At 37.0% G+C, this 72,089-nt stretch overlaps 2 protein-coding genes across 5 annotated transcripts; both read left to right on the top strand.

The window, feature by feature from the left end:
* The first annotated feature begins 12,875 nt into the window (after positions 1-12,875).
* SAXO6 (stabilizer of axonemal microtubules 6) lies at positions 12,876-44,355 on the top strand. 4 transcript variants are annotated; one of them, XM_026699918.2, is made up of 15 exons: positions 12,876-13,049; positions 16,937-17,051; positions 20,899-21,263; positions 22,547-22,681; positions 23,164-23,334; positions 24,192-24,313; positions 28,353-28,452; positions 31,099-31,137; positions 31,477-31,652; positions 32,406-32,675; positions 34,291-34,415; positions 34,797-34,930; positions 38,290-38,536; positions 39,154-39,222; positions 41,816-44,355. In XM_026699918.2, exons 1-15 carry the CDS (start codon positions 13,032-13,034, stop codon positions 41,929-41,931), a joined length of 2,202 nt encoding a protein of 733 aa, XP_026555703.1. In that variant the 5' UTR covers positions 12,876-13,031; the 3' UTR covers positions 41,932-44,355. The 4 variants fall into 4 exon arrangements, with proteins under 4 accessions (XP_026555703.1, XP_087791709.1, XP_026555694.1 ...); XM_026699909.2 differs by lacking the exon at positions 12,876-13,049 and adding an exon at positions 13,067-13,417; XM_087935583.1 differs by lacking the exon at positions 31,099-31,137.
* Positions 44,356-52,156: 7,801 nt separating this feature from the next.
* Positions 52,157-57,606, top strand: IL22 (interleukin 22). Its single transcript, XM_026703879.2, has 5 exons — positions 52,157-53,154; positions 53,917-53,982; positions 54,431-54,568; positions 55,014-55,079; positions 56,120-57,606. The coding sequence occupies exons 1-5, from the start codon at positions 52,960-52,962 to the stop codon at positions 56,240-56,242; spliced, it is 588 nt and encodes a 195-aa protein (XP_026559664.1). The 5' UTR covers positions 52,157-52,959; the 3' UTR covers positions 56,243-57,606.
* The last annotated feature ends 14,483 nt before the right edge of the window (positions 57,607-72,089 follow it).

Genomic DNA, 72,089 nt, shown 5'->3' with positions numbered 1-72,089 from the left:
CTTTCAGTTTCCTAGACCAGTCCAACCATGTTTTCCTCCTTCCTATTTGCAACTCTGGCATTTTAGATGCCAATCATATCACATCTTATTTGTTGAAATAAGATCACATCTTATTTGTTGAATTCTTTTCCATTGATTTCAGCCTGACGTTGATCATGAAACTCATCAATTTCTTCTGGCTCCGTAGTTGGAGCATAAACATAATATTAAACTGTATAAACTGTCATATCAAAGGGTTGTTCAAAAACTGATATTATTTTTTATTGGCTTCATTGTACCCATATCAACGTTCAGCAACTGAATCACCACTTGGGCAATTCTGTTTCTTTGTTGATGCAATGATATAAAAAAGTTACCACTATTGGATAAATGTGAAATTATTTGCATTCAGTCATTTTTACTGCAAGTTTTATCACATCCTCATTTATTTATTAGAAGAGGATGGTGAAAGAGTTATTATGTTCTACATCATTTAGCTTGGGCAAACCAAAGTTATTACTATGCCGAAGTACAATTAAGAGCAAAAGGCCAACAGCAAGGATATTAAATACTAATGCAAAGCATGAATCTACTCTGCATATTTGGCCTGGGATATTCATGATTTAATGTAAATGAATATTACTTAGTAAATTAACAGGAATCCATGAATAAGGTTCTTTGCTTTCTGATCAAACATGAAAACTGATATTTAAAACTATGATGAGGTAGGGATAAAATATTTTAAATCAGCTTGAATAGCCTTTGTAGTGTTTCTCTTTACTGATTTATTTGATTATTTATTGAATATATCAATGAAGGGAACCCACTACTTCACTGAGTGATGTGGCGATTGCTGAACTAGTAGTTACATTGATGTGTCACACTGAATTGCTATAAAATCATTGCATTGAAGGCAGATTACAAACTATTTTTATGCAATATCCTTATACCACAGTATATTGAGGTGGGTCGTTCCTTTTTTGAAATATACTCATCACCCAGTCCAATTTACATGACTGCCTTGTTCATTTTAACTGTGCCCTTCCTACGTTGTTGCATATCCCTTTAGCCGCAAAAGATTGCAGATTCTTATAGTGTGTGTGTGTGTGTGTGTGTGTGTGTATTTGCTAAATATTTTCTGAATATTTGATCTGAAAATTAAGCATGAAATAATGATTCAGTATAAATTCTACTCTTGCCACTTCGCCATATCTCTTAAATTTTAAAAGAAATGTCAAATTAGGAAATGAGCCATAACCTCTAATGTACTAAATATGATACATAGCCCAAACAACTTGAAAGGAAATGACAAAGCATGTATTCTTTGTCATATGGACAGCATGATTAGCTTTAGTATTCTATTTCAAAATAAGCTTCAATGTTCTAAAGAAAAAAAATGGCTTGTTAACTTGACAGTACTGGCAATTTAAAATACAGGAAATATTGACACCCGGAAATACAGATACATGACTTAAGCATTGATATGGAAACATCTTTTTTTAGCTTTATACCATTTAAAGGTGGCACTTGGTGTTAGGAACAACTACTATATTGCACAAAACTCTCAGACTTCCAAGCCTCTGGTAGAGGATTCAGGAAGACATATCCTACCCACACGGGTAAAAGGGGATTTTAAAAAATACATATAAATAAGTCTACCTTTTCAGGTTGTAATGGGTGGTTATTTTACCCTATTTCTGTATTTCTGTATGCCTTTACTATTTTTAACCTGATTGGTAGACATTTTTGTTGCCATTGGTGATTATATGGATTACTACAGCACAGATTTGCTAGCCTTAATATAAATACTATAGATTTTAATAGAATTTTCTAATAAGCTGCTTAGAATAGGGACTCATTATTTTTCATCACTTCAATGTTGACTTTTTTTGGACTTTCTTCAGGAAGATTTGTCCCCAGTCATATCCCTTGGTATCTTTCAAGAGTGTACCCAATGCTACTGTAATTGAGTCAATTCATTTTCTTGCTGGTTGACCTCCTCTTTCTTTCACCTCTCCTAGAGACTTCTCTGGACAGTAATTTCACATAACATATGAAGCATTATAATTAAAACCTGGGTCATTTGTATGGGTTCTGCTACTCTTCTATTTGTCCTGCATAGTGGTTGTTATAGTCCTTATACTGTACGTTTAGATTAGGGATGTCAAACTTGATTTCATTGAGGGGTGCATCAGGATTGTGTTTGACCTTGGGCTGGGTGGGCGTGGCAAGGTGGGTGTGACCAGCTCGATATCACTTGTGTCGGGGGTACCAGTGGTGGCCCAGGAAGGGCTGGGGGATCCATTGTCTCCAGTAGAGGAAGGCGAGACCAGGGAGAGGTTTGCCGTCTGCTGGTGGCCAAGTCCTAAGGCAGGAATTCCCTCCCTCCCTCCCTCCCTCCCTTCTTCTTTTTACTTTCCTCTTCCTTCCATTTGTTCCTTCTTTTTCCTACCTTTCTCTCTTCCCATCTTTTTCTTTGTCTTTCCTCTTTTTCCTTTCCCTTCTTGGATGCTCAAATGCAAAAGGGGAAACATTTCTCCTTTTGTTTTGTTTTTTAGTTTGTTTTGCTAGCCTTCTATCAGCAAAAACAGAGCCTGGGGGGCGGGGAATGTGTGCAGCCCCCCAGCCCCCATTTTCAGCCTGGATGACCTCCTGAAGTCCTCTACCAGCACTGTTTTCGGCCTGGATCAGGGATGGGATTCTACCAGTTCACACCTATTTGCTAGAACCAGTTGTTAACATTCTAACCAGTTCAGAAAACCAGTTGTTAGAAGAAATTACTGGCCTAATCCTGTAAGGAAGGCAGGAAGGAAACATTCTGGTGTTGCTTAAAGAAACTGCCTCTCCGTTAACCTTTATTACATTCTTGGCAGGACTAGACTTCCTGTCTCAGGAACATCTCTGGAGTTTTTTTCCACTCCTTTGCTTGTACTTTGCTTGTATGGAGTGACCATTCAAAGTTACAATGGCACTGAAAAAAGTGACTTAGGACCATTTTTCACACTTATGACCGTTGCAGCATCCCCACAGTCATGAGAGGCCAGGGAAGGAGATGCGTGCCTCGATGTGATATTGAGTTAGCCACACCCTTCCACCAAGCCATGTCCACCCATGACCAAGCCATGTCCACCCAGTCACATGACCACCAAGCCCCCCCCCCCTCCTTAGCCACGCCAACAGAACTGATTGTTAAAAATTTGAATCCCACCCCTGGCCTGGATGGTCTCCTGAAGCTCTCTGCCAGCCCCATTTTTGGCCTGGATGGCCTCCTGAAGCCCTCTGCCAGCACTATTTTCGGCCTGGATGGCCTGCCTCCTGAAGCCCTTTGGCAGGCCCGTTTTCAGCCTGGATGGCCTCCTGAAGTCCTCTGCCAGCCTCATTTTTAGCCTGGATGGCCTCCTCAAGCCCTTTGCCAGCAAAAATGGAGCTCCGCTAGCAGAGGCACTGTTGGCACCATGGGCCATCCTTCGCTGTTTCCACGGCTGACCCATGGGCCAGAATTATGCACCCCTGTTGTAGATGATTCCTGCTTTTTCTTCTGGGGCTGCTGAGTCTTTTGGTTTACTTAAGATGTTTTAGTGGGCTTTAATTGGTTTGTGTGTTATGGTGATGCCATATGCTTTTAATAGTGTGTTGGTTTTTCACCAACAGTCTCCTAATATATTTTGAGTAATTAGTTGTAGGAATTATTAATTGAAGAAAACAGGCATGGAATTCTTGCTATGAAGAAAACTATTACTTTATTTTCAAAACTTGGACAATTGCTATTGCATATTATTTCATATTCTGATTACTTTATATAATTGTCTAATTTATGATGGAAGCAATTAATTAGCCAACAGTGATGAAAGCAGCATTATAGTATTGATGCAACGTTGCATGCACATGCTAAAGAAAAATAGCATGGACCTGTTTTTCTAATTCTGGCAAAACCAGCAAGAATCTGAAGATATCAGTGTTTATTAGGTAGCCAAATTTTTGCATTTCTCTCTTTGTCTCCTTCTTTTACATATATTATACTCTTACTAATATTTTAAAATTATTAAGACTGTTGCTTTGTTGAAAGTGGAACAGTTATAAAGAAAATATGACTTGATCTGACTGTTTGCATTAATAAATGTTGTAGGCACAGGTGAGAGCAAAACGTGGGCAGAGAAACAAGTATATGTTGCCAATCATTGTGTGAAATGATGCACACAACCTCCCCCCCTCAAGATATTAATGATTCTAAGATAAGGAAAAGCTTTATTGGAGTTGGCCTTGCTACAACGCTATCCTTATGTTCAGTTAAGAAAAACAAGAGTGAGCAGAACTGTTTCACATACTGCTGTAGGCAGGGATAAAGTCATGAGGCATTTTGAGAGAAGAAAATAGTCTCCTCAGAAAAAACCACCACCACCACCACCATCATCATCATCATCATCATCATATCAACATCAATCTCATGGTACTAAGGAAACACATTTTCCTTAGTGTTATAATCCTTTGAGTCAATCAGGATTTCTAGTGACTACATGGACCAGTCTATGAAATTTTCTGGGCAACAATTTAGAAGTGGTTTACTAGTCTCACCTTCTTAGGACTGAGAGTGATTTGCCTAAAGTCACCCCCAGTTGGCTTTTATACCTAATGAAGGATGCACATTCACAAATTCCCTGCTTGCAAGACAGCATATTTTAATAGTAATTTTATTAAAAACTACACTTACAACAATAAAAATTAATAACTAAGAATAGAAAGAAAAAAAGAATATGCAGAAAAAAAGAAAAGAAAATAAATAAAGAAAATAAATATATAAAGAAATGACTTATGCCTCCATCACATGTATAAACAATTTTGATAACTTATTGCTCTCTTAAAATGCAACCAATAATCTGTTTTTTTCCATATCCTATTTTTTATCTATAAACAAATCCATAGCATTTCAGCCTAGATTGGCAAAAGTCAATTAGAGGTAGTCTTCAATTTACAATTACTGTTGGGATCAGAATCTCATTCATTGAACAAAGCAGTTAAGCGACATGCCTATGTGACCACTTTCTCAAAAAACTGATCCAAGCACTCCCGGTACTGTTGTTGGATAAACTCATGGGGTGAAATCCTTGTTTCCCTGCCTCTTTGTCCTTGCTGCTCCATAGGCACGGAGATGCAGGGAGGCAAAGAGTTCAGTGTTTAAGTTCTGCAAAGCTTTAACAAGCCTCTGTTGTAAATTCAAGATAGGTTTGTTGTTTGTAAATCATTTTTAATTAACACATCTGCTGATTATTTTTTGCATATCTATTGTAACTTCTTTTGCCATATCATTGTTGCAGCTTGTCATTTTAAAATTCATCTTCAGTCCAGTCTTGCCTGGTAAAATTTGTTCCTCTTGAATAATAATATGTTTTAAAGATAAATCTATCTATAGAATGAGATACTTTTAAAATTAACTTCTGTGTCCATTGTTCAAAAATATCCTTTAATATGATGAATGTTAAAATATTTTGCTCCATTCTGTAGCAGTAAGTGTTCTTCTCTTTAATTTAGTTTTTTCTATTCCCTCTAGTGTCCATCCTTCAAAGTCCCGTTCTGTTTTTGGTTTTTAATAATTCTAAACGAAAATATTTCCCCACAGGAACGATTCTTATAAATTATCCCAAAATCTTATTCAAATCCACCTGGGTCCTTAGTCCACTTCCAAAATCAAATACCTTTTGATGTTTATTAAAAATGTTTTCAAATTCTTAAAGTTATATTTAAATTTTTCCCTAAGGATTGAACAAAATGATGCTATAGAATTTGTTAGTCCAAAGGTTCCTAATAGTTAAAAAAAAGTTAACAAGCAATTTCCAAATGATTAGAAAAGGAAGTATGGGAATCCAGTGTCCTTTTGAAGAAGCTAATGTAGGCAATATTTTCTTCATCTTCCAGAGCTCTAAAATCCATTGGAGACTGCTGCCTTACAGTTCTCTTTCAAGAAGCAACTGTCTGGAGCACTTGTGGAAGATCTCAAGTCCCCCCTTTACCCAGGACAGGAGTGTCAACTCAAGGCCTGGGGGGTGGGATGCTTAGATCTGGCCCGCGGGGTTGCCCTGGAAACAGCAAAGGACCAGCCCGCAGTACCTCTCCCAACAAAAATGGAGCTTGGGGGGGCTGTGTGTGGCCCTCTCGAGTTCCATTTTTGCTGGCAGAGGGTTGCAGGAGGCCATCACAGTCAAAACAGAGCTCAGGAGTCTTATTTTCGTTCATAGAGCGCTTGCTGACACCAATGATGGCAAGCTGGCCTTACCCACCCTGGGCACGCCCACCCCGGCTTCCCAAGGTCAAACACAGCCCTGATGCAGCTCTCAGCGAAATTGAGTTTGACACTCCTGGTCTAGAGAATTACAAAGCTGGTATGTTTGCCAGCTCTTAATTACACTACAGTTATTTCCACTTTGCCATTTCTTCCCCAAAAGTGTTCCTAGTCCAGTATGTTTAATTACTACACCAAGGTAATATTATCATAAAGTATTTTGACAGAGAAGTATAGTTTCATCAGATAAAAATCATCATCACTGTAATCATCTTGTGCCATTAAGGAACTAATTTTTATAAAGATTATCTACATATATTTCTAGAACTGAAGCTTACTTTATTTCTTTGGAGAAATATATCCCACTTTTCAACTGAAATAGTTTATCAAAGTGAAGCATGATTATTATGGGAACAAACTTTATGAAATACTATTTTTGCAATTTAGAATAAAAACCTAGCAATACCTAAGAACGCTGTTAATAGGAAAACTGGCAAAATATATACTACCATACTTAACATTTAAAATCCAGCTGAAAAAAACTAGAATGGATAATGCACTTAAATGGGTGAAAGTGGGGAATTCCAGATAGCAGTGAGTTCAAATATTTATGATAATCCTCCAACATACTGAACAAACCACAATTTATCTACTTGACACAATGTGCTTCAGACACTACCACACCACCAGAAGTTTCATTTCCCAATATTTCCAAAGCAATTTGAAACTAACTGGCAATTGTCTTAACTTCTACCAATATTAAAATGCACATGACATGGAATCAGCTTTCTTTTCAACTGATAAATGGGAGAACAAGGAAGGCAGGCAGGCTTCAATCTTTTGAATTTAAAAAGAACAGAAACATTCAAGTTATGTATGAGTTGTTATGGTAAAATGGTAAACTCTTAGCACTTTTGCAGTCATGGGCTGAAAGAGAATAACATTGACAGGACACTCTGTGGCAGATGAAAGCCCAGAAGTTGTGACGTGAGATGAGTTAAAAGTAAGAAAATGGATTGCAAATGATGAACCACCATACAAAAAAACAACAAGCTTTGGTCTCATTTTTTGCTGTATTTATTTAATAAAACAGAACAAAGAGAAAAATGATCAAAAAGAAAACAAGAAAACCAGGAACAATAATAAAATATATAAGGGTTTTTCAATCACGTACAGTTTATGTGTATGCATCTATTTGTATGTTTATGGAGGGAGAAACAGTGCCCACTCAACAATTTCAACAAAATTTCATTGTAATTGTCCATGCAGAATCTATGTAAGCAACTTACTTATATGTCACAAGTAGCAGACTTTCAATCCCCTGAATAATTGGAGCCATAATTTTATCTTTTAAATTGTGAAGAACTACTCTCTTAGCAATAGGAAGGGCACAGAGAATTATAACATGTTCATTATTAACTTGCATTTGTGTGATAAGCCATTTGTTTTTTTGTTCCAGATCAGGGGTTGCCAACCTTTTGGACCTCAGGGACCACCAAACTCATAATTTTAAATCCCAGGGACCACTAACTGGTTCTGTGGGTGTGGCCTAATTTGTGGGTGTGGCTTGGTGGCGATGTGACTGGCTGGGCATGGCTTGCATGTAAATATTATAAATATTGAATTTTTTATAAAAAAGAGCAACTTTTACCCCAAATCAGGCAAAGCAGGCAGGCAGATTGAGTTGCTCACAGAATCATTCAGTGATCTATCTGCCATCGGCTAGCTCAGTCTCTCAAATTTGCTTTCTGCGAGTCTGCACTGAATAATAGAACCTTCAATTCTAAGGGAGGTTCAGCTGTGCTTAAAGACAGAACCGAAGATCTAAAGACTAGAAAGCAAGAAATCCAACCATTTCCTGCTTCCTAGCTAATCTAAAACTCCTGGCACAGAACACCTGATGGTCGGAAAAAGGAAAAATAGACATCTTAATGTATTGTAACTTGGTGCAGTATGTTTTTCACTGGTTTTAAATCAGTTTTAGAAATTGACACAGAACAAGCAGTTTATTATTTTTAAGTAATACACACGAAACTCAATCTATTTTACTCTGCCACCTACTGGCAACACTTAATAGTTTGCTCTTGATGCTGATTTAAATTGGAAAAGTATGAAATATTTAATTTAAAAGGGGGAATGGACGTTTATTGAACAAAAGTTTTCCTTTGTAAGGAAACAAAGCATAAGTTGCTACAATAGGAGTCCTTAACATGGCATCATGCTAGAATAAGCTAACTACTACCTCTTTAGTTATACTTATATAAAATTATTTTTATAGTTATATAAAATTATATGAGGGAACTACACAGCTGATGACCCTTTGGATCATCCTTTCAGAACTGTTTCTTAGCTACCATATTTTTCAGACTATAAGATGCACCGGACCATAAGACGCATCTAGGTTTAGAGGAGAAAGACAAGAAAAAAATAGTTCTTTGCTTCCGCATGTTCTCTTTTGCTCTCCCCAGGGTCCAGAAGCACTCTGCAGACCGAAAATGGGCCCATTTTTGGCCAGCAGAGGCTTCCATGGGTCCTGTTTTTGCCCTCCCAAGGAGGCTGAAAACTGAACTCCCAGAGGCCAAAAACGGGCATGTTTTTGGCCTTAGAGTGCTTCTGGATGCATGGAGGCCAGAAACAGGCCCATATTTGCTCTATAAGACACACAGACATTTCCACCCACTTTTTTGGGAGGAAAAACTGTGTCTTATAGTCCAAAAAATACGGTAATTTCCTTCAATAATGACAGTGTTTCTGTCTTCACTGGAAAAGTTGGGATACTTTCAGATATGTATTTGCCTTGAAAATAGCCCATATTGAACTAGTCAAACATCAGCATGGGAAATTTTTATGATATTTTGTATTATAAATGTGTTATAATTTTTATGTCATAAAATTGTTATAAAACCTGCCAAATTTCAATTCCACAGGTTCTGTGAGCATGGCTTGATGGGCATGGCAGGGAAGGATACTGTAAAAATCTCCAGTCAGAGGTGTTATTTGCCGGTTCTTTGAACTACTCAAAATTTCCGCTACCGGTTCTCCAGAACTCATCAGAACCTGCTGAATACCACTTCTGGTTCTGTTCTTATATGCAGTCAGCAGGTCCAAAAATATATGTGACTGTGTGCTAAACATACACAACCACCCTACAAGCACAGAGCACATATATTGCATTTTTGAATTCAACAATTCAGAGATAAAGGAATTTGCTGTTAAAAAAAATATTGTGGAAAAAAAAAGATAGTAAATAGCATAATTCAAAGGAAAGAAAACCACACCATTATTACATATTTTGGCCACCACTGAAATTCTACAAACTACAGTCAAGATTTCCCAAGGTGGCCAGTTTTGGATGCATTTTTATGTTAGCCCATTTGATGTTATCTTGGTTCAAAATGTTTTGCCCTACTGGTGCACCATTTTGCTCATTTAAAGTTACAGGAAAGAAAATTTTAGTAGTGTATAGATAGATGAACATTAATAAATTATTTCATGATATTTTTCTTTTCCCTTTTATTACAATGATTTCATATGCATAAACCGAAAACTGCACATACTACTAACATCTATTAATACACAGATCTGTATTTTGGTAACCTTGGATCATTTTATTTTGTTTAAATTTGACATTTTCAAAAATATAATTTCATTATAAGGCATTTTGTTATTACATAAAGAACAACCTGCAGGGCTGTGCAATAATGCAACTTAATAACCTGGGCCTCTGCTCACTACAATGATTGCATGCTTACATCTACAAATTGCATATATTCTTAAAGAACAGCTGCTATTTTGCACAATTCCAAAAGTAATCATTAGCGTAGTAAGTGGCACACCAGCTATTTTCTGCTCAGGTTTACATCTCCTAAGTAATTTGAAATACATCCAACTAGTTACTCTATAGTAAATTTAACCTTACTTATTAAAAATGAGATTATGGCTTAAAAAAATATTGTGATGACCCAGGCGTGGCACAAAGGCAACACAGTCAGATAATCAATGAGTCCCTTTATTATCTACAACTTTGCCCCCAATGTCCAGGTCTTCTGGTTGGAGGAAAATTCTCCTAGGAACAGCCTTTGAATGTAGAAAATGGAGTCCAAAACAGGGTAAACACAAACCATAACTTAAAAATCAAACAAGCCAAACTGAAGTAATTAGTTTGGCAGGGCAGGAGCAAAAATTTCAAACTTGAAAGCATGGCAAAACTCACATGGCTGGGAAGACGCCATGAACACAGAGAAGCCATGACAACAGAAGAAAGTCACGTTTGCTTCCAACAGCCTGCCGCACGCAGTTTGCCTTTTTTATAAACTGTGTTCCCAGCTGCAGTTAATGAAGGGAATCCTTTCCTCTCCCGTATGCCACGCAACTCACATTGCTTTCTTCTCCATTCCTCCCTGCATGCCCTAGGATGAAGAGGGGATGGGCCTGGGTCTTCCTCTGAATTCCCCCTCCCTTGTTCTACTTCTTCCTTGCTTTGCCCAGCTGGACTTTGCCCTTCCGAAGTTTCCTCCACAGCCAACGGAGCCACATTCCTAATCCCTGTCAGCGGTTCAACTTCCTCCTTAGATTCAGACTCTGACAGGGGCATGACAAATATGCTAAAAAGAATAGACACCAGAATTCACTAAAATGTATTTTGCTCTTTTTGAACAATTCTTTGTTCCTAGTTGTAATTTAGTCCTATGCTTTTCATACCTAGATTTAAGTTCCCTTTAACTTATGAGACAAACTTGTGAGGACTGATAAGTGAGACATTGAATTTTGCCCCATTTTATGATTTCTCATCATAGTTGTGTGGAAAGTTTTATATCAAAATATATTTTATTCTTTATACTGTCTCCATCTTTCCTTTAACATTAACAGAAACTACAATGGACCGAGAATCAGCATCTCCATTAGATAATTGACAGTAAGGCTGAATAAGTTAATCAAGTAAAAATAGCAAACTCAAACTTCCTCAATCCCCCAAATAAGTTATCTAGACCTAATTCATAAATCAAAGGTCTGTAAACACAATAAAATACTGTGTTTCCCCCAAAATAGGATCTAGCCCCAAAACAAGCCCTAGCCCAATTTTCACGCCTCCGCCTAATCCAAGCCCTACCACCAAAATAACCTTTAGTTAAATCCTGGCCGCTGCTTGCTTGTAGGAGGTGGGACAAGGCACAGGTGTAAAAAACTGGGGGGAAGCGGGGTGTAGCTGCCCCCGCCATGCCCTCTTACTGGAGGACTGCTGCAGCTAGGCCTCCCACACTGCCAGACTTATTCTGAAGCCACTTGTGGCCAGAAACCACATGGCACATTGCACCAGTGCTGCTACTTGTAGAACACAAGGCTTGTCGCACCAGTGCTGCTGCTCGCACGTGCAATAACACAACACACCATACAACCTCCTGCCATGAGTGTCTGCAAACAGAACTCAGGAAGTGGTGCGACAGGTGTCAGGGCATGGAAGGCGTGGCTGCGGTGGTTTTAAGTTGGTATCACATGACCACAGGGTTATCGTAACTGTCTTAAGTGTGAAAACCGGTCATAAGTCAGTTTTTCCAGTGCCATTGTAACTTGGTCACTAAATGAATGGTTGTAAATTGAGCTTAAAAGTTTGTATAGGTACAGACATAACATCTGACAGGGTTATCAGTTATTTGGGAAAAGGAGGACATGTTCCCTCCGCAGACAGCCTTAAAATTAAATATTGTCTGGTATTATTTTGGACTGTTTTAATAGTAGCCATTAAAACATTTATGAATGTGCCACTGTAAATTGTTTTTCTTTTCCTTGCCTATTGAGACTCACAGCCTAGATTTACATTATTTCCTGATTCCATCCCCTTGTTTCTTTCAATCTGCACCCTTCATATGTATGATTACTGTAGTCTGTAAACCACATGACTCATGTTTCTATGGTGAAGAAAAGCATGTTTTTCTGAATACTTTATCATCACTAGCACGTTCTTGAAAACAAAAATGTACTGGAAAGATTCAGCAAGTCAAAAAAATTCAGTTTTCTTGTAAAAGTGATTTTATATACATGTAGGTCTAAATACATTTTTTTCGGGTTTTTCAATGTAATTTTTGTTGCAGATGACAAGAGATTAAGCAGTTGGTGTGTCCTGCTTTACCCCATTCATCCTCCTCCTCTCCAATTCTCTAAATCCTCCTTAGCTTCAATAAATATCCGGTAATCCTCACTCGAATCTCTTTCCAAGACTTTTACAACTAAGCAACGTAGAAGGGAAGCGGTATTAATTACACATTAATTACACATGCGAGTATTGCCCATCTCTGTCTCATTTTATCTCAGCAATCTGATTTGGGGTAAATATCGTAAGGCCATCCCATTCACCATTATTTATTTGGGCACGAATCCGAGTATAAACCCACCTTATCCTACAGCGGTTACAACCACTTAGGAGGAATAAAAGACGATTATAGAGATCTCTCCAAGAGAGAAGAGATCAACATTAAGCCGCCCTTCCCCTCGCATGCGGCAAAGAAAGCGCTCCAGCTCGGCACTGCCCCACCGGTAGTTGGAAAGGGCAGAGCCAGAGGGGCGGCGAAGGCAACCCGCGTGCAGGCTCTGATTGGTGGCTTCTCGCGCAGGCGTCCAAGGGCCGGAGCCAAGTAGGCCGCGGGGCTTTTTGTCAAGGAAACGCCAGTGTTTACGGCTGTTGAGTCCTCCTCTGCTCCCATCGCAACCGCCTTTTTTTTTTTTCCGTAGAAGACTTGCAGGTTTTCGTTGCCCACGTCTCGTTCCAGCCAGGCGAAGAATCATGCCTGTACGCTGGAAGGTGAGAGGGGGGGGCTGCCGCCGTGTCCTCAGCGAGAGGCTTCTCCCCTCTTTCGCTCAGCAACTTTAAGCTAGAACAAGCGCTCAGCTTCTGTTCTCTCCTCTCCTCTCCTCCCCTCGCGCATATTTGGTATTGGCCGTTGTGTTATTGGTCGTTTCAAGAGAAGCGCTCATTGTCGCCGCTCCGGGGGGGTTGTTCCCTCTCCTCCACCAAATAACTCGGGTCGGCGGCGGTTGGTTGTCTCGCTGACCTTTCGCCGAGTGGACTAAGTGGACCCCAGGATAGGAAGGAAGAGAGTTCAGTAGCCTATCTGAGTTAGTATGTGGTTACCAACGGGAATGAGCTGGCATGGGAAACTGGGATCGGTGGTAAGTCTTAAGGCTGGGGCTCTCCTTATTCAGGGTCCTTATTCAGGTGTTAAAAGCTGTACGACGACGGGAAAGTCCATTGTTTGCTTTGCTTGGGCTCAGATGGAAAGAATTATAGTATAACAATAAATTAGTCTAATGCCTATCAATACATTTAAAATTGGAGCCTGCCAAAGGAAAAGGTGGGAATGTTAGATAAAGGCAAGGATAGTATCATAATTCAATTGTATCGTTTAGTATAGAAGATGACTATCTTTGCATCTTGGGCATGATATATGGTCTATCCCAGTGTGTTACTGAAATGAATTGGAACAGCCCAAGAATGTAGCAGAAAACCTCTTGAATATTTGTGGGATGAGTTGAGCTGTGGGAAGTGTTACTTGGACTCTTCGCTTCGAGTTTGGAGAGGTGGTGAATTGAATATGACATGATGTCCTAAATTTGTGGAAATAAGGATGACAGTGTAACCATTGTGAGTGATAAAGATAAAAAAATACATAATTCAGTTTGCAGTAGTTCAGACAAAAGCTAATTTACAAAGCCACTGAAGTATGAAATAAAGAGAAAGCTGAGTGGCTTTTAAGAAAAAGACACAATTTTTAAGGCATTTGAAATACAAATGAATATTTATGTTTAACACTTTCACAAGCAATAAAAAATACATTGCACTTGCATATAGCTTATACAAACATTTTGTGCCTTTTAATTTATTTTTTCCTGCTGATATTAATCCATTTTATTTTCTCTGCAGGTACAACATGTGTAAGATTGGCAGGTTTCAGATTTATTGTTACACAGTAGAATTTTACCCATAACAGTAGTGTATAAACATAGGTTGAAACATACAGCATATTAGCAATGACAATTGGATCCAGCAACTTTGTTGTTAAGAAGAAAATCATACAACTTCTGATAGGCTTATGATGTCTTTCCCATTTGGTCAGTAAGCAAATCAATGTTTAATGACCACCCCCAAATCATACTAATTAAACAAGACATGATGTGACTGATTTGCTTCTTTGTTCTCTATTAACTGCGTGTTGCAAGCCTGTTGGGAAGCTTGCAAAATGGTAATCACATGACTACGGACACTGGTAGTTATAAATGCATGTTGATTGTGAAGTGCTCAAATGATGATCACATTAATGTGAGATGTGACAGTTGTAAATGCAAGGACTGATCACAAAGCTGGGTCTTTTTAACACAGTGGTCAATTCAAACTGTTGCTAAACAAAGTTCTCTACTGAATCCAAACAATAGAAGTTCATTCCAACTTTATAAGAAGTGATCCCTCATCTAAACAGACCTCTCCAACCTTAATTTCAGAGTTGGAATAATCTATTTCAATATTGGAATACATCTGATAAGTTTGGAATGGCTTTGGAATGAAATATTTAAGAGTTGAGACTTTGCAACCTTGAAATACTACTCATGCCTCTAGAAACAGCCTGTAGTCCTTCAAGAACAGCTTCTTTCATCAATACTATCCCAAAATTTGGATCTTGGAGATTTGGATTTTAATTTTCTTTATTAGTTCAGGTTATATTCTTTCAGTTTGATGTACTGTCTTGTAATTATCCTAACCCAGCCCTAAACCTATAAAGTACTTTATAAATACAAAAAGAAAACTCCGTACCTGTGTTATTCCACTTGTTTCAATCTTTTATCCAGTAGAGATGAGTGAGTAGTCAGGAGTAGAGCATTAATTCACATTTTTCTTGTTGTAAACCTAGCATTGGAACCAATTAAGTTATGAAAGAAAGGAAACCCACTTTATATACTGTATAGAAATACAATCCTCCCTCTCTCTGTTTAATAGACTTTTGCTCACTATTCACTTTTATTCTCCTGTAAATAATGAAATATTACTTAAAGAATATTAATATGGAATATTAAACTACCTACAGAAAAGATCTCGAGAAGTATTCTTAAAAATTATGGGTGGTTAATTAAAGAGCATGTTATATCAGAATTTGTGAAGAATAATCAAAGTGCCTTATGAAACCTGAGCTTTATCATTGGCTTCTGATATAGGAAATTTGAGAGCAGTTAAATAAAAAGGGAGGGAAAGTAAGAAAATAATAAGAAAAACCAAAGAGGAGACTGGCTTGTTCACTGCCCAAATAGCTTGTATAGTATTTCATAAAAGAGTACCTAACTATTAGATGTGGTATGAAACACATTTTTTAATGGTTTTTGTTTATTAATATGTGGCATCCTGCAGATGAAATTACCTATTACGTGCAAAAATGCATCATGTCATAAAAATATTTTTTACTCAGTAGCTGAACATAATTTCAGATTGCTTTTAAAATTAAGTCTAATCCTTGGAAAATTAACCAGCTCCTACAATTTCCACAATGAAGCTAATGTCGCCTTATAAATTGGACAAAATATAAACCAAATTTGCAGTTTCTAGTCTCGCTGTTATGTTTTAAGTTATAAGTGCAGCATCATGTTATTAAGAGTATAATTCCCATCTGTAAGCAAATGGTTATTCTTGCCAAAACAGGGCTTCTGACAGATAATGTGCTGTATAGAACAATATATATGATGATGCGGAATGACTTTTTGTTCTAATATGTACTATAGCCCTATAGAATTATGTTTATAATTCCCTTTAATTGTAAATTAATAGAACAGTTATAAAAAAAGGACTTACCCATCCAGACTCTTTAAAAAAAAGCTTTAAGAAAAGCTAGTTGCTCTAAAATCTCAATACATGACTATTTATCAACCTTTTGAAATAACAGCTGCCCCAGACAAAGTGACTTATGACTTGTACTTTGCATTTATGACCATCTCATTATTACTATTGTCATTTGATTGCAACTTGAGCACTTAGCAACAGGATTTCATTTATGACCATTTTCAGCATCCTGTAATCATAGTCACAATTTGCAATCTTTTTTTGCCAATTTTTGGTAAAAAAAGGCAACTGGGGTAACTGGATTTGATTAATGATGACATGATTTACTTAATGACCTTGATTATTTGCTTAATGACTGTAATGTAAAATCAGGTCAATTCAATTTATGACTGTAGTGACAATGGCAGAAATTCTGCTCCCAATTGTGATTGTAAATCAAGGAGTACATATATAATCTCAAACATGATGTGAAGTTAGATTCTGATGATTAAGTAATCTGAAGTACAAATTTAATAAATTTTGTTTCCTTTCTACAAGACATTTCTTATTAGTACTAAAGTAAATGTTACTATACGAAGGAACTGCGTATAATAATAAGCTACTTAAGGAAATAAGATAGGCATATTCAAAGTGTGAATGTAACTGAATTTATGCAAATATATGATAGTAGATTCAGGTAGAGTCAAATCATATAAATAGGAAAACCTGTTGGTGAAATATTTTGTCTTTATTTTTTACTGTTATGAAAGATGATTTGACCTTTTCATGTCAAGTAAAAATGCTTACATCAATTCTTCCAGGTTGTGACTTTATTGAGTTTGGAAGAAATAAGGCATAAAATTACTATTTTGCATTTTATATTATTGTAGGGATTAAGTGAGTACAAAAGAAACTTCAAATGGAAGCAGTCAGAACAGCCTATACACTGCAATTCTACACATGGACAAAAGTGCCAATGGGCTGGCCTTCGATCAGATGAATTTGGTGAGACAAATATTTTATTATGTATTTCTTGTAAAAGAAATACTTGCAATAGTTACTGCTTTTTACATACTAATTATCCAGATTTCATCAAATAAATTTTATCATGCAGTAGGGATAAACACAGTTTCGTAGTTTGGGTTCATAAGATTCCATTAGATACCATTAAAAACACAGCAATTTTAGATACTAAATTAACTTGGTTCCTGTTAAGATTGAAGGAGAATATACACTGCTCAAAAAAATAAAGGGAACACTTAAACAACACAGTGTAACTCCAAGTCAATCACACTTCTGTGAAATCAAACTGTCCACAGGTAGCAACACTGATTGACAATCAATTTCACATGCTGTTGTGCAAATGGAATAGACAACAGGTGGAAAGCATAGGCAGTTAGCAAGACCTCCCCAATAAAGGAGTGGATCTGCAGGTGGTGACCACAGACCACTTCTCAGTTCCTATGCTTTCTGGCTGATGGTTTGGTCACTTTTGAATGCTGGCGGTGCTTTCCCTCTAGTGGTAGCATGAGACAGAGTCTACAACCCACACAAGTGGCTCAGGTAGTGCAGCTCATCCAGGATGGCACATCAATGCGAGCTGTGGCAAGAAGGTTTGCTGTGTCTGTCAGCATAGTGTCCAGAGCATGGAGGCGCTATCAGGAGACAGGCCAGTACATCAGGAGACGTGGAGGAGACCGTAGAAGGGCAACAACCCAGCATCAGGACCACTACCTCTGCCTTTGTGCAAGGAAGGAGGAGGAGCACTGCTGTGCCCTGCAAAATGACCTCCAGTGGGCCACAAATGTGCATGTGGCTGCTCAAACGGTCAGAAACAGACTCCATGAGGGTGGTATGAGGGCCTGACGTCCACAGGTGGAGGTTGTGCTTACAGCCCAACACCGTACAGGACGTTTGGCATTTGCCAGAGAACACCAAGATTAGCAAATTCGCCACTGGCGCCCTGTGCTCTTCACAGATGAAAGCAGGTTCACGCTGAGTACAAGTGACAGACGTGACAGGGTCTGGAGATGCCATGGAGAATGTTCTGCTGCCTGCAACATCCTCCAGCATGACGGGTTTGGCAGTGGGTCAGTAATGGTGTGGGGTGGCATTTCTTTAGGGGGCTGCACAGCCCTCCATGTGCTCGCCAGAGATAGCCTGACTGCCATTAGGTACCGAGATGAGATCCTCAGACCTCTTGTGAGACCATATGCTAGTGTGGTTGGCCCTGGGTTCCTCCTAATGCACGACAATGCTAGACCTCATGTGGCTGGAGTGTGTCAGCAGTTCCTGCAAGATGAAGGCATTGATGCTATGGACTGGCCCACCCGTTCCCCAGACCTGAACCCAATTGAGCACATCTGGGACATCATGTCTCGCTCCATCCACCAACGCCACGTTGCACCATAGACTGTCCAGGAGTTGGGGGATGCTTTAGTCCAGGTGTGGGAGGAGATCCCACAGGAGACCATCCGCCCCCTCATCAGGAGCATGCCCAGGCGTTGTAGGGAGGTCATACAGGCACGTGGAGGCCACACATTACTGAGCCTCATTTTGACTTGTTTTAAGGACATTACATCAAAGTTGGATCAGCCTGTAGTGTTTTTTTCCACTTTAATTTTGAGTGTAACTCCAAATCCAGACCTCCATGGGTTGCTAAATTTAATTTCCATTGATAATTTTTATGTGATTTTGTTGTCAGCACATTCAACTATGTAATGAACAAAGTATTTAATAAGAATATTTCATTCATTCAAATCTAGGATGTCTTATTTTTGTGTTCCCTTTATTTTTTTGAGCACTGTACTTAGATATTTGGTCAAAAGAATTAATTCTTCGTTGTTTGATATGTATTTGGCAATAAAAAAACAGTAAGACTGAAGGTTAATATACTAATAGGCAGTGGTGGTATTCAGCCGGTTTGCACGAGTTCGGGAGAATCAGTAGCAATGATTTGGCCTGGGTTGCTGAACTGGTAGCGACTTCTGGCAGGCCACATCCCTGACTCAGTCACCTGGTCATTGCTCTCTCACCCCTTCTGGCTGCTTGATGGTCGCTCACCTTTTCTGGGTGCTCAATGCTTGCCCTGCCCACCCCGCCCTATATATGTTGCCTTCACCATGTGGTCCAGCTAATGGTCTCTCCAGTTGCCTTGCTGATGCCCGGTCAGCTCTGCTCACCAAAGGTAAGCAATGAATGCCACCCGCTTACTCTTTGGGAGCCCCGGCCAGGGATGCGCTATTCCCAGAGGCCCTGGAGCCGCTGCCTGCCTTGGCCGGGTTGAGGAATGTGTGATTCCCCGATTCTGATCTTTGACCGGAGCCACCACCTGCTCGCTACCCGCTCTCCCTTAAGTGCGACACATCACCCAGTTTCCCCTCCTTCAGAGGCCTGGCCCTTAATCTCCTCACTTCTGCCCCTACAACTGCCTCTTTCGTCGTCTGTAGCCAAAACCTTACCTCCCCACTGTAGCTAGTTTCCAGGGAAGGCAAGCCCGGGCTGAGAGCTGCTGGGCTCCCCACTAGCCCACATCTCGCCCCCCTTGTGAGGTGCCTGCGACCGCTGCCTCTTTTTTGTGTGTGTGAGAAGCCTCTCTGCTGATGCCTCTTTGCCAGCCAGAACTGAGCTGGCTGTTTGCAGGCTTCTTATGCTGAAAAAAAGTGACAGTGGCTGCAGGCTTCTTGCACCGAAAACTACCGGCCTCCGCTTTTCGAACATGCCAAAAAAGTGGCAGTCCCAACGTCATCGCTGCCCTGTTCTTCGCACCAGCCATGCACTCCATTGCCTGCTGTGGCGGAGGAACTTCGCTGGGCAAGCAGCAGGCAATGGTGTGCACCCCGGAGCAAAGAACAGGGCAGCAAGTCCCAGCTTTTTCTTCTTTGCCAGCTGGAACAGAGCCAACCCATCTTCTAGCAGAAGGTCCTGGGACCTCACATGTGCACACATGAGGCCGGGACCTTCTGCGAGGAGATGGTGCGTGGGTGAGTCCCTCCAGCACCGTGAGATGTACACACGCTCTGTGTATGTCCGAGAAGGAGGAGAAGACTTGGGTGAACTTTTATGCCTCCCTTCGCTCTGCTGCTGCTCGGAAGGCAGCTGCTCCAGCTTGTCCTTTAAGGTACTTCGACATGGAAGGGGGACCAAAAAGGGACAGGCAGGGTGCAGGAGCTGCCTTCCGACTCCAAGCCTAGACTCACCATGTTGTCCCCCTGCCAAGAAGCCTGCAGCTGCCACCTCTTTGCTGGCAGGCAAATCCTGTAGCTGCTGCTCCCATCTTAGTTCCGGCAAAAAGTGGCGCGAGAAACCTCCAGCCACCATTTCTTTGCTGGCAGGAGAATCTGCCGGTTCTGGCTGGCAAAGAAGCAGCAAAAACTGAAAGAGGGGAAATGGGGTGACGCATGTGACTGGTGAAGGGAGTGCGGCAGCATGCAGGATTAGGTCAGGCCTTTGACAGATTAGGCCAGGCCTGACTGGGCAAAAAATAGGTAGATAGGTAGAAAAAACTTTTTTTTTTCCTACCGGCTTCTGTGGGCGTGGCTTGGTGGAGGAGGTCATGTGACTGAGTGGGCGTGGGTGTGGGCGTGAGTGACTTCAAGTTGGACATGCCAATTCAGTCACATGACCTCCCCCACCAGGCCACTCCCACAGAACTGGTAGGGAAAAAAATTGAATACCACCACTGTTATTAGGTGTTATCCAAACTAAAAGAAGCATTTCTTTGATGAAATGTTTTTGTATATGACAGCTTGTTTATATTTTTCTTTTCTTCTGCATGCGTGCAAAAGAAATAGAGTGATGCTCAGGTTCTTTTTCAGAATTTTCAGAGTATTTGATATTACATATATTACAGGGATCACAAGAGAACCAAATTTTATTTCCAAGAGAAGAGTGCCTTATTATGACACACAAATTTCAAAATCTTTTCAATGGAATGGAGGTAATAGCTTGGAGAAAGATGCATTATCAGAATTGGAAGTCAATGAGCCAGTCGAATTGCACAAAACCAACAGCAAGGATGTTGAACTGAATAAGGACCCAATTGAGACACCGGATGCACCTAGGCTTCCTGAAAAACTGCATCTCAACTCTGCAGGATCTGGGCCTGAATCAACTGAAGCACTTAGAAGAAGCAAGAAGTCAGTGCCCCAAACTCCAGTGCATGAAAATAAAATATTAGCATCTACCCAAAAAGAATTAGGAAAAACAGATCATGGGGTAGGAAGTAAAAAACAAGTTTGATTTGATGTTGTGAGTTAAAGTTCATTGTAAACAATTCATTGTAACTTTGTTAATACGCACAATACAACCTTCCCTGCCTAGATGCATTCCAGATTCATGAACTTCAATTTGCAGAATTTTCCAGAGAGCCAGGATGGCAATTGCTGGAAATCAGAGCCTACACATCTGAAAAATGCTCAGTTCAGGAAAAGTAATCATTACACTAGGAGAGGTGCAAGAATCTTTGGATTCTAACGAAGGCTAAAGCAAGCAATCCCCTTGAGGGCTTGAAAAAAGAAGGAAGCCATATTTACAGAAAGACGGCTAAAATATCAGGTCAATAGAAAAAACACCAGAAAATTAAAGGATTATAAATAACATAAGAGAAAATCCAAGGAAGAAATATGAAGAAAATTGTAATGTTCTATAATTTTTTACTAAGAATTTAATCATACAAATTTGATAGATTTCCCCTAAACTCCCATATAAGCAATATAAATTAGCCAAAAGGAAAAACATAATAAAGAAGAAGCAGTCAAGAAAGCTAATGTTGACATAATGGTTTAAAATAATTGTTTACAGGTAGTCCTCAATTTATGACTACAATTGAGCCCAAAATTTATTGTTGCTAAATGAGAAATTCGTTAAGTGAGTTTTGTCCCATTTTACGATTTTTCTTGCCACATTTCTTAAGTGAATCACTGCAGTTGTTAAATTAGTAACACAGTTATTAAGTGAATCTGGCTTCCCCATTGACTTTGCTTGTCAAAATGTTGCAAAAGGTAATCATGTGACTCCGGGACACTGCAACCATCATAAATGTAAGTCAGTTGTCAAGCATCTGAATGTAAATCAGTGACCATGGGGAAGCTGCAACCATTGTAAATGTTAAAAATGGCTATAAGTAACTTTTTTGGGTGCCGTTGTAATTTCGAACAGCCACTAAACAAACTGTTGTAAGTTGAGGATTACCTGTCCACGTATATTGTTTCATTATTCAAGTAAATAAATTGCCACTGACTTTATGTGAGAGCCTAAATATTCCCAAAACTTCTGTCATGTTAAATCAAAGTTTAGTTTTGACAGCTAATGTTAATAGGACCAGGGTTTAGGCATAAAAAGTATGTTTCCATTTTTGTGTATAAGAATGCTTGCAGAATGTCATAATATACTTTGCTTTTATCAGCTTAGTTCATCTTAGTATTAATGATAAAAAAACTCTGATATTAGACCACAAAAAGAAATGACATTCTGAAGTTATTGTTAATGTCGATTGTCAGCTCAACAGAGTTCTACAGAGGAGGGCAGGCATGAATATTTCACGATCAAGAAGCTTCCCTAGAAGTTCTGAGTATCAAAGAGAGTTTGTTTGGAAAACCCCACAGAAGCTTTCTCCGGTCCTTGCAGCAGATCAGGTAACTAAGTATTTTAAGAAGTGTTTTCATTTTTGAAAAGTATAGCACAATTTTATAAAGTTTAATATAAAAACAAGCTCAATTTTGCTCAGTGATTTTCTTTGAAGGTAGATTAAAGTCTTAATAAAACAATGTTGTGATACTTGCTCCGTGCAGATTTACTATGCAGGATGTCTTCATTGGGGCTTTTTTTCAGTTATTGTTCGTTGTATTGCATTTTTTTTGTATTACATATATGCTGAATGCTCCATTTTGTTCTAAATATTGTATAATTGATTTTATTAGCTGACTTCTCAGGTATATACTGTTGTATTTTGAGTAGTATTGCCTGAAGGAAATGGCTGGATCATTCCATATCAACTGATTAAGACTTTTCTTCTCTGCAATAATGTAGCAGAGATTAAACATCACTAAGTCTCTTTAATTTCAGTGGCAAAGTTACTTAGTTTTACAAAAATATTAATGTATTTTATAAACCAAAGTTTATTCACAGATCAAGTCAATCCATTCCCCCATTTAAGTCTCCTGTTATTATCCCTGAAACTGAATATGAAAGGAATTTCAAACCTTCATCCTCTATAAAACAATTGAAACAATGCTTTCTGGAAGAGAGTGAATGTCCTAGATCTGAATCAGTGTCCTCTGGAGAAAAGGTGTTGTACTTCATTTATTACCTATTAAAGCATTACGTCCCTTTTCAATTAGCAGTTTCTATACTTAGAATTTCTAATTTGATTGATTCATTTTATGTTCTTGTCCTGGTGATTGTGACACATAAAGAAATGATACATGTTTTAAAAAGATTTTAAAAATATCACGTAGATTTTACTTTTTTTTAAAGTTCTTGATATTTTTGGTCTTATTCATTGAAATATTAAATATTAATTCAAACATTTCAAAATATATTTAAGGCTCAATCTTCATGCCATCAAGTCAAAATTAAAAACATGATATGACAGATATTTACAGACAGTGGTAGATGATTTGGCATGAATATATCAATAGAAACACTAATGGATCTAGAATATTGGGAATAGTATCTTAAGTAACCTAAGAGCCAATGAAGTAATAAAAATGTGAGTAAGTGTGAAAAACAGTCATTTTTATCAGTGCCATTGTAACATTGAATGGTCACTAAACAAGTGTTGTAAGTTGAGAACTATCTGTAATATGATAAATATTACGTACTTCATGATTTACATTTATGTCTATTTGTTTCTACTATTTTCTGATCATATTTCAATCAAATATAACTACATATTTTTACCAGCAGCATAGTATATTCAAATTATTTCTGACAATTATTGAGCTTTTGAAGTTCACGAATATCATACTAAGAGCTATAATCAGTAAGTGTTCTATTGGAAATTTTAAAATAATACAGTATTTATATACCATATAAAATTAAGATTAATCATTGTGTTTAGAAGTTAGATATTTAATAAAATATATATTTTAATAAATTATAATTTATAAAATCAACAATAAAGTGTTTTTGTTATTTTTTTAGAATGAAAAAAATAAAAACACTTCAAAGACCCCAGAAAATTCATTAAAACAAAATGAATTAGAAACAAAACAGAAAGAAGAAAAACAGAAACAGAAGTTGCTGTGTTCACGCAGATGTTTTAAGTAAGTGTAAACATATCAGAATATAAAATGCTTTGAATTCTCTTTTCACTACACATAGTTGTTTAAATACAGTCAACTTTGAAACGAGTAAAAGGAGTATTTTATTATCTCCTGATTATTCGGTCAGTTGAAATGCTTCCTTCCTTCCTTGTGTTTAAGAAATAGGGATTGCTTAATGTCTCCATATGAACCAATGGAGGATTTGGAGATTTCCTGATTCATCTTTTAGTTTATCTCTCTTAGCAAAGTTTATTCTATTCATTGACTTCTAAAATAGAAACCCAGTTTTGTGTACTGGTTCTGGTATTGCCTAGAAATATGGTATCCTTTTTTAAATTATTTTTTATTATGCAATGTCCATTGTTATATATAACATTTCCATATCCACAATGGCAGTGTACTATCTGGGTACAATCTCTTTTAAATTCAAATAACAAACCTTATACACACATTAATTGTAACCATTATTTACTCAATCTATTCATCATAATCTTCACTTATACTTGTTAAACAATTTCCATTATTTAATTAAACACTCTGTTCAGTTTTATCATATAGTTAATTAATACCAGACCTTATAAATATCACACTTGTCGCCATTATCCTCCAATCTATTAATCACATTTCCTTATCCCATTTATTCAACATTCATTATTTAGTTATACACTTACTTCATTTATATTTACATATCCTCCTTGATTTTAATTTTCTAACTTTTGCTTCTATTTTCTATTCTAACCATTGATAAAATAGTTCTCAAGTTAAAAAGTATTCAATGTCCTTCTTATCCTTGATCTTCAAAGTTAATCTATCCATTTCAGCACAATCTAATATTTTCTTTATTACGTTTTCCTCTGTAGGCATATTTTCATTTTTCCAATTATGTGTATACACAATTCTCACTGCTGTTATCACATGCAAAATTAAATATGTAATTCTTTTGCTATATTTTAAAATACCAAACAAAAAAATTTCTGATTTTAATATTTGTTGTTTTGTCATTTGTTCTAGCCACTGTTTTATTTTTGCCCAATATTTTTTTGCCATCGTGCAAGTCCACTACATATGATTTAAAACAGTGGTCCCGAACCTTTTTTGTACCACGGACCGGTACCGGCACCAGTACGCATGACCAAGGCAAGGCGAGCCAAGCAACTGGCCAGCCAGCCGGCCCCTGCTCCCTGCCACCTTCAACTCCTCCTTTGTACGTTCTCGCGGTTGATGGGCTTTTCGGGCTCTTTCTTAATCTCCTCCTAAGTAACGCGAGACTCCACCGCCATCGGGATGGCTCTTCGTTTGAAGCCGCCCCCCCCCTTCGAAACTAAGGCGCGAGGATTTCTTCAGCACCCAAATGCCACTTTCCAACCGACCGACAGGCTTACCCGGAAGCACTTTCTCAAGTGCCGTCGAAACAAGATGGTGGTGCCCAAGCAAAATAGGCGGCCTGGTACAAAATGATCCATGGACCGGTCCCAGTCTGGGGCCCGGTGGTTGGGGACCACTGATTTAAAGAAAACCAGTCAGGGGTGGTGTTCAGGGGGTTTGGACCAGTTCTTGCATCCAGGTAAGGAAAATGTTGACTGGTTCAGAGAACTGGTAGGGGAAATTTTGACTGGCCCCATCCACCCACCCCCACTTTTACCTTTCATCTCTCCTATATTCTGTTGTTTGTTAGCTCAGCTGATTCGCATGGCAGAGCAGATTGCCACGTCTCAGATGAGCTAAGAAACAGCTGATGGTGATGGTGTTGCATGCGTGAGAATTTGCGTGTTTGGTGTGACTGGCAACGTAAGAAACATGATAGTCATTGTTGCTGTTATCTACACGTGCGTTCGGTGCGCCCTGGGGAAAGTAAGGAACAGCTGATGGCCAATGTTTGTCCCATTTGTGCGTGAGCGGAGAGGGCAGGAGGCAGAAAAGTTTGGCCAAGTCTCCTCCTCCTCATTTTGTCAGTCCAAGGGCGAAGGGGAGGGGAAGGTACGTATGTAGGCAATCGCCCTGTCTCTGCAGCATCGGTCATGTGATTGAGTGGGTGTGGCCAACTCGACATCACAGCAAGGCGCTGCCTCACCTTGCTGTGAGTGATGTCAAGTTGACCACACCCACCCAGTCACATGACCATCTAGCCACACTACCAAGCCACGCCACAGAACCACAGAACTGGTAGTAGTAAATTTTGAATCCCACCACTGAACCAACCTGGTATCTGTTTACATTTCCAACATTTGGAATATATGTTTTGAAACATCTTTGCCATCCTTGCTGGAGGCAAATGCCACCTATAAAACATTCTATACAAATTTTCTTTATAAGCTGTTGACATTGTCAATTTATAATTTCTTTCTCAAAGTTTTTGCCATTTATCTAATTCTATAGTGTACCTGTTCTATCCTAGGCTTCCCCAAAAAGCACTAAGCCAACTCTTGAGTCCTGTCAAAACCTCTTTTATTAAACAAAGGTGAATTTAGTGCATTTACATTCAGCCAATGGCTTGGCAAACAGTCTTGCAAAGGTATACTAATTAGCTCAGACCTTATCTATACTGGAAAGCTGCCCAGTAAATATTTCCACATGTAGTGCTCACAGGGAAGGGCTGGGTTACACAGACAAATCTTCACGATTGAACAAACGAATAAACAAATGAGTTGTTTCCTGCAAAAGCCCCTCCCCTTTTGCTCCTCTTTTAATCCTGATGGGAGGGCCCATTCATTGTCCTCCTGTGGCCTTACTCCCATGTCGACCCTGAGTTCCTAATTGTTCCTTCCTTTTGGCAGCTCTGTGCATGTGTAGGCTGGGATCCGTCCCTAAAAATATCTGGTCTAGTTCTAAAGGTTCTTTATAAAATCCATACAATTTTGCATCTTTCTTGTATCTTGATTGTATTTGGATGAATAGCTAAATCAAACTATTCCAAGCTATACCAGGCTAAATCAATTCCTTCGTTTTCCAGTTCTTGTTTCGATTTTAATTTCCCTTGTTCATTTAGAATATCGTTATAATTTATATAATATAATTATATAATTTTTCCCAAGTCAACAACATTTGGATGAACTAGTGCGTCCATCTTGGATAGCCAGATTGGTATTTTCATATAATGTTTTTTTGTAATTATTTCCCATACTGAGAACAAAGCATTTCTAATATAATGTCTTTGGAAATAACTATGTATTTTATTTTTCCTATACCACATGAATGCATGGTACCCCAATTGAAAATCATGTCCTTCTAAGGACAGTACTCTTTTATTCCTCAGATTTATCCATCTTTTCACCCATGTGAGCATTGAGGCATAGTAATACAGCTTCCACTCTGATAACCCAAGTCCTGCCTTGTTTTTATCTTCTTGTAACATTGTCAGTTTTATTCTTGCTTTTTTCGCTTGCCAAATAAACTTTAAAATCAATTTGTTTAAATCCTCAAAGGGCTTTTTTTCAATTTTTAATTAATTAAAAATTGTTAATTCCATTGTTAATTTGTTAATTCCATTTTCTCTTTATAGTGCTGTTTTGTGGAGTTTTCTGCAGTTCTATTTCCATTCTTTTAAGATGATCTTGTAGTATTTTTGTTGTCGTTTTTTTTTCTTGTTTCTTTTTGCTATAGATGTTATGGCTGATCCTCGCATGTATGCTTTGGTCGTGTCCCACACATTTTGTAGTGGTTTCTTTTCTATTTTCTTTAAGGAAAAAGCCTCCCTCCCCCCATTATTTGTATAAACTCCTTATCCTTTAGTATAGCCTGGTTCAATGTCCATCTCAATTTCTTCCTTTGTCCCTTCCACCTGTTCTTGGATTATGATCTGCCCATTTGTTTGTTTGTATGTCAACCTTTTGAACATCTAGTCTCGTTCCTGATATTCTTGAGACCTATATATCTGTCTTGAAAAATTGCTTTCTGTTGAAGACACTGTCTTCCCACACAATGTTGTTTGTCTGAATTTCTGTTTTATTCTATGTATTACTTTGATATTTAGCATTCTTATTTCCCTACACAATTACAAAGTAATGTTTAAGTCTTCTTACTTTCAACTGTGTTTTTCTAGGAAAATGAACACAGAATATAGATCGAAATTCTTGTCTCCTAGTCAATACATCTATAAACAAGGAGCCTGGGTTCATGTCAGAAAAAATATACCTTATCAAGTGAGTATGTGATTATTTCTATGGAATTCATTTGAAAATTTTGATATTGTTCATCTTTTTAAAGTTATCCTTTTATTACATGCTATTGTATATTTTATAGATAGTATTATATGGCAGAAAAATGTAGAATAGAATATTTTTACTGAATATTGTAGAACAGTGGTTCTCAACCTGTGGGTCGCGGCCCCTTTGGGGGTCAAATGACCCTTTCACAGGGGTCGCATAAGACTATCACAAAACACATATTTTTGATGATCTTAGGAACTGAGCCATAATTTTATGTTTGGGGGTCACCACCACATGAACTGTATTAAAGGGTCGCGGCATTAGGAAGGTTGAGAACCACTGTGGTAAAACTTAAGTAATGCATTTAATCAGCTGCTGTTTTGTTTTTCTACTATAATATCTCCCTCATTTGATTTGAGGTCTAATGCAGGGGTGGGCTGCTGGGGGTTTGCAGTGGTTCGGGAGAGCCCCTAGCTAAGATTCTATGCAGTTTGGAGAACCCCTGAATCCCACTCCTGGCTGGCTCCACCCATCCCACCCCTCCCCTCCCAGGAGGTCCCACACGGCCCATTTTGGATGCAGGTAAGTACAGGGCATGCGCGGCGGCTTGGGGAGGATGAAAAACGGGCCTCCCAGAAGTTTGGGAAGGCTGGAAATGGGCCCTTTTCTGGCTTCCAGAGAGCCTCCGGAGCCAGGGAGACTGTTTTTGCCCTCCCGGAAGCTCGAGGAAAGCCTCCGAAGCTCAGGGAAACGCCACCCCATGGTGCAGGAGGCCGACTAGGCCACGCCCACCATGGCCATGCCCACTCAGCAACCAGGCAGAGAATCCTTTGCTAAAAATTTTAAAGCCCACTCCTGGTCTAAGGCAGCTCTTTCAGTTTTGATTGGTAAATGTGCTTTTGTCATTTTGTTGATTTTATTTTACTTTTCATGTATCTGCAGAAAACAAGATTGGACTCAGTTACTGAATAAGCAGTTTTGTTTTCAAATATTTCTCCATTAAAAGTTACAGAGGGTTTCCTGAATTAGTTGGAACTGGATTTCTGTAATCAAGAAGACTAAAATAGAGATTAGTTTCATGTGTTACATCTCTTTAATACTTTTTTATGTGCTGAAACTTTGGCATTCTATTTGTTATTAAATAGAGGAAATAATTAGCTTTTAGAGCAATCTGAAAAAAAACAACTGTCTTTTGCAAGTTCTCTGAAATTTTTCTCATCAACTGGTTTATTGAAAAGATGATTTTGAGTTTAGGATCATCGACAAAGAAGAAGACAATAAATAAATATTTAAACATAGAGAAAGATCCTACGTGATCCTGTGTGAACCATTTTTGAAGATCTCCCCTTATGTAAAGACCATATTACAAAAAGAGCAGAACCACATAAATTCACATTAATTGAATATTAAGAACTAATTAAGGAGAGAAAAATCTACTGCTATCTAGGATTCAACTGTAAACCTTCCAAGTAAGAGGTGAGCGTGTTCACCACTAGGCCATCTCACTGCTCTCTCCACAAAAAAAAGAGTGAGGGGGAGAAATAAGTGGACAGTGTGAAATAACTGGATAGCAAAGACAGTAAAGAGCAGAATGGTAACGTCCCTGGGAATCAAAGCTTTCTAGCAGGTTCTGTAGCAATGTGCTCATTCCCAGTGTTCAAGACTTTCTAAACTTTTCAATAACTCTCTCTCCTACCATAAATAATAATTAATCTTATTTAATAATTAATAATCTTCATTTTGAGTTAATATAGTAACATTTAATGTAAAATCTACAAAATGATATAGGAAATTGGTGGAGACACTAAATATTTTAATGCTATGAAACTAATCTTAATATAACTATTGTCCTGTTTTTGATGCTCTTGGGACATCTGTTAGTTTCTGTTTCTGTTATAATACTGTACTCTGCAATTTTTTTAAAAAATGAGAAATGCTGTTGTCACATTTTGAGGAGAGCCATATAAAGGAAACTACCATCGGCAGCTTCTGAAACAGCTGTTTGAGTTTTGCAAAGGATGGAGCTTTTTTAATCATTCAAAAAGAAATGCTTTATTTGTATTCTTGGGTATTGTGAAATAGAATTTGATTTGATGAAATAGTTGTGCTAGGTTATAAAATAATAAAAGGGGTGTGGCCTGTTGTGGAACAACCACCATTGAAGCTAATTCGAACTCCCTCACAAATAACAAAGAACCACAGAACAAAATCCAGAAATCTTCAATTTCTCTTCCCTTGGCTAAAGTCAGTATTCCCCAGGAAACCAGTAGTAAAAATGAGATTTATGGAACAGTAACAGAGGAGCAACTGTTTTATTTAGTTTGGTAGACTGATGCTATGGAAATAACAATATATATGTAAAAATGGAGTTGTTGCTGTTCATTATTCAGAAAATGTACTATGCATCATTTTACCATTTTAAAATATTTATTCAATCTGATGGATTAGAGTAATACTGTTCATTAGATATGCTATATTTTAAATTGAATTACACTTCTGTAGTGTGAACTCTAGGAGGCAGGATAATAATATAGTCATAGCAAAATGGAAGAAATCATTTTAGATTTTGAAGTAAATTTGTAATATTAATACAAAATTGGTAAGTAAATATGGTTTATTTTTTTTTATTCCTCTCCTCAGGGTTCTCAAAATACCCTAAATACCATGTGGTATATGGAGGTTGGTTATGTCTACATTTTTCATGTTTGGGGCAATTATAAAAATTATATTACAAATCATAAAATTTATGAATTGTAAAAAAAACCTATTGTTATATTAAGCATATGCATAGTTGGAGTCCTTTTGATGCTTGCTGAGTAATTTACTGACCAGTGATTGTTGGCATGACTGCTTAAAAGAAGCATTCTTTAAAAATATCTTTTCCTTCGATATTTGTGCTGCAATGTTTGTGCGTTGTCTGTGACATGCTGTTCTGTGCTGTGGGTGGTTGTTAATTAGCCAACAAAGTTGACCAAAAAACCCCTTCCATTAATAACAGTGTGAAATTTTCATAATCAGGTGAGAGAACTTCGAGAAAAAGCAGAAGCTTATAAGCAGAGGATACAAGGAACTCACTTTTCCAGAGATCATTTAAATCAAATCCTGTCAGATAACAATAGACTCTGGGATTTGTCCTCTGAATCCAGTGTGGAAGAAACTATGAGCAACAATATCAGAGCGCTTGACTTAGCAGGGTAAGAAATTAGACATGGAAGGTTGTGTTTTAAAAATGTGGTATTTTGGGATAGAAAATTAAACAAGGCTGGGCCTGGTTAATATTTAGATGGAAAACCTCCAGATAATCCCTTAGCTATAGGCTAGACTGGAATTTTTTTTTAAAAAGTATCTTAAAAGAAAGTGAAGATATATCAATCATTTACTGCATGAATATATCCATGAAGTCATTAAGATTCAGGCTACATCCAAAAACATTTTAACTACAATATGAGCATATTATTAAATATTTCTTGACTTTTGCATTTTTTTCAAAGTAAATTTGATTAAGAATATGTAAAATAAAGAAGTCCTTGAGTATTGTATTTAAGTGTGCATTTACGTGTACAGTAAGTGTACAGAGAATTCAAAAAGATTTTAGATACTCACAAAGATTGTCAAGCCCATAACTGTTTTCCCCCCTTTCCTTTATTTTAGCAGATTGCTAACATATATTGCAAAACTTCTTTGAAAATCTGGTTTCCATGTGACATGGAGATCTTTTCTTGATTTTCAGTTCAAGCCTCTACTGTCAGATAGCTATCGGTAGTTGTATAGTTCTCCTTTGGATTGCTTGATTATTAAATTTGCAGATGAGTATAATTGAAAGATAAATGTATTTAAGTTGATATAACTGCGATTACTCATATTTTTGAGGAAGATCCCAAATATTTCTGACAATATATAAATGGCTACTAAATCTTATATATAACAAATTGTTATTCTTTATTTAGGGTCCCTGAAAACAAACTATCTTCAGGTCTTAAAATATTGGCACAATCTGCACAGTTGCAGCAAAATAACATTGGAAATTTAGGTGTATCAGATGCTTCTATTATTCCTGTCAAGCGATGCCTAGTTTGGGATGAATCACATGATGATGAGCAACAAGAAGATACATCACCTATATTAGGAGAATGCAAAGAAAAAGAAAAGCAAGAAACTGATGAAGTTAAAGAAGTGGGAGAAAATGGCAAGGATGCCAGTATAGACAAACAGCAAAAGTAAATATTTGAAAGATTATTTTTCCTGTTTGAAATTACGGGGCTATTTAGTTCTATGATTAAACAACTCTTACTGTGTTTCCCCAAAAATAACATTTCGTCTTATATTTTGGGGGGCTCCAAAATAAACACTAGGGCTTATTTTCAAGGAAACAGGGTTTCAGGGTGATCAGCCCAGATGGGTGCCCATCTCCCAGCACGCGCACAAGATGTAGCAAGCGTGCAGTGATGGACGGTATCCGGCGACACCTGCAGACCGCTGGTCCCTTGATCATTGCATTCAGGCTGCATAGCTCACACAGTGCAGGTGAATTGTTCCCTTGCCCAAGCAACAGATGCAGGGAGGCAGGCGATCTGGATGTGCCACACGGGTTGCAAGAAAGTTGAGAGTCAGTGGGCTGGAGTGGGTGGTTGGCCACGGGAAGCTCATCTTCACACAGCAACACCAGTGGCAGATGGAGGCAGAGGCGTTGGGTGGAAGGCAGACAATCCCAACGCGCCATGCGGGCCGCAGGCAAGCTGAGAGATGTGAAGAGGAGCCTCCTGTGGCTGGCTGCCTGCTTTGGCCCACTGACTCTCAGCTTTCCCACAGTCCAACTGATGCAACCAGATAGTGTGCCTCCCCCCATTTCTTTATCTGCTTGCTGCTTGGACGGAATCAGCTCACCTGTACTGTGCGGGCTGCGGCTGCTGCTGGACACCATTAGCCTGCAGCGCTTGCCGCCTCCTATGCTGACCACACCCAACCCTTCACTAGGGCTTATTTTTGGGGTGGGGCTTATATTAGGCACACACTTAAAAATCAAGCTAGAGTTTATTTTCAGAGTCTTATTTTGGGGAAACACAGTAGCTGGAGCAATGTTAATTTCGCCATTAATGGGGAGCTCTGATGCATTGATATAAATAAGATTAGATATATTATGTCAAATAACTTGAGCTAGAATTTGTGTATATAAATTCTAATAGGTAATATACCTTAAGCAAATATTCAAATAGCACACTCATTCATATATTGTTTTAATTCTGATTTGCAAACATTGATAAAGCAACCTTTTTCTGATTTGAATGCAGCTATAAATAATGACTTACCTAAATTAAAGATGATTCACTGACTTAATCCAATGTTTTTTTAAAGTAACATCTGTTTAAACATATGAAGAAAAATTACATAATCATTATTTCATAGATATTTATTAAGATAAATGTATCATTTGAAAATTGTCTGGGATGACATTTAATAAGCATTTGTAGGACAGTAAAGTAACAATGTAAAAAATGGTTGCAGTTGTATTCTTCAAATGTAATAAAGGAGAAGGCACAGTTTAGAAAATGACAAGATCGATGATTGAAAATCAATCTAATTATTTCAATTGAATGACAAAATTTACTCTAGATTTTATAACAAAATCCCAAATAATCTTCAAAAACAATTATAAATTCAAAAAAAGAAACAGAATTCAGAGATTGGGGATAATAACTTGGAAACTCTGTTGTGGTATCTTGTTTGCGACTCAAATAATTCAGAACTTATGCTGACTCAGTATTTTAAATAATTGTTCATTGAATAATTATATTTTATGAAATTTCTTATTTATTTTGCCACGGAAAATGTAAGTTCTTCAGAAGGCAAGGCAGATTCTTCAGAAGTTTTAAGAGCATGTGGTAGGCTTCCAACTCCACAACTCAAAACTCTTGGTGGAATTCAAAGAACACATCATGATCTGACAACCCCAGCTACAGGTAAAAAGCCTGCTAGTTTTTATTTAACTTCCTAAAATGTGAATTAACATGCACCTTAAGAATTCATTTTATGTTAAATTAATTTTAATACTGGTAAGAGCATAAATTGTGATGATTAATTGATTAAAGCCAGTCTAGCCCAATATTCTGCTCCAATGTGAGTGTAGAAAATAAGGAAGTTGATAATCAAGGTCATTTTTACTCTCAACAGTAACTACCTAGGTGCCCCTGGGAAGTCTACAAGCAGAATATGAATTTAGTAGCCTCCCTTTTGCATTTCTATACTTCTACTGTATATTCAGGTGGTATAGTATTTTACATATTAGAGATAATATATAAAATATCCACAATTAGCAATCATATTCTTCATTTTTATTTTAGGAGGTGCTATTCTAGTATCTCCTCAGAAAGGGAAGCATACATCCTTACTGCAAATAGAAAAGGAATCTTCAGAAAAGCAGTCTTTGGCAAATAGTCAAGTTTCAAGAGAACAAATAAAAGGAAAAACTAACAGGGTAAGATATAATTGCTGTAATAAATATTTGTAACGTCCTTTTTTGCTTCCTATAAAATTTAAAATTGCAAAGGAAATTATAATTTTGTTAAATAAGAAACTGTAAAGTAGTACAGGTAGTTCTTGACGTATGACCACAATTGATTATAAGTCTTGATGATTGTAAGTCGAAGCACCCATGTGACTGGACCCGATTTTACCATAGATTTTATGGCAGTCATTAAAACTCAGTCATAAGTGGGTTTTTTTTGCCCCAAATGGACAAAAAATGTAGCAAATTGCAGTTTTGTTATTTTAGGATACTGCAACCAGTTGTAAATGTGAACTGGTTGCCAAGTGCCTAAAATGCAGTTGTGACCACTGTGGGGATAGTGCATCATTTTTTAATGACCCGAAGTGCTTTATGGACTGTAAAGCACCCTTTCCAAGGCCACCATAACTCCAAACTACCATTAAATGCCAGTTGTAAGTCGAGGACTACCTGTAGCACTGGGGAAATTATATATGGCTATAATGAAATCTGAAACAGTTTATTTCCTGTTTTAAAGTTGACTTAATTGATTAGAAATAGTGATATGCAGAAGAATGATTTAGGGAATAATGTGTATGTTTACTCCAACACCCTTTATCATAAGTCTCATTTTTTTAATCTTGGCAAATGGTTGTTGCTTTCCTCAAACTTTTGTATCAATTTATATTTCTTCAATATCTCACCTCTTTCATTTTGACAATCTCACTAAGTCTTAACAACTATGACCTTCTGAATTTTATCCTGGCTGTTAATCTATTTATTCTTCTTCCACATATTGGTTGCATAGTTTGATAGACATTTACTTTCTTGTTATGATCAAACTGCCTAAACAAACATTTTGTACTGGTTATAACCAGGAACCTATATCCATAGTACCATCAGCAGACATATACAACTGTCACTTCAGTATAACAAAATCAGCAGCACCATAAAAATCAGTTGATTTTGTTTCTTTTTTATTTATTCTTTGAAATAGACACACTTTTTAATCACATTTCCAAATCTTTCCATTTATCAATATTCCTATTCTTTTAATTTACTAAATATTTTTCCAACTTACATAAATTAATCCACTAGCTTGGTTTTATCATTTAGGTATATCTTACACTTATTGGCTCCATTTTCTGTGTCAATTATATTGATAAATTACTTTTCAAATGTAAACTTGTTGTGTAAACTTGTAGCATACTGTTTAAATCATTCAGGTTCTCAATAACATGGCATCATTATAGAAAAGTACATGGATTTTCACATTCCCAAACAAAATTCCTTTTAACGAACAAGCATTTGTACATTTACACGTTATGTCTTTATCAATAAATCATCCAGGGCAACTGTGTACTTCTGTTGGCAAAATAACTGTCTGAAAACTGAATAGAAAAGAACGAAATTGGTATGAATGGAGAAGGTGGCAAAAAGATTAAATTTAAAAAATAAACTTGCAGCTGATGAAAAAAATACTGCAGGGAAAAAGCTTTCAATATATCACTTTGGGAGAAAGCTGTTGACCCCTCCATTTTACCTCCAACCAATGACATAGGGTGGACATATGCACATATACATGAGAAGGAGAAATCTGACACACAGAACAATATTGTATTTAATTACATAGAAGAAAACAGGCTTTCTGTGGTCATTTCTGGTAAAGGAGCTGTAAAGAATTCAAAAAGCCATGCTTTTTCTAACTTGTTATTAACTCAGTCCCATTGCTGGAGTAGTCCTTTTCATAGCTTCCTAAACATTTTTTTTAAACAGCTCTACATTTTTAATGTCTTTTTAAATCTTAACTGTTCCTTGCTTTCTTTGATTACGTTCTTTGTAAATAATTTTTGTCTATGTGCACATTATGCACATTTCTCTTATGTTTACTTTTTGAAAAAATTCTTTTATATACATTTTATTCTCATGCAAAATTTCTTTAACTTCATAATTCTACTAGGCATCCTTATTTGTATTTCCGATTAGCATCATTCTTGGAGGTTTTCATGTCCTCTTTGCTTGAGTCACCTTTTTCATTCTGTTTGGAGATTACAGGTAGTCCTCGATTATGACTATTTGTTCAGTGACCATTCAAAGTTACAATGGTACTGAATGAAAGGTAATTACGACTGGTCCTTGAGGTTCTGGCTGCTGCAGTGCCCCCCCCCGATCACATGATCAAAATTTGGGCACTTGCAACTGGCCTGCATATATGACCAGTTGCAGCATCCCATGGTCACATTATGCTGCTCTGGTGTCTATTCTCCCACCTGCCTGTCTCTTCCTCATCTGTGCCTTTCCCCACTCCGTCCTCTTCCCTGGCTTTTGTTGTCTTTTTCTACTGCTGGTCTGAGTTTCAAGGCATGGGTGAGGGCACAGATCTGGGACATGTTGCACCAAGGACATGTGCACGTAGCTTCACTTGCCAGAGGGAGGGAGGAGGCAGTGGGTGGAATCCTATCCCACTGTGATCTCTACAGGCATCAACATTCCATGCATCAACATTAGAACACAGGGTTCCTCCAACTACTGTATCCCAGTGCCTTCTCCCCACCTCTGGAAAGCTGTCTTCAGCAAGGACCAGCAGTGAAAGGGAGAAGAAGTGTGTGTGTGTGTGTGTGTGTGTGTGTGTGTGTGTGTGTGTGTATCTCAGTTCATTGCAAAATCCATAATCCTTTTTGGTTATTACATATTCATACTCTGAAAAATTATATGTAATACAATGATATATTTATTTACTATATAAATTATAGCACACAACTACATGCAGGATTTCTGAAATCTCTACAGAAAAAGCAGTTACTGTAAGGCACCTTATAGTAAATAAATTATAAACAAAGTTTTTTAACAAGTTCTATTAGAGATAGCAAAACTTTCCAGGTTCACAATGCCTTTATTTAAAATTTGAAAGTAATTTATTTCAACCTTACCAGAAGTGTTTGAGTGCTGCTTTTATGATTGAAGTTTTCAAACTCAAAACAACTGTTTTGAGCACAAAATGTGGTTGTCTCAAAGCTTGAAAACCTTTTGCTAAAGTTGGAATAGATATTTCAAATTTAGATCAGATCATTTTGAATTTGAAACGGAGTTTTTTTAGCTTCAAATTTGGGATGAGGTATTTCATGTTTGAAAGACTTTAGAATTCAGAAAGTTTTGCACATCTCTTTGAGTTACTGATAAGGCATACAAAACAGAAGCATGGCTGATAGCTTTCATTTGATTACTTTAAACTGTTTTCACTTGTTAAAATACCAATTATTACGACGGCTTTTGGGGTGTTTTGTTAACATTAGGGATCATAGCAAATAACAGAATTATTTACAATGGGAATATTTGTTTTGGCATTTTAGGGTGAAGAAAAGACTGTGACTAATTCCCCAGCTGCAGGGCTAAAAACTTTGGATCCTTTGCCTCTACGAACAGATCAGTACTCCAATCAAGATACTTCTGGTACAAGAAACGGTGCAACATCAGTGCATTCAGAGCAGATGCCTACAGTGTCAGAAAGAAAGCTGGCTAAGGGTTCTGCTGTACCTTATTGGAGTCCATTGTGTCGCATTCAAGGAAGTCTCCGGGATCCAGAGTTTCAGCATAATGGTTGGTTTCCATCATACATCTTTATAGTTCTTTAGATTGACCTATTTATTTAAAATAACTTTAATATTTTGTTGCAATAACAGTAACCAATAACCAAATTGCAATAAATTGAAATATAGGTTTGCATCGAACAGTACTTGATAATGTGATTATCCTTTGAAGAATAATGATAAAAAGAAGAATATAACTTACAGTACATAGGCAGAAAGTTAGTTACTATTGGTTTTAGATTCAGATAAATGCTTGCAGCTATGTAGACTGGTTTCCTCAGTCTAGCGTCTTCCAGTTGTGCTGAGCTTTCAAAAACCTTAGAGCAACTTGTTACGGTCAGGTTTAGGAAATATGTGGCATATCAGGATATGATCCATCCTGGATCTATTTTGGAGTGTTCATAACTATTTTTTACTAAGCAGCTGGCAATGTTTTCTTTAAACAACCTATTCTGAAAATATAGTGTACATCATTCTGTCATCCCTATATGCTATCATATAGTGATATATATATAACATTGAGTCAAAATTTGCTATAATTTAGATAACATTCTAATTTAATTTACTTTTACAAAATAATGTATTTCTGAATTGATAAAATGCAGTAAATTATACTTTTTCTAATAGGTACTATTGCAAGCCCCAAAAGGAGCTGGTTACAGTTACCCCTTCAGGAGAGAAACTATCATGATGAAGGTTGGTTAATAAATTTCAGATATTGTTTAAATAATAAATAAAACATGTAGTAATAATTACTATATCTTGGTAAGAGATAGGCAAGACATACCTGAACAGGTACTGCTTGCTTACTACTAAAGTTAATGGAATGGAAGTTTCTTGAATAGCAAGGTTTACCTATTTTAGACATGGTTAAAATGGAAATTTTTCATTTGAAATGTTTTGGAATGATTTCATAACTCTTTTTTTAAACTAAGCATTTGAAAGCTTATTAAATTCTTAAGGATTACTAACTTTCATATATAGTTTAATTTTGTGATAAAAATATGGATGTAGCTACTGTCCAGTTTATCTTCTAACAAAGCTTATGGAAGACATTTGGAATCAAAATGTTTTCTTCGAAATAAAAAAAACCTGCTGGCTGATGGATACTTTATTTTATAGCATTCCAACTTCCAGGTTTTTTTTAAAACCTGAAATAATTTTAATAAATATGAAAAGGCAGAATATGATAATAAGAAATGTCCATGGGCACACTGGCACTCCCAAACAGCACATATAGGATTTCAATTACCGCCGGGAGTTTGACATTAATTTTAACTGATAGCCTGCAAGCTATTACAAAGACCGGAATAAGAAAAAATAAAAATAGTAGAATGCAAATCAGCCAAGATGCTATTGGATCCTTTTAAAGATAAAGATGGCACCAATGAGAAAATGATAGTTGAACAGTAGCTTCAAAATTGTGCAACAAAGAACATATAAAGTGGGTGAAAAAACTATCCTGCTCCAGTTTAAAAGCCTTCAAAAACTATTTCAATAATACCTTTTGACCATATGCTCTAAGATTGATATGTAAGATTGCTGAATTGCCTCATTTGGCAAGATTAGTCTTTTCTGAAAATAGAGCAATATAAAATGGGTGGCAGTGAGTTTAAAAATATTCATGAGAAGATAAAATTACTTTATACAGATTTGGCACAATTTTTATATCTGGAACTATTGGTGGGTTAGAAAATTGTGTCATAACCACTAAAGAGGAAATACAGTATTTGAAATGTAATTTTCTTTGTAACTTGGCATTTTTATGTACAGTCATGATTTCTTGCAGTAAAATAAAATCAACATTTGCTGATTTTTGCACTGCAAAGCATAACGTTATCTTACAGGGCAAATTGTTATGACTGCAATACCCCTAAATAAGAAAAGGGAAAATTTGACAATACTTTGCCTGAATCTGATCCATGCATCTGCATACACAAAATTTGTATGCTGAAAGAAAGAAAAAGAAAGATCTTCTGCAACTTCAGACTTTCTGACAATTGAGACTGGAAAACATGGGGCTTGTTCAAATTGTTTAGCAAAGCTACTGAAAATATTGAAACATTTTAGAATTATCAGATCCTTATCTATGCCTTCCATTTTCCTAAACTTTTTGTGATGATAATTGTTCAGACATTACAGGTCGTACGTGGGTTTCAGTGGCAATTGGGACTGGGATTGCTGTTGGCTAAGCGACGTCATAGCATAATCACATGAGTGCCTCACTTAGCAACAAAAATTCTGGCAGTTTTAGTTGCTGTCATAAATCCAAAATGTGTGGGTCATTAAGCAGGAAGCTGCAGGAGGCTCAGGTAAGGAGTGTGAAGAACTCCATGCGGAGACAGTGCTAAGAAAAGCCTGGTGCAGGTTATGAGAGCAAGAAGGCTGCAGGTCAGTGCTACAGGGAAGCCGAAGGACACTTACTGGTGCGACTTGCCATTTTTCCTGCAGCTTGCCCATTGACTTTTTGTGATGATGATGGGGCACAGTAAATATCTTAAGTGTGAGTTGCCTGAATTGTGACCATGTGACTACAGTAGTGGTAGAACATTTGGAACTTCCAGAACTGGTTACAAGTATCACGCATTCAAGTGCTGTTGCAAGAATTGTCAGTGAATGAATGGTCAATAAGTAGGGACTACTTGTATACCTTTGCTAAATAGGAAAGCAAAGATGACGAAATAATCAAGGATCATTAGCAGTAGGGCTTTCAGGATTTGAATATCATAGAAGTCAGGTTATTTTTAATGCACACATTTATTTTGCATAGTCCTCATGGTGAATCTTTATAATGTATGTTTGCCTATGGTGGTTACCAAGTTTTACTGTATATACCTTACAAGATCTGGCTCCATTGGACCATTATAATTCATCTAAATTGATTCTGTGTCTCTGTAGAACTGTGTTCAGAACCTTCTAGAATTTATCAGATTGTTCATCAGAAGTCCCCATGTATACCTGCAGCTAAATACAGTTTTCACTATTTTGCTTTGACCATCAAATCATTAGCAAAATATTTCTGATTGTTCTTCAGTTCTGTTTTATTTAAATGATTTCCCTCTCTTATTTTTAACTTTTTAAATATTCTCCAAAACATAATATTGAAGTGTTATTCATTGGCCCATTTTGTCCTCTCATGATAACCCATGCAGTGTAGTGTACGCTAGTTAGAGATCGCTTTCTGACTTTAGACAACGTTTATTTCACTAATGTTTTTTGCTATCTATATTTTGGGTTTATTTCATAATAACACTGATTTTCATATCATTATTGTTCCTTGTACTTATAGATGATGATGACAGACTGTCCCAGTTGTCTGCTCGATCTGCTGCTTCTGGTTCTCTTGCAGCTCAGGTTCTAGAACGAGCTCAAAGAAGAAAAGAAAATTTCTGGGGCAAGATGTGATTGAATTTTGCTGTGCTTGTAATTTGTTTTATAGTAGGGTATTTTAACTTTTGCTAGAAAAAAAATGTTAAATCCCGAGGGTTTTTTTTTTACCAATAAGGGGAAAGGATCTGATTTAAGAATGCTGCATATTCAAATACTCTTTTTTGACTTGGTTTAATACTCAAGTACTTGATTTGAAATATCAACGTATCCAAAATATGCATTCTACCTCACTCTCAAAAAAGCATTACAAACAAATAGACTACATCATAAGGTATTTTTACTTAATGAATTCCAAAGGGCTTCATATCACTTTTAAAAAGCAGTGAAATGGTGCCATATTATAAGTTTCAAGAAGTCCTTGATCTTATAACAGAAATGCAACATTAAACATAACCAATGAAAAAGTTATGTGAAAGCAAAAAAAGATGAAACAACTATAAAGGATTATTTGTGTTATTCTTATATTACTCAGCAAGCCTAAATATTTTTTTTAGAAATCTTCATTCATTACATATATATATAACTTTTAGTTGGATTATTTATTATTAATCTCTGTGTTCCAGCATGGACCATCAGTTTTTATTTTTGATAGATCAAATACAGTTTTTTTAAATTCTACAATACTAAACTAACTTTGCCCAATTGGATGATCTTTCAAGATCTCAAGACTCCTATACTTCCCAGCCATTAGGACCAATAGCCATGTTGTGGGGAATTCTGGAAATTATAGTTTAGAAAATTTGGGGAGAAACCAAGTAAGGGAAATTTTTAAAGCAGTTTCTATTATGAAGTTATCATGAACAATACAGTCACAAATATTACCGTCATAATCAATTTTCAAATAATTACTTTGGCATTTCAGTATTGCCCACCATTCTCCTTTACCTCAATATTTATATCATGATGACTAGCTTAAAACTGAAGTCTATTGCATTTCAGATTGTAATATTAACATGACTTAAATAATAGAGCACATGAGCATGTATTACTTGTGTGATAGTTCAAAATTTCAGAGAAGATGCATTCTTGGCAATCCATTTTCTTGAGTTTAAATCATAAGCTAGCCTTAGATTTTGTACATGAGAATCATTAGCCAAACTTAAGAGTAAAATTTGTTTTAAATATTATGTTTAGGGACTACTAATTCTTCCCCAAACTCTGGTAATTTGATAAAGCTGAATTAGGGATATGGTTCCCTAGCTGTTGGATACCAAGTTTCATAATTTGTAGTCAGTGTGACTATTGGTAAGAGAAATATTTGAATCCAGGAAGTTCTAGAAGCAATATATTTTTGGTCTTATACTTTAATAATTCAGAAATTTTCTTGATGTAATTATTGCATTATTGTAAAATATAGTTTTAAATTAGAATGAAAAATTATAGTTAAATATGCCAGATATAATTAGTTATTTTCACATATACTATTATTATATTAAAAAGATAGGATTTGTGCAAAAACCTTTGACTTTTCTGTAATATTTTAAACTTGGTTAGATTTGTGTGATAGGATTGTACATGCTTTAAAATTGAGTAATATTTTTGTATACCAAAAAAATCTTAATTAGAAATGTTTATATCTGTGCCACATTTTCATGTTTCTTGCAGTATCATTGTTTTAAAATAAATTTCAGTTAATTCAACATTTTGTTTTATTTTAAAAGACATATTCATACTATGTACTAATACATTTAAATTGTATTGAAACATTTCGAGAAACAGAAAATCTTGGTGTCTTCATTTGCATATCAATCCAGAAATTATGTGTAGGTCAGATAATTACATTTTCAACTCTGCAAAAATCAATTTTATGAGATAGGTTTAGTTGAGGAAGAAAATCATACAGGAATTTTTCAGTCATTACTTCATTTTGTTAATGTTCATATAACAAGTAATGACTGAAAAATTGCTGCTGAACCATTCAGTCTGGTTTATCTGAAAATGATCCCAACTGATTCATTAATGTAACAAATTGATTATCTTTGGAAATTTTGGTCTTTCACTTTGGGTCCAAACAAAGCAATTGCTTATTTTGAATACAATAAATGAGGGTTTTGCTTATTTAATTCTGTCTGCCAAACAGAATGAGTGTACCATTTTCTTAGCGCAGTGTTCCTGGAAATATTTATGTATTCAGATTTCTGGCACTCCTGCCTGTATTTAATCTCTCTAATTTGAATGAATATATTACAACCCAGAAATGTGGTTATGACATAGTTGCTGCATTGTAGCATTGATAATCATTCCATATTCTGGAAAGTTAGAAGAGGGGATTACATGATTCCTGGACACTGCAACAGTCATAAATATGAGTTGTCAAGCATTCAAATGTAAATCATGTGACCATGGGAAAGCTACAACAGTTGTGTGAAAAATGATAATAAATTACCTTTTTCAGTGATGTAACTTTGAACAATCACTAAATGAACTGTTGTAAGTCAAGGACTACCTGTATCATAAAAGTTCTCAAGAAACAGAACGCACACCACAAGTTATGAAATATACCCTTAATGGCTTTATTATAGGATTTCCAGAATGGATTTCATGCACATACTAAGAAAAATATTTTGGCCAATATGGTAACTAGTATGTGTTGCTACTAGCTTTAACTTTCCCTGAGCTAGGTATGGGGTAGGGACAGGATCCACTAAATGCTGAATTGTGGAGACATTTTTTTAAAAAAAATTAAGACAGTTTGTCCCTTTGCAATCTTCTCCCTGCAGCCCTGCTTTTAAATCCTGTGTGATATATAATATGGGATGTTTTCAATTTGTTATTTATTGTTATTTATTCATTAACCTTATATGCTGACCATTTTATTGTCAAGGGACTCTGGGTGGCTTACAGCATCATAAAAGCAAGTATACAAAACATTAAAAATTAAAATGAACAAAGGCTATTACGGTAAGTTTAAAACCAGAATAAAACAGGATGAGAGTGGGATATACTTCCTACTCCATTCACCACCTCTGACATAAGACACCCCCATTGGGCATCATCTTCTATTTCAAACCTGGAATTTTCAGTGTTTCTGTAAGAATAGTTCAATCCAAATGTATTTGTATTGGATGATGGTGTTTGATGGATCCATAATTGCTATCTGAAATATTTGACGAGCACAAAACAAGGTATCAAAAAAATAATTGCTTGGATTTAGTGAACTGGCCTCTTATCCAGTTGTCTCACACATGAACCTTCATGGGTTGCAGCTTTTTTGTTTTCCTCATCTTATTTTTCTAAATGAAAATGTAAGGTTGGAGTTACAACAATTTTTCAGAGATCCAAGATTGAAATCAATATTGAAAACAGTTAACTGTTGTTAGCCTCTTTTCTTTCAACAGTTTGTCACCTTTACTTTTCATTATCAAGAAATAATTTATATGGTATGAAGAAGGCTAAATTTTACTATGTAGCCTTTATTTTCTGATGAAAATCTTAAAATTCTTTTCTGATTATGTCAACATCCATCTTGAATATCCACATCAGTCCATGTCGAGTGAAACATTGGCAGTTATGTGCCTTTTTGTTTTCAACTTGTCAGATTAATTAACTCTACATATAATAAATTAAAACATTACAATTAGTTTGTATAATATTATTACCTTTTATAAAGTTACTGATTTGCATCATTTTTGTGCATAATTTCACCAATTCTGTACCGGCTGCTCAGAAGAAAGTTTTGAGTTCTTTGGGTTTCTCCAAACCTATAGTCTCACCCTAGTGCCGAAAGGCAGCCCTATATCTAGACTACTTTGCTTGGTACCTGCCAAGTTCTCTGCTCTCCAGTGCTTTGGTTGGAAATGCACTCAAGAAAAGGCAAATTGTTTTGATAGAAGTATCATGGCTGAGTAGTAGGAGCAACCTTATGAGTTTTGTCTTCAGGTAAATGGCTGTTTTGTAAATTACCATATGCATCAAAACATCGTAATTGATCAATAAACAAGTATGTGAAAGCTCTACTGATATGTGCCCATTAGCCCAAAATGTCCTTGCAGTTTTCCATAAATAATTTTAGGATGCAGTTCTAAATCTTTTAATAAATCACTGCTTAAGAAACACCACTTTAAAACCGCTAATAAAGAAGCATTCATGTGCCTAAATAGGTCATCAAATGGAATATTATCATACTTTCTTTGATGGTAAAAACATGAAAGGAATTGTTATATCTAAGTCACTGCATTTATAGCTGCTATGTGGTCAGTGAATCACCCATCTCAGAAACAGATAAAAATAGGCCTACATTTAATATGATGGCTTACACCTAATTTTATGTGCTTATTTATTGCAAAGTGATTTTTGAAATTATCAGATTGTACAGGATTCTGATCCTTGGAAGCCTTCCTGCTTTATGTGGTTCTTGGAGATCTTGATTGCTAAAGATCCCCACCATTCAAAAATGTGTGAATGTGTATTGCAAAGAAATAAGCACAAATCAGTAGATGGGAAGGACAGAACAATTTGTGGGTGCACAATTTCAGAATTTGAAATGGATCCAGAGCAGAAGGTAAAGTAATGCCCTTGGTATCTATCAAACTTTTAAAATTGAAATTAAATAAATAATGGGGAAGCTGACATACTATAAAGCAGCCCATTTACTTCAGACATAATATTTATCCAAATGTATCTGGGCCATACTTCGGTTTTGCATACAGGCTTAGAAAATAAATATGTCTGGAGGGTGTAGTCATTCCCCCCCCAAACCTGAAAATTAAGGCTAGGGTAGTAAGGTACTTGAAAGCACCCTATTACCTAGTAGACCAACATCACAATTTTGTCTTTTGATTTGGTCTTAAGTTGCCCTTCTAGCCATTTCATTCCTCCCCTCCCCAATTAGACCAGTCAACGTTATAGGCAAAGAAATGGCAATTGCAAGCAGAATCATTCCTCCCTTCCATAAGTCAATTAGGCTCCCTCCTATAATAATCACTGTAGATCAGAGGTATCAAACTCAATTTTATTGAGGGCCGCATCAGGGTTGTGTTTGACCTTGGAGGGCTAGGGTGGGTATGGCCACTTCAACGTCACTCGTGTTGGAGGCGCCTGTGGTGGCCTGAGCACTCTGCCAGCGAAAACAGGATCCTGAGGTCCGTTTTCGGCTGCCACGGCCTCCTGCAACTCTCTGCCAGTGAAGGCGGCCCTCCTGAGCTCCATTTTCACTGGCAGAGGATTGCAAAAGGCTGTGGCAGCCGAAAACAGAGCTCAGGATCCTGTTTTTGTTGGCAGAAGCACCATGGGCCAGTCCTTTGCTGTTTCCAGGGCGGCCCCATGGGCTAGACCTCAGTATCCCGTGGGCCGGATATGGCCCCTGGGCCTTGAATTTGACACTCCTACTGTAGATGGTCATAAGAATATTTTCTGCTAACTGGGTCAATAGCCATAATGTGTTCAGATAGTTCAGGAACAGCCAGTCTTGGTTTCATGGGTATAGAAATCATAATACTGTATTTGAGTTAACTGCTGATATTAAGTAAATAATGTCCTGGTAGCAGTGCCTTTTCCTACAAAGCAACCTAACCTATTTCAGACTGTCCATGGATGCTTTTTATGGTCAGAATAGTTCTATAGGAATGTGGTGTATACCACACTTCTCATTCAGGGTGAGCATCTATTAAAGATTTCTATCAAACATCAGATGCATGGCTGAAACAATTTTCAGATTGGATTCAACTCAGATCACAATATTTAAGAAATTTGATGTAAATGTAGAAAGTTAGTCTGAAAATCCATGTTTGTAACATTAAATATTTGAAAAGTTTTTTAAAAAAATATCTAATCTCAGCAAAATTCTACTGTGTTTCCTGTTTCTGTGGTTAAAGAGATAAGAAAGATAGGTTTTCTGGAGAGATTAGCTACAATATGCAGAATTATAGTACTTAGAAATTTTGTTCTACCAATATCATGAATAAACTGATGACTAATGGATATATCAAATTGGTTATAAATAAGCACCAAGGGAACATCTAGACTTGGAAATAGTTGGGTCATTGAGGCCAAACCTTCTGGGTACAGAATCCTTATTACCTTTCTTTCCAGCCTTGGCTTGAGCTAATGCAATAGATATTCTGATCCACTTTTATTGAGAAATTGGTTCCAGTGTTAAACTTGTTTTATTTTTACGATTCTTTTTCTAATATTCAGTCAAAACCTGTCTTCTGATTGAGGCATTTGATTCTAATTTCCTAGAACTTCTTTTTAATTTGAATTCTCAATTGACAGATTCCAGGTATATTCTGGATACATTAGTTGCCAGTCTTGGTTTAATTAGTAAGCCCAAAGTGATTTGTGATGGCAATTTGAATATATCTGAAGCCTTGATAAGATGCATAGAATGGAAAAAGGGATTTGTTTAGTGGTCCATTTTTACATTCCACTGGAATGTTCTAAGTTGGCTATTTCTGAAAGAATAAAACTTGTAACATCCAGAGTGTTGCTTTCTTAACATGGAAAAACAGCCAACCCACAAGCCTTACTGAATTTTGCAGCTTGCCCACACAAATACCAACAGAATCCAAACCAACATTGAATGGAATAATTTCAATGAAGTCCATGAAAAAGTAGCAAAAGATTCACCATTAATTATCGTGACTAAAAACAACATGATCATGGCATTGACATAAACAAACAGCACAGCTTAAAACAGCTGTGTTTTATCTTTTATTCAATATAAAACTAGTGTGAAGTTGGGACAAAACTTCAGAACTTGATGCTTTCTTTCAAGTTTAGAACATATTGCACACTTTTAATGCTACGTGTCCCATGTTGACTCATTCCCTCTTGTTGCTGTCAATATATTTTTGTAAATACTCATTTTAACAAAGTTATCAGATATCAGAGATTTTATCTGGACTACAAACACCCAGATGATCAAGAGATGCTGTGCCTTGATTTTGTAGCCTGGATATTACATACCTGTTACAGTCATACTTGGCACTGGTATGTTTGAGAAAGAATATACCAAATGCAGAGCCCTGAACATGTATATGGTCAATAATGCCATACAGATATTGTTGTAATAAGTTTTTTTGTCTCTCTATCAGCCCTCTGAAATTCCTTGTTATGTTCTTTAGATCTAAGATCTTTCTCTTTCTTGGTTTGACTTTTCTTCTTGGTAACTTCTTCCATTTGCCTCACCATTCCTTCTGTTTGGTCTTTGGCAGGCTCTTTTCATGTTCTTTCTTAAAACTCTTTTTTTTAATAAAAAAGAAATCTGCCTTCATGATGCTGTTATTTTGATATGTTAGTACTTCAAAATCTCATCTTTCAAATTTTCTTTCAAATTTTTAAGCCATAATTTCAAACATTCAAATGCAACAAGTTTAATATGCAAGTCTGCACAAGTTCTAAGATAAAAAATAGAGATCATCTAGATGACTGAAAGCTAAAATTAAGGAGGAAATTATTGTGGCTTTTGATGCAACTCCTATTTCCTTGCTTTTAATATGGGTTAAGTTTTGAAAATAACAGCCATTCTGACTCATTACCAAACTGGGAATCTCAAAATGTACATGTGGTTTGGAACCACTCTTTAGTTTATAAGTGGGAAAAGGTATATGTCCAAAATGTGATTGGAAAGAAAAAATTCTAAGTAGGACTTAATATATCATGTCTTGCATTATTACATAATGTTTATAAAAAGCAAAAAAGTCATGAAGTAACTGGGAATGTCTGCTATAATTCTTCAGTGGTAAATGCTACATTATGTTAATATTATTTTAGACCTAGCAAAAATTGTAACGTAATCTCGAACATATTAGTCCATCCAGAAAGTCCAGAGATATTTCACAAGAAGAGTCTTCCACTCCTGTATTCATAACAGAATACCGTATGCCACCAGACTTGAAATTTTAGGCCTAAACAACCTAGAACTATGCTGCCTTCAGTTCGATCTAACTGTAGTACATAAAATTATATATTGCAATGTCCTACCTGTCAATGAATACTTCAGCTTCAACCACAACAATACAAAAGCACACAATAGATACAAACTCAAGGTTAACCGCACCAAACTTGATTGCAGGAAATACGACTTCAGCAACGGAGTGGTCAATGTCTGGAATACATGACCTGACTCTGTGGTTTCTTCCCCAAACCCCAAAAACTTTAACCTTAGATTGTCTACTGTTGGCTTCACCCTTTCCTAAGAGGTCTATAGAGGGCGTGTATTCATAATCATGTTTATACTTATGCATGTTATCTAATACTTGCTTGACAAATAAATAATAATAAATAATAATAATCTACATTAGACAAAGAAGAGACTAAAATGTTTAGGAATCACAAAATATACACTGAGTCTTTGGCAGATCATATCAGTAGTGCTAAAGCTCTCATTAACAATAGCAGCAACAACAACATAGTCAAAACTCAGTTGGATTTGGGAGACCAATATGCACAATTTTGTAATGCTAAATTGGTTAACTGAATTGAGAACTCCAGGAAGAAGTAATAGGAACTCTATTACCAAAGCAACTTGGTCAGGATTGCAAGATCCTCAAAATTTTTCGGTAGTCTTACTAACATTTTCATTTTTCAGAAGGTTGAAGAAGAATCAAGGAAATTGGTTCTCCTAGATTCTATCCAACCAACTGGGAAGGGCAGATTGAAGAAGTGAAAGCGGCAGCATAGACTGACTACATCATTTTGATGTTCAAGATACTGTAGCAAGTGCAGCGGAGTTGTATATGCATAATTGAATTAATGAGAACAACTTCCAACCAATTCAATGTTCTAGATGGGATCTCATATAACATGGTTTAAAGCAGTGGTTTTCAACTTGTGGCACATGGACCATTGTGGGGGGTGCAATGTCATCACAGTGGGTCCACAAAGGATTGAAGAAATGTTATGATTTAAATCTTGAATTAAGTCTTGGGGGTCTGTGGCCTTGGTCCGTGACACAAAAGGTGGGCTGTGGTGAAGAAAAGATTGAGAACCACTGGCTTAAAGCAGTATTTTTTTTTTAAATGTAGAAACTACTGAAGAAGAAAAGATTGAGAACCACTGGCTTAAAGCAGTATTTTTTTTTTAAATGTAGAAACTACTGTTTGCCAGAAAATAAGCACAATATTGAAGCAATATAAGATTCATACTCCCTGCTCTTCTGATTATATATGAGAAAATTTAATTCAAATTATATAGAAAAGTGATAACTAGCAAACAATTCTTTACCTTATCTTAATCATTCTGAATAATACCATTACTTAATTTATGATTGACTTAAAGCAGCTGCAATCTTGCACTTTTGGGAAGAATACTCTCTGGTATAGTCCATTTTGGCTCTTCAATTACTGAACACTGTTGAACATATCTTGAGTACCTATTTTGGGTTTTGTGTTATATCCAGCAGGGTTTCAGGAACTTTCCTAGTTCCCCCTTTAGATAAGATGTGTCAAGTGTGTTTGTAATGTTTTGTATAGAACATAGAAATATGTTATATATAGTATAAACACTTTAAAAATATGTTCAATAGTGCAATTTGTCACATGGAGCTCTAAATACTACCAGTCTAGACTCAGTACTTTTAAATATAAAATGATTGTTGCTGCAAATGATTTAACAAATGATGTTGAAAAAAAATAGAAACTGATGAAAATATATGTGTGTGTCATATATATGTGTCATATATATGTGGACAGTTGGCTTCCACACTCTGCTTTCTTTTTTTATAATGTTCTTCTTTGGCTTGAAAATATTAACAATATATTTGACCAATTGCACTTGGTTAGTAACTTTGTTACATAGTGTATGGAGCATCTAAGGAATGAGGAGACAATTCCGCTCTTCTTAAAGAAGGCTTTAAAAAGGATACAAAAAGCCCATTCAACTATAGGCATGAGGCTAATATTTCTGTAAAGGCCAATCTGTTTCACTTTCTGGTTTGTAGACAACACCGTACTAGGTAATAATGAAAGAAACGGAATGCTCAGGTAGTCCTCGACTCACAAGCATTCATTTAAGACTGTTCAATATTACAATGGCATTGAAAAAGTGACTTGTAACCAGTTTTCACACCTTTACCATTGCAACAACCCTATGATTATGTGATCAAAATTTGAGTGCTTGGCAACTTCACAGTTGGCTGGGGGAAGCCAGATTTGCTTAACAACTATATCTTTCATTTAACAACTTCAGTGATTCATTTAATAACTGTGGGAAAAAAGGTTTTAAAATGGGGCATAACTCACTTTACAAGTCTCAGTTGTAAAGTGGGCTCATTTATGGTTATAAGGACTATCTATACTCCACAATATCTCACCACAACAGCAGCAGTCCAAACAGCATTGATGTCGTACATTTTTTGAAAGCTTTCTAAACAATTCCAGTTTTAGTACCTCTTGGAAAGCTAACAAAATGCAGGCCAGTCTCATTTCTAGACAGAGATTCTTCCATGTTATAGAATATATTGTCTGCAATTCTAGCAACCAGCAGAACTGAATCAGAGATACTTAGAATTTCCATCAGTTTATGAGTTATCTTTTCAAAAGGTCTAATAGCAGACCTGTGGTAATGATCTTGATGGGAAAAATGTCAAGAGAGGTTTTAACTCTTTGCTGTGAACTTGACCCAGATATATTGTCTTTCCCGCCTATAATTTGCATTTTTAAACCATGATATCACATTTAGGTTGACCTTAACTTGCATGTATTAAGGTAACAAAACCCCTTTTTACCCCCGGCATCATCAATTGGGACACTTCATAAGTAATTTACTGTATCTGTGGCTTTTTTAATGTTGTGGTTAATAAATTGTCAGGAAGTGGAAAGTGTGAGACCTGATGATGTCATTTTAACTCATTTGTATTGTCTGAGCATAGTAGTAATGGATATGCGCACACGCATATATAAGAGTACCTTCGGCTGTTTCAAATGACATCCAAAAAGTTCAGGTAAGTACTAATGTATATGCCTTGCTATTTTATAGACATGACTAGACTAGAACTACTCATTTTATGTGTCTTTTTGGGGTAATTTTAATTTTCTGTGTTTATTAAAAAGTCCAAGGCTGTAGCTGAGACATTCCAGGGCTGGCTGCTATTCTTTTGGAACTATGGATCCATGGAAGAACTGGACAAGATGCTCTCTTCTTTGGGTGTTCTGCTGTTATTACCTCTTCCTCCTCACTGTTGCAAGTCCTTTGCCCTTGAACCAAACAGGCACGCCAAATAATCAGTCCTGCAGCCTTAGCCGACATCACTTCAGGAAGTTTGCCTTCAAGAACATGATCTATACCGTGGCCAGAGAGGTAAAACCAGATGGCTTTGCACAGTGCCAGAGTCGGGTTATAGGACCTTTCTATTGGGTATTTTCTAGTTTGCATCCATTTTTTTTCTGCCTTTTTTTTCTTTCTGAAAAGACAGGCTATTTGTGACGGCTGGATTTGTCCTGGTGAGTTAGGGTTTTCCAAATTGGATATATAATATGTATAATTTGAAAAGGCCATAACTCAGTGGAACATATCGAGAAGTGTCTACATGGCAATCTCGTAGCAGCTTGGTACATGTCCATTTCTTTATTGGCTTTCTGCACATTGTCAGCTGTTTAATTTTGCTCCCTGTTATGTTCTGTTTATAAATCTCGGATTTGTTAAATATTTACAATATATTGTGATTTCCATGTCAAGATTCATCCGCATATTCCTCAGATTTCCTATTTTGGTGAGCTTTACTTTTTTTTGCCAGATTTTCATATTGGTTTGTCTGATTTCAGCTTAGACCAATTTGTGATTCTGCCATGGTTTGTCACAAATGGCATATTGCTTACCAAGTTATGCAGAAATCAGCCACTGTGTTAATTTTTGAAAAATTCAAAATGCTGTGTATGAATCTATGGCTAGCTCAAAAAAAAAATGTACCTTTTTATTTCTACCTTTTTCTTGGTTGCTAAAACTCCCTGGTGAAATTAGAAAGCTACTGCAGCTCCAGTAAATTAGTAGCTACAAAATAGGACTTTCACGAAGGTAAAGTCTCATTTTTTTGCCTTACAGTTTTCCTGTTTCTCTTTTCAGGCAAGAGTTTATGATAAGGACACAGTTAACAGGTTTGTGGGACAGGATTTATACATCAACGTCACGGTGAGGCTCTATTTTAAACATGCATTAATTAAAAGGTAGAAATAATTTTTTTTATCAATATAAACTTAAGCTTCTGCAGCAAAATATCTGAAAAATGAAATAAAAACTGTAACTATGACATCAAAGTCCTTTTTTATATGCATCACATGTGCAACTCTACTGAAGAGTCTTCAGGCCCAGAGTCAGGGCTATCTTGGCTTCAGTGATTCATTCCTCCAGAGGGCAACAAACTGTCAAAATGTTGAGACAGGCATAGTGATATGATTTCAACCATTACATACTTACATCCTGACCACTGGATGCTAATATATATCTTCTGTTTTTGCTCAGGACAACATAACACATGTTTAGTTACTTGTTCCTTTTTGCCCTTCTTGCAATTGTCGATGTACGTAGGTGTTTATTCCTGCATAGTCCAATCTCCATTGTTTGCCTGTTTATTTTGCAGAGGAATGAACATTGCTACTTAATGAAAAGAGTAACAGATACTGTCACACATGTCCTCCATGATCTGAAGAACCCAAATCCCAATTTCCGTGAAGTAATATATTTTTTTGCGCATTTGACTACAGAACTGCGTGACTGTGTAAGCATCATAAAAATTGTGTATTGAGCAGACACTCTCTCCTGTCAGAATACAGACCATTTCATTGCAGATGATGGTGGGAGGAATATTTCAGCATACAGTATGTAAAGGAAATGCCAGTTTGGAGACAACTTCAAATGGTTTTTAATCTCTTCTGTATCCCTTGTTCTCAACTTTCTTCAAATCATCCACTTCTTTTTTTTCTTGGTTGGTTTCAAACTGCAAATAGAGTAGGCCTCTGTTTATCTACAGTACATCTACATCTACATCTTCATCTACATCTAATCTACATCTAACACCATAGCTCTGGTACTGATAACAGTAGCAGAGGAAACCTCAAATCAAAACATCCAAGATTTCTAAAATTCAACATAAATAAAAAGAAAGAGGTGTGAAATGCAAACCACATTGTTTTACACACATATATATATATTTTCCTTTTCAGAAACCAACGGCAGATACAACATACATAGAAGGAAACTTGCAAAGAATGAAAAATAAATTAGAACAGGTACATTAATTTAAGAATAGATTGATGAGAGCAATGGAGATATGCTGCCTATTTTTGTCACTATGGAAGGTTGAATTAAATGTTTAGAATAGTTCTGACCAGCTTTCAGGGATTGTAGATATATTATTAGAGAAAAGGTAGACCATGTTAAATCAAGACAAGAATGAAATTGGGGAAAGTTGACAAGTAGCATCTTATAGTTGCATTCATATTATTTGTATTTCTTCCTTCACCCACCATTTCTTCAGTTGTTTTCAACATTTCCTATTTTGATTTTTAGTTTTTATTGAGTATGTTATTTTTCCAAACTTTGAACTGTTGCATATTTGCTTTTGCATATTTTCACTATGATGGCAAACAATATCACAGCAAAGTAATAAACTTGGTGATGGCAATGCAACAGCTCTCTCTCTTTGCAATATATTGGGAAACATTTTTTTTAACATGATGCAGGTAAACATGCAGAACAGGTATCAGTCAGAGGAATTATGATCTTTTTTCAACAGAAACTTAACTCTCCAATTTATGGATTAAAAGAATCTTCCATGCGTTCACATCTAGTAAGCCCAGTCAAAATCTGCAGTAGCTGTAGAATTGCATAATGAAAATTTGAAGTCCAAATCGTTTAATATAGCATAAGCTTCCTTTAATTATTTTAGTTTTTAAGTTGCTATTCAAGTGGCCATAGGATATTTTAAAATTGTAAGTTTTTATAATTTTTGATTACATTTTATTTGATGTTGTGTGTATGAGATATCAGAATTAGGTTCTGCAAGGTCATTATTACCCTAAATAGGCTTGATAATTGAATGTATGTCTTATGTCTTCTATCATATGGGATAACACAACAGATCCTATAGAACAAAAGACAAAAGCAAAACAAAAAAACCCTACTTTCCATATGGTAAAGCAAACAAGCAATATTTTGCGATACTAGATTAAGTAGAGCCCTTTATAAAAATCATCACCAAATAAAATTCTACGCAAAGCAGTGTGTACTCAGATCTGTTGAAGACCATACTTTTGCTGTGATTTTTCAGTTGGGAGACAATGGAATGAACAAAATGGTTGGTGAACTTGATTTGCTATATGACTATCTGAGGGATGTGTGCTCTTCAAAGAAAGCAAGCAGGGGGCACCAGGGCAAGAAGAACAATGGATGATCAAAATTATATGTTTTTCATATAATGAAGAAAAAGCAATATATATTACAGGTCAATGTTAAGGTCAGTTTACAGAAATCTTTGTTCATATGATACAAAAAAATTACAAATATTTTTGGATACTGCAGTTTGTGAGAATTCAGATATATGTCAAATTATTTACTTCTTTCCAGAGTAAAAATAATTATATTAGCTTATTTTGGAAAAAGATTTTGATCAATGTTTTATTACAATAGGCCTAATTTATGTAAGAGAAAATGATGTTTTTATGTCAAATAATTTTAACTATAATGTAAAGGAAAATTTAATATTGATTAAGCTGAGGACAGACTAACTAAATGTATTTAACCAATAGCACCTTCAGTCATGTATCCTTGTACAAAAATGACTGTGAATTCGGAAAGCTCCTCTTGAATTACCATCATCATAGCATTAGGATGTTTAACGTATAGAACAGTAATATAAAATTGTGCTCAACTAGAAGTCACTGGTTTAAACTCTTATCAGACCTTATCCGTACTGTATGTGGATCACCTATGGTGAGAGTTAGTACAGTAAAACTTAAAGCAGCCTTTTTGCTATATATATCTTTCAAAATTATTACGATGGCAATTATTCACCCATACAATGCCATAGATGCAGTGGTGGGAGTCAATTTTTTTCTACTACCGGTTCTATGGGCTTGGCTTGGAGGGTGTAGCAGGGGAAGTATACTGTAAAATCTGTAGTCAGAGGTGGTATTTGCCAGTTCTCTGAACTATTCAAAATTCCTGCTACCGGTTCTCCAGAACTGGTTTGAATCTGCTGAATACCACCTCTGCATAGATGTGATCCTAATACCTCTGAAGAGCTATTGTTGGAGTTAGTTATAGATTTCCCCATTGTGGTGTATACAAATTATATGGAAGCATCTATTCATGTTGGATATTTATAAGAATTGGATTCCCCTTTCTATTCTGAGATTCTTATTTTTAGAAGCATTCTTGCAAAAAATGAATTTAGAAAATAGTATTTTTATGCTTGACCCCTACCATCAAATGTATTAGTCTTTCTAGAACAAGGAAGTCTTTCTAAATCTGGTATCCTGTAGATTTGTTGGACCACAAATTGCCTCATCATCAGCCAGATCACCTAATTATTTTATGGTTAGAGATTATAGGAACTGAAGCCCAATGCAACTGATGACTCCCTTGGAGCTCTAATTGAATGAGTTACAATTATAAAAGTGGAATTTTTGATAGCATCTGGTGATACAATTTTATATATTTAAGTATTTGAATAATTTTTGAGAATATTTTATCTACTAACACAGTACCTATCTTCAAAGAATCACTATATGTTTGCCATAGTATTTAAATGAGTTTTACCACTGGATATAACTAATAATTTATTATTATATTCGATATGTTTGATATATTTGGATATAATTTATATTATTTATAGGAATATTCTAGGATATAATTTAAATATCTTTTAAGTATTATATTTTAAGCAATATAAGATGATGTAATTATGGAATTTGTGATTGTTTTCTTGTAGTAATCATGCATTTTGATATGATTTATTTATGATATTAAAATAAGTATCATTTGAAACTATAAGTTCACACATGTACACATTTTTAAATAAAACTGAATATATAGATTTGTTTAATGTTTGAAAATTAGCAATAAAAAGTCAATGGTTTAATATATCTCAACTGTCTGCGTTTCATGAGATCTACGTAACTTGTTAGTTTTGGAAATGTTTGCAGTTTGTAGCAATCCAGCCAGCATACAAACAAATAATTCAGCAGGATTTGTTATATAGAAGAGTTCTTTCTATACAATAATATAAAACATGATGCATGTATACAATACCCATGCAGCTCTTGCAACATGATAAAGAGAAGATGAAATAGCAAGTACAAGAACAACACTCTCAAACAAAGATAAAATGAACTCTTTTATACACAGAACAGTTAAGCTAAATCACACCCAGACTCCAAGACATCTTGCATGGCTCACACAACAAATCCTGTGTCTTAGTCACCAAACAGTCCCCACAGTGGTGGGATTCAAATTTTTTTACTACTGGTTCTGTGGGCATGGCTTGGTGGACGTGGCAGGGGAAGGATACTGTAAAATGTCCAGTCAGAGGTGGTATTTGCTGGTTCTCTGAACTACTCAAAATTTCTGCTACCGGTTCTCTCAAACTGGTCAGAACCTGCAGAATACCATCTCTGTCCCTCCATTGTCTGACTTGTTGCCATGCCTATTCCAATTCATGAATCCTTATACACTGATTCTCCTCCCTTTATGACTGGAATAGACATAAAACCAAATAACTTAATATTCTTCCCATGGTGCACCCCACCCAATGGCTTGAACATTATATCTACCAGACTGTCCTCTGAAGAACAATGAAGCAAGCTAATTAATTTACATTTGATGGCTTCTCTTACATTTACAATATTTAATATCTACATGCTTGCTTCTATTTTTTTACTCTGTCATCTGTTGCCATTTTAATGCAAACAGCATTATCTTCAAATACCATTACAGCTTCATTTATCTTTATGTTTAAATTCTGTAACAGCTGTACATGCCAAGTTACCTCTGAATTAATTCTGCCTCAGCAGTAGAAATGGCTAGTTGTTTGTTTTCTGGACTTCCAACCAATTAAAGCCCCTCCAAATAATACCACAATCCCAGAATTGGACTTTCTGTTTTTTACATCATTGACATAATCACTGTTAACATAATATTTCAACTTTAATTCTTCAGAGACCTGTATTTGAAGACCCAAATTCACAGTTCCCTTCAAATACCTGAGAATTCTTTTTACACCGATCCAATGCAACTGTGTTGGTGCTTCAGTAAAGCGACTTAAGATGCTTACTGCACAAGCTATGTCTGGTCTGGACCACTGTGACAGATATAACAGGCTCACTATTGCTAATTGATATATCTCTTGATCACAGGCTTTACTTTGTCCTTACCCAAATTGTTATGAAAATCTGTGCTCATAAGTGTTGGGGCAGTATTACAATCCTTCATGTTCTCTCTCTCTAACAGCTGTTCAATTTTTCTTCTTTGACTGAGAACATAACCACCTTTCTCAGTTTTTTACATTTCTACACTGATAATTTTGTACTTCACCCAAATCCTTTATTTCAATTTTTTTCTCTATTTGATTAGCATTTTTTTTTTCTGTGACACATCTTTTGCAATGAAACAAAGACCATCCTCAAATGGTAATAATTGACAATCCCCACCTTGTAACTTTCCAATATATATGCAATGATCAGCCTTGCAATTCTTGAACTCAAGACCCTTCAATGCCGTATCTAAACAGACATTCCAATTCCTGGCTGACTGCTTCAGCCCATAAATGACCTTGTTCAATTTAGACACAGTGTTAGGCTTTTCACTTTCATACCCTGATGCTTGAACCATGTAATTAATTTTTCGAATTCTGCATTGAGTTTATATCAAAATGCCAAATTTTATGGTCATGTGCCACTGCGAACATTAGTGCCAACCTTATGTTTTCACTTTTTACTGTAGGTGTGAATACCTCATCAAAGTGTACATTTTTCCTCTGTGAAAAACCCTGTGCCACTACTCTTGCCTTATATTGGACCTCATTGTTAGGTAGTACTTTCTTTTTGTATACCCATTCACATCCTACGGCTTTGCAACCCTGTGGCAAAGTCATAGATGTGAACACTTTATGTTCACCTATGGATTTCATCTTTTTGTCCATGGCTTCTTTCCACTTCACTTGTTCAATTTTACATAATGCCAATACTTCCTTGGCTCATGCCACACATTACACACCTTTACTTCACTAGCAGAATACCGATCAAGTGGAATCCCCTTGTTCCATAGTTCTAACCTACATGGCATAGACTGCTCTTGTATTTCAACCCTCTCTTGCTTCATAGCTGAGTCATCATCTTCTCTTGACTCTTTTTATTGTTCTTCTTCAGCTTCTTCTCCCTCCCTGAACACCATTACTAAGTGAGTTACCATCACTAAATGAGTAACCATCACTAAGTGGATCATTCCAAAAATGGGCATCAATTCTGTTCCAATTTTGCTCTGCAAAGCTAGCAGATTGGGAAATCGCTATTCTTTTGCTCCTGTCGCTAAAGCAATAGCTGTTTGAGCCAGGCTCATTGCCCGTAAACCTGAGCTTTCTAGTCTTTGGTTGACCTTTTCTCCTGATTGCCTTTGGAATATGCACCCACTCATGCATTGCATCCAAACACCTTTAAATGTGCCCGAGATGGCTTTCTCGCATATAACACTGCATATGGAGTATCATTAATAGACGAATTCCACAGCCTATTGATTAAATAATTAGCAGTCAACATGGCTTCACCCCAATATGACCTACTCAGACCAGAATCCTCTAGCAGTGAGTCCTTCATTGTTTGTAAGACTCCATTCTGCCTCTCATCTACCCCATTCTCAGCAGCTCTATATGGATTTGATGAAAACTTGCTGACATGAATTCTGAACCTCTGTCAGTTTTCAGCTGACATACCTGTGGTTCATATCTCCTTTCTATAAAGCTTATCCATTGCTTAAATTTCTATAGCACCTCTATTTTACTCTTTAGTAAATAGTAGAAATCAAATCTGCTGTAGTCATCTACAATGACCAGTGCATACTTGGCTCCTTCCAAACTGGCTTCCATTGGCCCAGTCAAATCTGCATGTACCAGCTCTAGAGCTCTTATCTGCTTTATGCTACTCCTGCTTACTGGGAATGCCTTGGACTTTAAAGATTTACATACTGCACAATCCAAGTATGCCTTACACCCTTTCAATTTAATCCTTTTCCAAACTGTTGCATCTTTTGCAAAACTCTGAAGCTGGCATGACCAAGCTTTCTGTGCAAGAGATGAATGCATGAATCATGTTGTGCCACATTTCCAAATGTTTGGGCACATTGAATCTTTTGTTCCTGCAACATATAAAAGATTATGTTGTTTTACAGATATGCCCTGTGCACATAAACTCCCATTTCTTTTTATGAGACATCTCCCATTTACAAAGATGGTCTCAAAACCTTGTTTGTCTAAACTCGTAATATATGCTCCATTTCAGGCACACATTATACGTTATTAAACTTTTCCTCCAGACATGGAATCAGCACACTGCCCTCTCCCATGACTTTAGCCTTCTGGCCATTTGCTAAGGCTACTGCATCTCTTCTAGCTGGATCCATTTTGAAAAACATTTTAGACTTATTAACAATTGTTTGACTAGTCCCACTGTCTATTAATCATTTGTCTTTGCTATTACAATAGATAACTTTTTGTGACAGCAGCTTGCCCATTTGTTGTTTTTCTTCCTTGTAAACAATCTTTCTTTAAACGAGTCTTATCACCATAGATGAAAAACTGCCATTCCTGTTCTTTCTTCTTAGAAATTCTTTGCTGGGTTGTAATCCAGTTTCTTCTAGTATTGTGGTTTCCGCAGACATCATGTCTGCTGCCTTTCTCTCTCTGCTCCTTGGCCCCCCACCTCAGGAATTTCTCCTTGTGGCTTCTTCTAAAATGGTGTTTGTTTTCTTCAGAAATCAAACAGGCTTTAAGGGCTTCCATACATAATTCCTGTTCTGGTTTGCATTCAGAAATGGCTGAAACAATGTCCTACGTTTCATCAAGACTGTTTAATACCAACAGCAGTTTCTGAGATTTAGGAATCTGCATTCCACACTGTCTAACTCAATAAACAGAGTCTGCATGTGCAGCAAATGCTTCTCTACACTCTCTTGTGGTAGCAGCTGGGCTCTGTACGATTGTCTCAATAATTGCACAATATTGCATGTTGATGCACTTATATGCACATTTCTCAATTTCAGCCAAACCTCCTTTGCAGTTTTTAAATCAGCTACATTCAAGAATTGTTTAACTTCCAAATTTAAAATGCCTTATCATGCTGCTGTAGATCTGCAGCTGCTAATGGCCCCTGGGGTAGATTAATAACAATATTCCAGAGCTGCTTAGCCTTCAGGAAGCATTCCATTTTTGCAGCCCAAATAATATAATTCTTCTGTCACAATCGAGGCAGAGACCACTCCTTGAAATCAACAGCCATCCTGCAAGCCTTCTCAGCCTTGTTCTCTTTTGTTTATAACACAGGCTGTCCCTCACCTTGATTACAGTTCAGTCTTACTGTGTGTTTGGACTGGCTGGGTGTTTTTCTGGGCCCATAACCTGTTGCAGTTTTTAGCACACAAACAAATAATTCAGCAGGTTTCATTATATAGAAGAAACTTCTTTATATACAATAATATAAAACATAATGCATATATACAATATCCATGCAGCTCTTGCAACATGGCAGAGAGAAGAAGTAGCAAGTACAAGAACAAACACACTCAAGCAAAGACAAAATGAATTTGTTTTACACAGAAGCAGAGGTGGGCTGCTGCTGGTTCACACCAGTTCAAGTAAACTGGTAGTTAAGATTTTACACAGTTCAGCGAACCAGCAAATCGCACCACTGGCTGGCTCCGCCCCTGCTCATTTTTCAGCCTGTTTTCCAAGCCATTTCCAGGCCATTTTGGGGCTGTTTTCAGGCAGGTTTTTTCAGGCCATTTTCAAGCCATTTTTCAGGCTGTTTTTGCCCCTCCCCAATGGCCTGAAAATGGCCTGAAAAATAGTAAAAAAAAAGTGGGGGGAATGAGTGGGGCAGGGCCAGCCAGTAGTGGGATTATCTGCAACTGGCTGAATCCTACCTCTGCCTTTGAGGAGAGTGGCCAGGAGGTGGGGCTGAGTGATGAGTGACATCACCCACCCAGTCACATGACCAACTGGCTATACCTACCCAGCCAGACAACTGGTTGTTAAGTTATTCAAATCCCACCAGTGCACAGAACAGATAAGCTAAGTCATGCCCAGGCTCCAAACCACTTGCATGGCTCACACAACAAATCCTGTGTCTCAGTCACCAAACAGTCCCCATTGGCTGAGTTGTTGCCATGCCTATTCCAGTTCATGAATTTTTATACACTGTTAGGGAATAACACCAGTGGGTGGCAGAAATAGGAGAGAAGAAGGAATTTCTTGCAATAGTCATTTCGTTATTTTGTCCAGTTTCATCCTTTACGAACACACCATGTCACAACCCTTAAGTCCAAGTCTTATTTGTATTCCTCACTACCATTGTGGGAATGAGAAGGAAATGCCAAATAGCTTTTTGCTTTCATTGAACAGGAATCATATATTACTTAACTAATAATCAGCTCTGACATAAACCAGGTCATAAATTGAGTACTACCTGTATTATTGAAGTAGGGTGGGAGAGACATTTTGCATATTCTAATACTCTGGGCAGTTTTAAATAGCTGTAGTGTAATCTGAAGGACACAGCTTCTGCTAGTTAGTCATTCACTTTCCCAGTAATTCTGAAGTTATTTTCTGCTTTTTCCTCCAAATAATCCAATCCAAAGAATATGGATTAGAAATGGCTCTCAGCAGTAGATGTAGATCTTCAGCTCTTCAACTGGATTGTAACAAATAAATTGAAACAAACAAATAAATAATAAAGAAACGAAACCTTTTCCCTGCCAATACTTCTGCACAGCTAAACATTCCTTGCCTGACATTTGGTTTTCTGTCATAAAATGTCCACTATATAAGTTTCCATGATCATCATGAAACCCAGAATTTTTTACTATTTATATAATCAATTAAACAAAAGCCATGTAAATCTCATTTGTGGGAGTGCTAAAATGCTAATCTTGAACACATGACTTCACGTAGTAATAATCTCTTTCCACTTTACATTCAAAAGATTTGTTTTCTAGAAAAAATGTTAAACTTCCACAATTGTTACTCCGAAGAGTATTGCAAAAGAAAAAAAACCTCCAAAAGATCAATTAGTAGACTTTGTTCTATTGATAAGCCTTTGAATGTAAGAAAACAGTATCAGCAGTTCAGTACTTCTAACTGTTGTTGTAAGTGGTTAGCATGGAAGAGACAGGATACTCATCCTATGTAAGAAGGAAGAAAATAAATTAATATCTCTTCTGCCTGGGTGCAGGTTGAGATACCATAAATTTTATTGTCAGTGGAAATACAAACTGTCCACAAATTCTGTTAAACTCCAGTTTCCTTCAGATGGAGGGCAAAGAGGGATATCCAAAGTTGGCTTCATAGGATAATTACACCTAGATTGCAAACAGATTTGAATAACCAGGAGAAAGAGCTTTCTGTAATTCTCCTTACTATTTAGTGATTGTCTAGATTTTTGCAGATACTTATTAGAAAAACTAATGTGTGTCTGATATATGTCATGAGAATGATGGTTGTATGGATAGGTTTAGAGTATTATAATCAGTTGCAGGGCAAATTCTTCCCTTCTGATTAACAGTCTAAAGTGAAGAAGTCAGCAACTGCTTGAAATCATTGGATCTTGTCTCATGCACTTTTACTCTGTACAAGAAAACTCACCAAGTTTTATTTTACAGTATAGAAAAAATGAGATTTTATGGGATAAAATTTCATACCTAAATTCTTTACGTGAGTATATTGTAGAAATTTGGTCTTCCAAAAGGTCTCTGGAGTTGCATCTTTGGAAATCTGATGGGATATTCTTAAAACACAGCCTGTAATGAAAAAGAAAACCATTTTGCCTTTGAGACCCACGAAATCCTCATTGCAAAATGTTTTGCTTCTTGCTGCTTGGCAAAGCAAATAATAAAAGCCGTAAGATTTTTAAAAATGTTTTACTGTGGAGGACTAACATGACTGAACCTCATGCTGAGCAGGCAGTAGAGACCTATGCACAGAAGAAATCCCACATCCTGCTGAGTAGGTGGCAGTCTATATTTTTTAGACATATTTTTTCAATATGACATTTGTGAAATTATCATGTAATCTAGATCCTCATTCAACGGCTAGGCGATTTCAGAATAATTAGAATTCCCAATTATTTGAGAAAACAATTCACGTACTATGCCAATTCAGAATGCAATGTTTAGATGTGGCATAATTGCATTTTGGTATGCTCTTTCACATATGAAACAAACAAACAACCTTTCCCCGAGCAAAATTCTTCAACACCATATAAAGATTACACTGGTTTCTTATGACAAGATCAGACTTTGTAAAGTTCCTTCCCTCTTCTGGTCTGCTGGGAACCTGCCATGGATGTTTCAATATAACTGGCTGCAATGAGACATGTAATGTAAAGATATTTTCTTATTGTCTTTGTGCCTCTCCAGGAGAAGAATACAGACAACATGATTATAATTGGATTGTTTTCCTGATTTGAGTTGGGTTCAGGTGATTGTTCAGGGTTACTGGTAATAAATATAAGGATATTGTTACTGAAACTTGTGGGATGAAACCATGACCTGGATATACAGGTAGTCCTCAAGTTATGAATGTAATGGAGCCTGCCCACTCCTTTCGTAACCCGAGGATTCGTGAGGGTGAATCTCATACCTTGAGCAAGCTCATTCTTTCCTTTTGCCCACACATTCACTAATCAAATGCAAGGCTTGTTAAGTGCGCATGAGGTATTTCAGGGTGGGGAAGGCCATGGGGAGTCTACTGATGGAAGAGGCTACCTGCCTAAGACCACCCAAGGTCTCTGATTTCTGAATGGGGCTTCTGTGGGGCAGATCCTCCCCTCAGAAGCTCAATTCAATCTGGAATACTCTACCTGACTCTGTGGTTTCTTCCCCAAACCCCAAAAACTTTAACCTTAGACTGTCTACTATTGACCTCACCCCTTTTCTAAGAGGTCTGTAGGGGGCACGCACCAATGAGCCTACCGTCCCTGTCCTATTGTTTCTTTTATTTTTCTTATATGTACCCATTTCATGTATTCATAACTATGTATATACTTATACCTATTATCTTGTAAGCGATTGACAAATCAAAAATAAATAAAAATAAATAAATTTAAGCCTACAACAGGCCTCGGGAGGCCCACAGAGGGCCAAATGGGGCTTCTCCTCCCCTCAGAAGTTCCATTTCAGCCGTCATTGTGCCAGGCGAGGCTTCTAGATGCCAGAATGGGGCTTCTGAGGGGTGGATCCTCCCCTCAGAAGTTCAATTTTGGCCAGTTGTTTGTAAGAGTGAACAACTGCCGTGGTGCTGCAAGATTTGTAGTTTCAGTCTTGTTCGCAAACACTTGGGGGCGCTTTTCACGTAACTTCAAAGATTCACTAAAGGAATGCTCATAACCCCAGGATTACTTGTACTGCTAGAAGGATATATATTGTTCAAAAGAAGCAAAACCAATTCAAAAGCGGGGTGGTGGTGGTGGTGGTTGTATAGTATGCAAAGAATTATTAGACCTCAACAGAAATACATAATACTAGAGATGAAGCCTCCTTGAAAGTATTTCAGTGAATATCAAAGGAAAATTAAGTGATATTACCATAGGTGTGCACTATAGGGGACCTAAACAAATGGAGGAAATAGAAAAAACTCTTTGCTAATCAGTTAGCCAAGGTATGCAGGAAACACCCCCATGTAGTATAGTGGACTTTAACTACCCTGACATCAACTGGGAAACAAACCTTTGAGATATTGAACAGGTTTTTGATGTACTTAGCTAACAAAACTGGTCAGCTATACTGGACTTAATCCCAACTAATAGACATGAAGTGATTAAAAGAGCGTTGTAAGACCTTTGGGTGAGAATGACTATATCATACTATAATTTGCCATAATGCAGGAACAGGTGATTGAAGAAAGTCAGAACAGTATTTTACACTTTGAGTGAGCCGATTTTAACAAATTAAGATTGGGGTTAGGAAGGATTCCATGAATGAAAATCCTAGAAGGAAAACAGTTCAGAATGCATGGGAAAACTGAAAACTGAAACACTAAAGGTCCAAACAAGAACAATTCTCCAAAGGAAGAAAAATAAAAGATACCAGACAAGCTCAGCAGGGTTGTACAAAGAACTCAAACTGAGAGACAAGAAGAACAAGTGTAATAAATGGAGCAGGGATATGTAACTCCAACAGAATATCAGCAAATAGCCAGAATCTGCAGGGATGGAGGCTAAGGCTAAGAATGAAATAAAACTTGCAACAAATACTAAAAATAACAAACAAAACAAAACCAAAACCAACACTACCCTTTCTTTCAGTACTTAAGGAACAAGAAAAAAAGTCAAGGGAATGATCAGTCCACTTATGGGGGAGGATGGCAAAAAGTGACAGACAGCAGGGAGAAAGCAGAGTGCTGAATTACTTCTTTGCATCTGTCTTTGAGCAAAAAGAAAAATAGCCCAACCTATAAAAAGCAGCACATTGGATAAATAATAGAAACCAGTCAGTAAATAGATAAGGAAGAATATAAAGAGGTTATAATAAAAGTACTGACCAGATATATGAAATAAATATTAGAATATTGTTTGATAAGAAAGCACCGTCTAATTTGTAATGTATATGTTATTTGTTTTTGTTTCATTTTTAATGAAATGCTTTGTATTTTGTATATATCTTTTTAAGGTTTAATAAAGTTTTTTCTAAAAAAAAAAAGCAGCACAGTGGGAGACAGGACAAAAACACATATCAAAGAGAAATTAGTTAAAACCCACCTCACCAATTGCCAGGACCAGATGGTTTTCATTTCAGGATACTGAAAGAGCTGGCAGATAAGATCTCAGAAACTCCTGAACAAAATTTTTCAGTGCTTCCGGAGCATGGAATAGCTCGAGGATTGGAAAGAGCTGATGCAATTCCAACCTTCAAGAAGGGAAAAAATTGATCCAAGAAACTACAGACTTACCATCAATATCTCAGAAAATCTTAAAAAAGATAATCAAACAGGAGATTTGTGAGCACTTAGAAATGAAGAAAGTGATCACTGGAAGCCAGCATGGATTTGTTGAAAACAGATATGCTGTCAAATCTTATTGCCTTCTTTGATAAAGTGATTAAATTAGTGGTTCGGGGAAGTGCTGTAGATATAGTTTATTTAGATTTCAGTAAGGCATTTGACAAAACAGACTGCAGTCTACTTCTTCATAAGATAGAACAATGTGGGATAGACAGTACCACCACCAGATGGATTTGCAGTTGGCTGATAAACTGCACTCAGCATTGGGCCCAATGCTGTCGCAGCGAGCGACTGGTCCGTTGTTCCGTCTGCGTTCTTTCGCTGCCTATGGAATTCCCTGCAGGGAAGAAGTTTAGAGGGACCCTCGCAAGGGTGAATACCAATAACAGACACCAGACATCCGATTGTTTTCATAGGAGGGAGCACTTCACACCCGAGGCAGATGGATTGACCCAGGCAGCAGCAGCCGCTGCAGGAGGAGAGGGAGGAGGAGAAGGAGGGGGACCTGGAGAAGGAGCTGAAAAGCTTCGGGTGCTCTGTACAAACCTCATTTATTATCCTCTTTCAAGCGGGTGGGGGAGCATACAGGGGGTAGCAGAGTTTTACCTTATATGGAAGAAGATCATAAACAAAGAACAAAGAACAAAGTATGTGATAGTTTGCAAGCTTGCAAATATGCTTATCATACTGGGCTAGCATATCCTGGGAAGAAAAGTAACAACAGTCAGTGTTTCGTGATATTGAAACATTTTTCAGTTGGCTAAAACAAGGTCATTAGATATGTGCAAACATCCCTGTATCCGTGTTTGACAATGTCTGCTTAATGGTGGAATAGCCACAAGTCCTCCTTTTTTATTATTTTTGTGATGCTGTCTCCAGGTAAAGTCCTTTTTCCCCTGAAATGGATTCAATGGGTGGCAACAAACCCTTCGGTTTGTTGAGACCCTGTTGTACCAATTCATACGAGAAGGAACACTCACCTTCTGACTCTTCATCACTCATATCCAATAAGCCTCCTTTGGGAGCATAGGAGGCATTTGTATCTATTTCATTCTCTGACTCTTCGTCAGAAGACCATTCCAGCAGAGGCTGTTTAACGGAATCTTTGGATACAATAACAGATGTGAGAAAACTGACCGTTTTTTGAGTATTACTGATTTCACTATCAAGTGCTTGTAAGCGACCTTGTAAGAATTTTAGCAATCGTCCCATAACACATGGACCTATTAAACAGGCAAGGCATAGCAATATCAGAGGACCGGCTACAGCAGACAACAAGGTAGTTAACCATGGAGAATAATTGAACATGCCTTGATACCATGCTTGATTCTGTTGTCGCTCATTTTCTCTATCCTTCAATCGTTTGCGTAATTCAGCCATTGAATCTTTAACAATACCTGAGTGATCAGCATAAAAACAGCATTCTTCTTTTAAGGCTACACATAATCCCCTTTGTTTAAAAATAGCAGATCAAGACCTCTTCTATTCTGCAAAGCGACCTCAGCTAGAGAAGTGAGCGAGGCCTGGAGTGCAGAGATCGAGGTCTCAATACGTTTGAGATCCTCATCTACTTGTAAACTGAGTGTTGCTACTTGTTGATGACCAACAGCCAGAGCTGTGACCCCAGTTGCTGCGCCAGCAGCACCAAGGCCCAACAACACAGACAATGTGAGAGCTGTGACAATTTCTCTTTTTGACGAAGTGGGAATTTTGGGGGTTCTAACACATTAACAAGTTCCGGCCCTGGGTAATAAGTTATCTTGGGGAGCAATTTTACTTGTATGCAAAAGGATTTTTGAGCAATGAGAACGTCCCCATGAACACAGGCTGTGGCTCCCGTGGAGCATGCCCAAACAGAGTTGTTACCTGGAATGAAATACTGACCCCGGAGGCGAGCAGTTATGTTGTTTCCAGAAGAGGTATATAATGGGTTATATCCACCATGCCCGGTAAAGGATGTGATGGCTAACCGTTCTTTGGTCAAATAGACTTGGCAATGATGACCTAATGAAACATTATGACAATACTTGGATAATACTTGATAAAAATCCAGGCAAGTGTTGATGACTTCTAATGTGAGCCACAAATAAGGGCTTACTTCTTTCCTTCAGTAGAGCTTGGAGCTGTAAAAAAAGTGTCATGAGAGAGGGAGGGGTAACAGGGGAGATATAGGCATCAAACATGCAAACAGCCATTTGAGTGACATACATACTATCAGATATGATATTTAAAGGTTGCTGTGGAAAAAGAGACAAGGCTAATGAGAAAGCAGCCAATTCAGCCTGTTGTGCTGATTTCTGCAGGGCAGTTAAGCGTTTATTCCATTGAGCATCTATGTACCACACACAGGCCCCAATAGTCTTAGAGCCATCAGTGAACACAGTAAGGGCTTCTTTCAAGGGCTGTTGAACAAAAGGTGACTTCAGAACAAAAGGCACTGTTCGCAAAACTTGTAGTCGAGTATCAGGGGGAAGATGGCATGACACTTGACCACACTAATCTTCCAATGCATCCTGTAATACCATGGAGGTTTGCAGGAGAGGTTCCCATTGAGCAATCTTAAAAGGGATATAAAGTGTAAAAACATCCATTCCCATCAAGGCTTTGGTTCGTTTTCGCCCCTTCTCTATTAGGGAAGCCATCTGAGCTGCTCTAGTGGTTATAGATGTCTTGGGAGTGTGTGGTAGGTGTAACCATTCCAAAATGTGGAGGCGTTTTTCATCCGAAATTTGAATCACTATAGCAGTTAATAGCTGTTGGGTAGAGAGAATGGCAAGGGAGGGTGGTCTATCAGTGAGGGCACGGTCCACCCATCTAGTGGCTAAAGCTGTATTTACCTGGTGCAAAGCGTGTAAGTGTTGTTCTGAAAGATAAATTTTGTCTGCTGGATGCTTCAGTCCTACTAGTGCCTGAAACAGTGGTGACAGCATATGTGTGGTCAATGCAAGATAAGGTCTAGCCCAATTGATGACTCCTAGGCATTGTTGCAGCTGAACCAAGGTGGTTGGTTGAGGAAGTGTAAGTGAGGGAATAGATGGAGAAGCCGTGGAGGCTAATACCTTGTGACCTAAATACTGCATTGGGTAATGAGACTGGATTTTTTCAGGTGCTATGTGTAACCCTGCTTTTGCTAATGTGGTTAAAAGGATTGGAAAGGTTTTCTGAACTGTTCCTTTTGGCCCATCTGCAGCTATCAAGATGTCATCCATGTAATGATATACAAGAAAATTAGAAAATTGAGATCTATAAGGATGCAGAGCCTCATTGACAAAATATTGACACATAGTTGGTGAATTAAGCATACCTTGTGGAAGAACTTTCCATTGATACCTAGATGTGGGCTTAGAGTTATTGGGTTCTGGCAATGTAAATGCAAAGATGATTCTATCCTTTTGTGCCAGAGGTATAGAAAAGAAACAGTCCTTTAAATCTATTATTATGAGATCAAATCCAGCTGGGATCAAATTAGGATTAGGCAGACCACACTGCAGTGGCCCCATAGGTTGAATAATCCTATTTAAGGCTCTAAGATCACTGATAAGACGATATTTGCCAGATTTCTTTTTAATTACAAAGACTGGGGTGTTATAAGGAGTGGTGGATGGTTCAATATGTCCCTCTATTAACTGTTGATGGACAAGGAGATGTAAAGCCTCCAATTTTTCTTTGGTGAGAGGCCATTGATCCACCCACACAGGAATAGATGTTTTCAATGTGAGAGTTAATGGTGCAATAGACATTGAAAGAAAGCAAAGATTTTACATAGAGATGTTAGGGTAGTTGAATATAGGCATGAAACTGAGAAAGCAAATCACGTCCCCATAGATTGCAGTGCAGGGGAAGAACATAAGGCTTAAGATATGCTGTTATAGTTGAATGTGGAGTAGAAGCAGAGAGCCAATTAGAGCTGACCTTAGCGGCTTGCGCTCCGCCTACGCCTTGCACTGAGGCAGCCTCGGTAAGAGACCAAGTAGGTGGCCACTCAGCAGAGCAGATGACAGAAACATCAGCACCGGTGTCAATCAGGCCATCAAAAGTG

The sequence above is a fragment of the Pseudonaja textilis genome, chromosome 5 (genome assembly GCF_049901715.1).
Source record: "Pseudonaja textilis isolate UNSWEBS1 chromosome 5, rPseTex1.2, whole genome shotgun sequence".
Classification (NCBI taxonomy): Eukaryota; Metazoa; Chordata; class Lepidosauria; order Squamata; family Elapidae; genus Pseudonaja; species Pseudonaja textilis.
Note: the sequence above shows the minus strand (reverse complement) of the source record. Positions and strands in the feature narration are given on the sequence as shown.

What these genes read in the sequence shown, in the direction of transcription:
- SAXO6 (XM_026699909.2), top strand. Translation starts at nt 13,370, where the DNA reads ATGTGGTTACCAACGGGAATGAGCTGGCATGGGAAACTGGGATCGGTG. An exon ending in TGTTCACGCAGATGTTTTAA is followed by an intron (nt 24,314 to 28,352) that starts GTAAGTGTAAAC and finishes GTGTTTTTCTAG; the next exon opens with GAAAATGAACACAGAATATA. An exon ending in GAAAAAATATACCTTATCAA is followed by an intron (nt 28,453 to 31,098) that starts GTGAGTATGTGA and finishes TCCTCTCCTCAG; the next exon opens with GGTTCTCAAAATACCCTAAA.
- IL22 (XM_026703879.2), top strand. Translation starts at nt 52,960, where the DNA reads ATGGATCCATGGAAGAACTGGACAAGATGCTCTCTTCTTTGGGTGTTC. An exon ending in ATTTATACATCAACGTCACG is followed by an intron (nt 53,983 to 54,430) that starts GTGAGGCTCTAT and finishes TTTATTTTGCAG; the next exon opens with AGGAATGAACATTGCTACTT. An exon ending in CTACAGAACTGCGTGACTGT is followed by an intron (nt 54,569 to 55,013) that starts GTAAGCATCATA and finishes TTTCCTTTTCAG; the next exon opens with AAACCAACGGCAGATACAAC.